Genomic DNA, 72,089 nt, shown 5'->3' with positions numbered 1-72,089 from the left:
CCTGCATTGTGCCTTCCACGGCGGCCTTGAGCTTCTTCATCGCCTTGGCCTCGGCAGCCTTCGCCGCCTCGAGCTCCTTCACAGACTGCTGTATCCGTGCCTCGGTCACGGCGATCTCGGCGTTCACGTTCTCGTTCTCGGCGCGCACGCACAGTTGCTCAAGCTCGGTCAGCTCCTCCTCTTTCCTCGCCGACTCTTTCTCGTCCCGCAGCTGCTGCAGTGCCGACGTCATATTTGAAACGATCGCCGTGGACCGCTCGTTAGTCGCCGTGAGGGCCTCCAACCGGGCCCTCGCCTTCAGCAGCTTGGCGTTCAGCTGCTGCACCTGCGCGTCCGCCTTCTTCTCCTGCGCCTTGAGCCGGTTCACCTCCTCGGAGACTCGCATGATCTCGGTGCGCGCGCTGTCCATGGACGTCATGAACTGGAAGCTCCCGGCCTTGATGCTCTCCAGCTCTTTCTTGGCCGCGTCCAGCTCGGCCTCCGCGGTCTGCAGCAGGGCCTTGTCCTCAGCCTCCGCACCCGCAGCGTCCGTCGTTCTTGACACTGTTCCTCTCCATGGCGCGGACCAGCTCCATCTCGGCCTGCAGGACCTCCACGTCGGCGGTCGTCACGGCGAGCTTCGCCTCCATCTCCCGCGCGCGGCTCACGTCCTTCGCAGCGCCTCGATCTTGGCCCTGGTGGCCTCCATCTCCCGGGCGAACCGCTCGGCCTCGGCGCGCCGCTGGGCGTCGATCTCGCGGTGCTCCCGCTCGGCCTCGATGCGCGCGAGCTCCACCAGGACGTGCTCCTCGTTCGCCTCGTCCACCAGCCGCTTCATCTCGTCGGCAGCGCGCAGGTTGGACTGGATGTTTATCGCCGACGCCACGATGTCGCTCTCGGCCTTGGTCTTGGCCTCCGCCGCGGACTTCACCTCCAGCCGCAGCCTGAGCAGCTCCCGCCTGGCACGGTCCAGCTCCCGCGACACCTCCGCGTACTCGGCAGCGTCGCGCTCCTCCTGCGAGCTCGGCGCACCCGGTCCCTTCTCGCTTGCCCTGGTCGCCCGCATTGCGTGGGGCTCTGACCTCTTGGACGACGCCCTGGCCTTGGCCTGCTCGATTTGGCGCTCCAGCTCCTTCGCCATGGCGCGCGCCCTCGACAGCTCGGACTCGGCGCCGGCTCTTTCTTTGTCCACGGCGGCCTTGCGTTCATTCAGCTTATCCATGCTGGATTTTGCTAGCTGCTTGATCTCTGGTGACAGATTCTGCATGCACGAAGTGTTTACTGTTTAGGAATATGATGAAACGTAATTTTGATTTGAAAGACCGATATGAAATTCAATGGAACAGTGCTTTACTACAATTCTGAATAATCATTCAGAATTTTGTTAAGTTACCTGTTGTCCTAGGAACATTCCTTGCCCTGTTCATCTCCGGCTTCCTCCCACGGATGCTTTCGCCGAAGATGCTCCTTGTAGCTCTCACGGAGCTACTTCTTCCCGGGACCTCATCCATGGCGGCCTCCAATCAGAAGCACAGGACGCAACCTTACAAGAGGAAGAGTCCAAGAGACAAAAAAAAGTTCGCAGAGATTAAAAGGCCACCGCAGAACTTCTCGGGAGGACGGAGGGAGAGAACTCGGGTGTATGCAATTAAACGAGGGCAAGTGCTACTTGCAGTTCGCTCGAAGGTGAAGCCTATCCTGCTTGGTAGGGCTTAGGGCGCTCACTACCACACAGCACACTTGATCCCATTCTATCCACGCTGCTCGTCTGTCGCTGGCCTCCTGCTCGTGCAGTTGACAGTTAGCTTGTAGCTTCCGACTAGGGGGGCCGTTAATAGCAGCTCGTTTTGGTGGCTGATAGCAAAGCCCTTGGTTAATTGGTACCACAAATGGGGACCGTCATGATCTTTATGAGCCACATAATTTGTGGATGGTTGGTGTTGAATTATGTCGATGAGTAGCTCGAATTTGTCGGTGCGGATTTGAACACGTGTGTCTTTAGTTCAGGCTGTTGTTTCAAAAAGTTTAGGTTGTCTCAATGTTTCAAAAAGTTCAGGTTGTCTCAGGCTTTACACGCCGTTCCGATTGTTTTCCGAACAGGAGGCAGCAGATTGTGTGCAGCTTAACATAGTAAGATAATTTTCTAGAGAAATTCTCCATATCAGGTGAATTGGAGACTAGACTAGTCATCGGCCAAATCTAGTTTTTTTCCCCACTAGTTGCTATTCAGCTCCATTTTCTTTTCTTTTCTTTTGAGAGGGGTGGGTGCTATTCATTCAGCCAATTTTTCGGTCCATCAAACTGCCATACCTGTGGCTGTTGATATCGTGGGCCGTGTGGTACGTATACAACGGGGAAGAATGGTCCAAGTGTCCAACCGTTTCGGCCTGTCTTCGATCCATATAGGTACAGTAAGGATGACAGGATCACAGTTCACAGGTGTACGCTCTCTATGAAGCTCCATCTCAAATCAAGGTGTTTGGCGTCCTGCGCTCAACTCAATACCTACTACTGCACTGAAAATCAAGAACCATCCTCCGTCCCTAAGAGTGTTATTTTCACCTCCTGAGAAATCAAATATTTTTAATTTTAACCAAATATATATAAAAGTATTAATATTTATGGTGTATAATTAGTATCAATAGATGAATCGCTAAATATATTTTTATAATAAATTTATTTAGAGATAAAATATTTCTAATATTTTTCTATAAAACCTAATCAAACTTAAGAAAATTTGACTGGCATGAACCCCGTAATGACATATTTCTTTTGAGACGGAGGGAGTACACCTAAATACTGAATTAGTGGTGCAGGAGAAGATGTTTTTGCACGTGTGGTATATTTGCAGTTGCTATGGGGAAAAGATTAGTAAGGGGTTGTTTGGTTTCCTGAACTAAATTTTAGTCCATGTCACATCGGACGTTCGGATGCTATTTAGGAGAACTAAATATAAGTTAATTATAAAACTAATTACACAGATGGAGACTAATTTACGAGACGAATTTATTAAGCCTAATTAATTCACCATTAGCACATATTTACTGTAGCACAACATTTTCAAATCATGGACTAATTAGGCTTAAAAAATTCGTCTCGCAAATTAGCCACAATCTGTGCAATTAGTTATTTTTTTCGTCTATATTTAATACTTCATGCATGTGTCCAAACATTCGATAGGACATGGACTAAAATTTTTCTGTAGGAACCAAACACCCCCTAACCATACTGATCATATGGATGAAAAACAAAGCAACAAAAGTTGCGGAAAAGATCATTGCCAAAGGCACCGACGATGTCGTTCCAACAAACTGACATAGTGGGTTGTCTAATGTAGTCATTCACGCTTGATGCAATGTAGGTCTAGCACTTTATAGCGTGTGTGCACTTTATTGACACTACAGGATTCTAGTTCTTTGCCGAGTGCAGGCCGCACTCGGCAAAGCCCGTTTTACACTCGGCAAAGGCTTTGCCGAGTGCCGCACTCGGCAAAGAGTATTCGGCAAAGAATTCGTCGGCCAAGAATTCTTTGCCGAGTGCCATCTGTCGGGCACTCGGCAAAGCCTTTGCCGAGTGCCATGTCAGCACTCGGCAAAGTTAACGTCTACCGTCATCTGCCGGTTTCTTTGCCGAGTGCTGACGTGGCAGGTACTCGGCAAAGAATTTTTAATTTTTTTTAAAAAAATAATATTTGCCGAGTGCCGCTCTGACAGGCACTCGGCAAAGTAATTTTTTTTGGAAACAATCTTTGCCGAGTGCTGACACTCGGCAAACTTATGGTCACTTTGCCGAGTGCTGTGTCAGCACTCGACAAAGCTGTTGTGCTGGAAAAAACTTCCCCAGCTTTGCCGAGTGTTTGCACTCGGCAAATCTGGGTAATTTTTTTTCAGTTTTTTTCACATTCCATCCATGCAATATCACATATATTCAACACAAATCCATACAATATCACATATATATCACATTCCATCCATATAATTCAACACAAATCCATCCACAAGTTCATCCGTAACAAATCCATCCATCCATCACAAGTACATCCATACAAATCCATCACTAGTCCAACATAAGTCCAACATAACCCTCACAGAAGCCAATCCATCACTAGTCCAACATAACCATCACAAGTCCAAAAGCGAAATGAGAGGTACCTACTGCGTCCCTTGGTCCTCATGGCCCCCAGAGTGTGAAGAGCTCCCAGATGGCCACGAAGGCTACCCTTGCTGCGGAGGGCCACCCTGGAACGTCCACCCGGGCGGCGGAAGATGGTCGCCTGTCCACCCGGAGTACCCGTGCTGCGTAGACGGAGGAACGCCACCTGGCCACATGTACTGTGGAGTCGGGCCAACCGTGCCAACCGGCCACCCGTGCTGTGGAGAAGGGCCACCTGGAGGAGTCGGGTTCGAACCCGCCGACTATGCCTGCACAAAGGAGAAGCGATCTCATTAGTACCTGCAGGATGGCCGCACAAGCTAAAGCAATAAACAACCACATATACTCAACGGAGTCCCTATAGGACTAGGATGAGGGGGTGGAGCGAACAGCGAGGGAGGCAACGGAGGCAGGACCAAACCCGAGATCTGAAGGCCCTGAAAGTAGGTCGCCACGTCCTGCAGCTAACGCGCCGACTGCTGCTGGACAGCCTCCAGCTGCCGCTGATGGGCCTCCGCCTGGGCCATCTGCTGGGCCTGCAACTCTGCCAGCTAGGCCTGCAATATTACACCTGCAAGGTTTAAACAATGCAAAGGCCAGGTACATGTGTAAAACCAGTGAACGACGAATAAAACTGTACTTACCTAAAATGCCACCATCATCTGTGTGGAGCTCGGCTGCCGAGGTGCTATGGGGATGTTGGAGGAGCTCGTGCTGGTTTGTCGAATCTGGCTTAGTCTGGGAACAGAGGATGACTCGATTGCGCTGTTGGCCATCCAATACCGGCCGTGCTGCTTCCCTCCTCCCAACCTCATCACGAGGTCTGTATCCAGGGGCTGGGTGGCCGGATTGAAGTCCTCCCCATGGCGCGTGCGAGCCGCCGAGGTGTACTCGGCAAGCTTGGGGTAGACGCTCACGTTGGTGTACGCGTCGGCCCCGTCCTCCGAGTTGTAGACGTTGTCCGCCGCTGTCACTAGGCCCTTGTGAGCCAGGGCGTACCCCATGAACTTGTTGATTTCCTGGCCACCATGCGACTGGGACTGCGAGGAAAACACAAAGATGATTACAAGTAATGACAATTGAGCGCTAGAATAAATAAATAAATAGATCAACAGAAGCGTACCCATCTTTCCATGTAGACTGGGAGGGGCCGGTTCCCTTGGTGGTGTGATGGCCCTTGCATCTCTAGGCGGCACCTCCGATGGCTTCTGCGTTGAGTGTACGTGTCCTCCGAGACCCACTTGTTCATGATGTCCACCCAGCAGTCTTTTTACTTGGAGCACCAAGCAGGACACATCTTCATGACATCAAGTATTTGACATGTCAGAAGATGAATTAAAGCCTACTTATTTTTTATGGAAGGAATCAGAATGAATGTTTCCTACTTACCTAGAGGTACTGCTCCCTGGTGAGGTCGGTCTCCCTCTGGAGCATCATCTGCCTGGCTTCCCTCTTCCTCACCACCCGGCCAAACACGTCGGCATTGTAGGTGATGATGCACTGGATACGCCCCTCGTGGTACAGGCCTTGAGTCGCTCTCTGCAGACCTTGTCCTACACTCACGCCGCCTCGGCCTATTTCCCATCCTCGCACGTGAAGTAGTCCTGCATACAGACATCATGTATCATTTCATTATTTCAAGAACGTCCAATGAATGCGTAGTACTGAGCAATGCGGTGCGATGAAGACTCACCTAGAACTCCCTCTTGATCCTCGTCACAAGGGTGACGTGGTCGGGGTCCACGACGCTGGCAAAGTGCTCCCACGACTAGGGCGGCCCTGTCACCCTAGCGTGGGTGACCCTGCCAGGGTAGTGCTTCCGAAGCAGGAGGCTCTGGGTGCCATTGACATGGCGTGCATTGCCCCCTCCGCTCACAATTGTCTAGTTACTGCACCAGTCATTAAGAAGAATTGTTAGTCTGAAGTACGATTTTCAACATGTCATATGAACAAGTAGTGAAAACATCAATGGTTACTTACTTGTCACCATAGGGTCGAATCACCGGGCGGCGGGAAGGCGTGAGCGGCGCTAAAGGGAGGGATGAGGGCCCGTGCGAGTAGACCTTGCTCGAACCTGAGGAAGGCGTCTCCCCTGGTGTCGCCTCGCCCCCGTGGTCCGAGTCCGACGAGGAAGAGGAACTACCGGTCGTCGTCGTCGTCACCCCTTGTTGGGGCGTCGGGTCGGGAGGCAACTCCAGCCTCCTCATCGCCGAGCGACATCCGCGGGGCCTCCTCTCCCTGCTCGTCGACGGCTCCACCGACGGTGGCTCCTCATCGGTGGTGGGTGAGCGGTCCTTCTGGTAGACCAAGGTGATCCCCTGTCGTTGCTGCCGCCTTCCGTCCGATATTTTTTCGAGTGCCTGCAATGACAAAGATTAAACCCTTGTTCACAAATAAACGAGAAGTACTTGTAAAGAGATGCAAAATGAATGAAACATAATTGCAAGGTAATAATAATAACAATATATTATTACATGAATTAGAAATTATCTCCACGAACGACAGTGACTGGCGTGTCGTCATCATCATCACTATCACTATCACTATTGTTGTCATTACTATCAATATTGTCGAGCTCGTATAAGTCCTCATCATATCCACGAACGGCATCATCTCCATTGTCCTCATCATCTACATTGTCCTCAACAACTCCATCGCGCTCCATCCTCCATCGCTCAAGCATTCTTAAGTCCTTGGCATTCTGCACCTCATCACCCTCGTCCTCATCGATGTCGTTGTCTACTTCCATGCCCATCAGCGAAGTTATGTCTATCTCCAAACTCCCTTCTAGCCCCTCAGGTTGATAGAACTCTCCGCTATCTATCTTTGGGTCAAAGTTGTAATCATCATCGTTTGGGACAGGCGCTTTATCGCGCGGCGATACCAAGTGCACAAGGTACCAACCCGTAAGCTTCTCGTCTTTTTGGCATGCCCATGGGAGATAATAAACTTGCCTGGCCTATTGAGCCATAATATAGACATCGTCTCCTTTATAGACAGAATCCTGTCAAATTTTGACTTGCCCAATCTCAGGGGCTCTTCTCGTGACTTCAGGATCGAACCAATGGCATTTGAAAACCACTGGATTAAGAGCTTTGGGACCCTCAAAGTTGAGCTCGTATATTTCTTCGACTATGCCGTAATAGTTGCGCTCATCGGTGCCGGGCATACGAACTCCGGTGCACATGGTGCTTCGGTTGGGCCGACTCTCCTCATAGCTTCTCGTGCGAAAGCGATAGCCATTCGCATCATAAACGGTGAATGACTTAACCCTATGGGAGAAGCCCCTGCCAACCTATTTCAATTCATCACTCATTTCCGCATCTGTGCGGGCCTGCAAGGTGAGGCCAGGTAGATTGTTACATTACTCGCTCCTAGGAGCAAAGTGGAATCTCAAAGTTGGAACGAGGTAAGTTGGATGGTACCTTCGTACAGAACCAGGAAATAAAATCGGGCACACCATATTTGAGAAGATGGTCTTCTTCTTGAGGGGAAGGAGCCCTATTCCCTCTCCAGTATTCATTAATAAATTCCCTAAAAAAACAAGAGACAAGGGGGTCGGATCGATAGGTGGAGGATAGTGACGGCGTATGTAACAAGCTCATTGAGAACTTACCTCTGATAAGGATTCACTTCTTCAAGGTTCAACAACACGTAGAGGAAGATAGTGCGCCACTCATAATCTCGCAAGTTCTTGGGGGGTACCTGCGCTTCCTCTTCCGAGTTGCCCTGTGAAAAGGCTGAGGTTCGATGAACTCTCGACGGTGTTGTGACGACGGGGTGGATTGTGCACGCTGGGAAGGGTCTCATTATAGTACGCCATTGTGAAGTTCGACACCTCCTCCGGAATGAATGCCTCTGCCATGGAAGCCTCAATTTTGGCTTTATTTCTACACTTTTTCCGAAGAACCTTTAGACACCTCTCGATTGGATAGCACCAACGGGCCTGCATGGGCCCCCCAAACGTGCCTCGCACGGTAGGTGCAAAATCAGATGCTGCATCGGCAGGAAGAAGCCGGGTGGAAAGATCATCTCCATCTTGTAGAGCAACAAAGGTGCAAGACGCTCCATTTCAGCAATCACGGCCCGAGATAACTCCTTGGCACAAAGCTGGTGGAAGAAATAGCTCAACTCTGCCAGTACGCGCCACACTGGCTCGGGGAGGTATCCCCGGGTCATCGCAGGAAGGAGCCGCGGAATCCATATGTGGAAGTCATGACTCTTCATCCCGTTGACTTTCATAGTCTTGAAGTTCACTCCCCTACTCAGATTCACCGCATACCCATCAGGGAACATTAACGTCTTGATCCACTGCAGTACTTCCTTCCTATTGCCCCTTTTTAGGATGTAATCGGCTGGGCCCCTTTTCCATCTCTTGTCGGGCGCAGGGGTCTTCATCACTAGCTTTGGTCTATCGCACATCTTTTCCACATCTAGTCTAGCCTTAACGTTGTCCTTTGACTTTTCCTTTATGTCCATGAGTGTTGCCCAGAGTGCCTCGGTGACATTCTTTTCTGTGTGCATTACATCGATGTTGTGTGGAAGAAGAAGGTCCTTGAAGTAGGGGAGCCTAGTCAAGCCCGATATATGAGTCCACATGTGTTCGGTACCATATTGAAAGGTCCTAGTATGGCTAGAGGGGGGGGGATGAATAGCCTATTTAAAAATCTACAAATCAACTAGAGCAATTTGATTAGTATAACAAATAGCATAATGCAAACTTGCTCTAGCTCTACAAGGGTTGCAAGCCACCTATCCAACAATTCTAGTTGTAACGATTACTTAGGCACACAAACTTGCTACTTTCAAGAGCTCAACTAGATGAATGTAAACAACAAAGCAAGCTCTCAATTCTAATTACTCTAAAGAGCTTGTGTCAACTAGTTTGCAAGAATGTAATCAAGTAAGTAGGGTGATTATACCACCATGTAGGGGATGAACCAATCACAAGATGAAGATCAAACCAATCACCGGGAGAATGCAAATGACAAGAGACAATCGATTTTCTCCCGAGGTTCACGTGCTTGCCAACACGCTACGTCCCCGTTGTGTCGACCAACACTTGGTGGTTCGGCGGCTAAGAGGTGTTTCACAAACCTCGTCCACACGATAGGACACCGTAAGAACCGACCCACAAGTGAGGTAACTCAATGACACGAGCAATTTACTAGAGTTATTTTTCGGCACTCTGCTGGGGAAGGTACAACTCCCCTTACAATCACCGAAGGTGGCCACGAACAATCACCAATTCATGCCGATCCTTCACTGCTGCTCCAACCATCTAGGTGGTGGCAACCACCAAGAGTAACAAGCGAAATCCATAGTACAACACGAATACCAAGTGCCTCTAGATGCAATCACTCAAGCAATGCACTTGGATTCTCTTCCAATCTCACAAAGATGATGGATCAATGATGGAGATGAGTGGGAGGTGTTTAGCTAAGCTCACAAGGTTGCTATGTCAATGAAAATGTGCAAGAGAGAGTGAGCTTGAGCCGGCCATGGGGCTATATATAGAGCCCCAATCAAATAGAGCCGTTATACCCCCTTCACTGGGCAAAACGTGCTCTAACCGGACGCTCCGGTCATACTGACCGGACCGTGGACTCAGCGTCTGGTCTCCCGATGGATGCCACGCGTCACTTGCTTCAAACACAGTTTGTTAGATTCCAATGACTACGAAACTGACCGGACGCACCGACAAAACTGACCGGACGCTGAAGCCCCAGCGTCCGGTCGTTTCTAGTAAGCTCCTCGAGGCGTATTTCTTCGACCGGACGCATCCGGTCCACCTTGACCAGACCCAGATCAGCGTCCGGTGCAATACCCTAGGTACAGTGCCGACCGACCAGTTTGACCGGACGCACGCTGCCAGCGTCCGGTCAGTTGATCGATGCCAGCGTCTTCGCGACCAACTCATTTTCACTTCTAACTTCTTCACCCTTGCTCCAATGTGCCAACCACCAAGTATATCACCTTGTGCACATGTGTTAGCATATTTTCACAAATGTTTTTAAGGGTGTTAGCACTCCACTAGATCCTAAATGCTTATGCAATGAGTTAGAGCATCTAGTGGCACTTTGATAACCGCATTTCGATACGAGTTTCACTCCTCTTAATAGTATGGCTATCTATCCTAAATGTGATCACACTCACTAAGTGTCTTGATCACTAAAACAAAATGGCTCCTACATTTTATACCTTTGCCTTGAGCCTTTTGTTTTTCTCTTTCTTCTTTTCCAAGTTCAAGCATTTGATCATCACCATGCCGTCACCATTGTCATGATCTTCGTCATTGCTTCATCACTTGGAGTTGTGCTACCTATCTCATAATCACTTTGATAAACTAGGTTAGCACTTAGGGTTTCATCAATTAACCAAAACCAAACTAGAGCTTTCAATCTCCCCCTTTTTGGTAATTGATGACAACCCTTTTACAAAGATATGAATTTAAGTTCATTTGAATCCATGTTGCTTGCCCAAGCATATTTACCATGTGTAAAGGATATGGACAAGTTTCATAAACCCCAAATGGTAGTAATTGCTCCCCCTACATATGTGCTAAGAGTTTGGATTGTAGCTTTGCTCATATGCTTAGATAGGAAATGTAGGAGACAATTTCTACCAAATGATGCTAAGGTATAAGAGATGGACCTTTGAAGCGTGATACCAATCGGAGTGCACCAATATACAATCCTTAGCACCATTAGTAACTAGACATACACAAAAACTAGAATACCCCATGAGATCAACATTAAAAGCAAGGGTCTAGTTTTCATAATGTGAGCATGAGTCTAGTTACTTTAGCCTATGCATGCTAGTTTTTCATTTCATCATTCAAACCTATAACTAGCATACACCACACAAGCATGGATATTGAATTTAAGAGCTTGTAACACGCAAGCAAATATATGAAATGTTCATTCAAATGCATCATACAAGTTTATGAGCTTGCTCCCCCTATTTGTATGCTCAAAATTTTAATTGATCCCCTTCCTTTGTCATATTTTATCTCTCCCCCTTTGTTTCTTTGTTGTCTTTTCAATATCTTTGTACACTATTTCTCCCCCTTTGTCATCAATGACCACAAAGGCTTAAAGTATAGATAGGGTAGGATTATGAATCTCAACAATTAGCACAAAAGGTGAGCTCAAATTATGGATAGGTTGGGGTGAAACTATGTGAAATAAGGATCATTTTCCCAATTTTGGTTCAATCTAGATTACTTGCAAAAGATATTTAACTCAGTTTGATCCAAGGACAAGCTTATTCACACCTCCAAATAAGGGTTATCTTGTACCATGTTGAGTTAAACACTTATAGCCCATTTTCTAAATCAAACACTAGGTTTACAAGCCCACAAACATGTCATATGCTACCACTAGATCATTTCAAACATATAAACAATAGTGGTACCATATAAGCATTAAATTCATTTGATTTTCATGAATGAGCCTAGGACATGATAGGAATGACTAGATGCACTAAACAAGTCCTTAGTAATGGATGGATGATATGTCAATCAACTTTACCTTGTTTTGCTCGAAGGAGAGGCATGTCATATAATGGGGGTGCATCAACACATATTGGAGAAGTCAAGTATGTTCAATTCATTCCTTAGCTTGCAAAACCTCTTTTCATCAAGTGGCTTGGTGAATATGTCAGCAAGTTGATCTTCGGTGCCCACACTCTCTATGCAAATGTCCCCTTTTTGTTGGTGATCTCTTATGAAGTGATGACGGACATCTATATGCTTTGTTCTTGAGTGTTGAACTGGATTGTTGGTGAGCTTCATGGCACTTTCATTGTCACATAACAATGGCACTTGCTTGAACTTGATCCCAAAGTCACTCAAAGTAGCCTTCATCCAAAGTAATTGAGCACAACAACTACCGGCCGAAATGTACTCCGCTTCGGCGGTTGAAAGTGCTACACTATTTTGCTTCTTTGATGACCAAGATACAAGTGATCTTCCCAATAGTTGACATGTGCCTGATGTGCTCTTTCTCTCAACTTTGCATCCCGCATAATCGGAGTCCGAATATCCAATCAACTCAAATCTTGCTCCTTTGGGATACCATAATCCAACATGTTGTGTATGCTTCAAGTACCTCAATATTCTCTTTGTTGCCTTCAAATGACTTTCTCTTGGTGAGGCTTGAAATCTAGCACACATGCATACACTAAACATCACATCCGGCCTTGATGCGGTCACATAGAGTAGACTTCCAATCATAGACCGATACATCTTTTGATCCACCATGTTGCCACTAGCATCATTATCCAAGCTTCCACTTGTCCCCATTGGTGTACTAATAGCTTTACTCTCATCCATTTCAAACTTCTTGAGCATATTCTTGATATACTTGCCTTGACTCACAAATGTGCCATTCTTCATTTGCTTGATTTGAAGACCAAGGAAGTAACTAAGTTCTCCAATCATAGACATCTCAAACTCACTTGCTATCATCTTACCAAACTCCTCACAAAATTCTTGATTTGTTGATCCAAAAACGATGTCATCAACATAGATTTGCATTACAAACAAGTCATTTCCAAGCTTCTTGGTGAAGAGAGTGGTGTCAACCTTTCCCATCTTGAATCCCTTAGAGAGTAGGAAATCCCTCAATCTCTCATACCATGCTCTAGGTGCTTGTTTCAATCCATACAAAGCCTTTCTCAACTTGAACACATGGTTGGGTTTCTTTTCAACTTCAAAACAGGGAGGTTGCTCAACATACACAAGCTCATTGATATACCCATTGAGAAATGCACTTTTCACATCCATTTGGTACAACTTGATGTTATGGGTACAAGCATAAGCTGGCAAGATCCTAATTGCTTCTAATCTTGCAACTGGGGCATATGTTTCTCTAAAGTCAAGACCTTCAACTTGAGTGTAACCTTGAGCCACTAATCTTGCTTTGTTCCTTATTACTATCCCATCTTGATCTTGCTTGTTCTGAAAGACCCACTTAGTTCCAATCACATTATGACCCTTAGGCCTCTCAACTAAATCCCATACATCATTTCTTATGAAGTTGTTTAGCTCTTCATGCATAGCATTGATCCAATCAATATCCCTCAAAGCTTCATCTATCTTTTTAGGTTCAATAGATGACACAAATGAGAAATGCTCACAAAATAAAGCCAATCTTGATCTTGTTTGCACACCTCTTGAAATATCACCAATGATAGTGTCCAATAGATGATCTCTTGCAACATTGGTTGGTTGAAGCACTTGCACTTGATTGCTTGCATTAGATTGATCACTTGGTTGAGATGATGAACTAGCCATTTGTTGATCTTGCACATTGCCATTACTAGTGCTTGCTTGGATTTGATCATGAGAACCACTAGATTGCATATTTGAGTTAGAGAGCACTTGATTCTTATCATCTTCACCATCAATCACCTCTCTAGGCCTTAACTCACTAATGTCCATGTTCTTCATTGCATTGACCAATTGAGTGCCTTTTACATTATCTAGGTTCTCATCTTCCTCTTGGGAACCATTTGTTTCATCAAATTCCACATCATGAACCTCCTCTAGAGTACCACTAGCCAAATTCCATACTCTATAAGCCTTGCTAGTAGTGGAGTAACCAAGCAAGAACCCTTCATCACATTTTTTTTCAAACTTGCTCAATCTAGTGCCTTTCTTCAATATATAGCATTTACAACCAAAAACCCGAAAGTATGCTATGTTGGGCTTTTTTCCATTCAATAGCTCATAAGGTGTCTTTTCCATCATGGGGTGACAACAGAGTCGGTTGCTATAGTAGCAAGCCGTGTTGATTGCTTCAGCCCAAAATGAATGACTCACATTGTACTCACTCAACATTGATCTTGCCATGTCAATCAAAGTTCTATTCTTCCTTTCAACTAAGCCATTTGATTAAGGAGTGTACTTGGCCGAGAATTGATGTCTAATTCCAAATTCATCACATAACTCATCAATTCTAGTGTTCTTGAATTCACTACCATTGTCACTTCTAACTTTCTTGATGGTTGTTTCAAACTCATTGTGAATGCTCTTGACAAATAATTTGAATATTACAAACACATCACTCTTGTCACCAAGAAAGAACACCCATGTGTATCTAGTAAAATCATCCACAATCACAAATCCATATTTGTTTCCACCAATGCTAGTGTATGTGGTTGGTCCAAACAAGTCCATGTGCATCAACTCAAATGCCTTGGATGTGCTCATCATGCTCTTCTTAGGATGTGTGTTACCAACTTGTTTTCTGGCTTGACATGCACTACATAGCTTATCTTTCTCAAAAGTGACATCTTTCAAGCCTCTAATTAAGTCATGCTTGATTAACTTGTTTAATTGTTTCATTCCAACATGACCAAGCCTTCTATGCCATAACCAACCCATGCTAGACTTAGTGATCAAACATGTTGACAATTGAGCTTCTCTAACATTGAAATCAACTAAGTATAGATTCTCATATCTAAATCCTTTGAATATCAAGTTAGAGCCATCTACACTTATGATCTCTACATCATCCACACCAAATATGCACTTGAAACCAAGATCACACAATTGAACTACCGACAATAGGTTGAAGTTTAAGCTCTCTACTAGTAGCACATTGGAAATGCTCAAATCATTGGATATTGCAATCTTACCAAGCCCTTTGACCTTGCCTTTGCCATTGTCACCAAATGTTATACTATCAATCCCATTGCTCTTGCTTTCATTGATTGAATTGAACATTCTTGGATCACTGGTCATGTGTTGTGTGCACCCACTATCAAGCACCCAATGCCTTCCCCCGACTTTATAATTTACCTACAAAAGAAGATCAATTCCTTTTAGGTACCCAAACTTGCTTGGGTCCTTGTAGGTTAGTCACCAAGATCTTTGGTACCCAAATGGCCTTCTTCTTTGGGCCCACAATTGGTGTACCAATGAACTTAGCCTTCACACCATTGGCACCCTTATAAAGCATGTAATAAGAATCAAATTTGATTGAGGATACATTAGGTAGCTTGTTCTTGTTAGTCTTGCAATTTTGCTCTATATGCCCAACTTGCTTGCATCTATTGCAAAACCGACCATTGTCCTTCATAAAGCTAGCTTTGGGAGTGACAAAGGCTGCCTTGCCTTTCTTGGGGGTATAGCCTAATCCCTCTTTGTTGAGAGAAAATCTTTGGCTACCCAAGCACTTTAGCAAGTGGGCTTCTCCACCATAGGCATTGCCTAAGGCACGAGTGAGCTCATTCACCTCCTTCTTGAGGGTTTCATTTTCCACCATAAGTGAGGCATCACAAGTGAGACCATCACTTAAGGGTAAAGTGGAAGTAGTAGTGCTACAAGAAGTGTTAGTAGGAGCAACAATAATGGGTTCATGAAAAGATTCATCAATAAGATCATATGTTAGTCCCACATCACATGTTATGATCACTTGCTCCTTCTTGGCTTCCTCCACTTTGACTTACTCAATGAGAGAGGAGTGAGTCTTTTCAAGCTTAGAGTGAGCTTTGCCAAGCTTCTCATGGGCTTCCATTAGCCTCTCATGAGTTGCATTGAGCTCATCAAGGGATTGCTCAAGAAATTTGACTTTCTTGTTCAATTCCTTGCACTCTTTTCTCTTCATCTCAAAGCAAGTATGCACTTGCTCACACATGTCCATGAGCTCCTCCTTGGAGTACTCCTCATCATCATCATCACTCCTACAAGCATCACTTTCATATTCATCATCATCACTCACATCATATTTTACCTTGGTAGGTTTTGCCATGAGGCACGTCGATGGAGTGTCGAAGATGGAGGGCTTGTTGTTGATGACAATGCTTGCTAGTGCTCTCTTGATAGATTTCTTGTCATCATCACTAGAGCTATCACTATCTGAAGAGCCATCACTATCCCATGTGACCACATAGCCTCCACCCTTCTTCTTCTTTTGGAAGGTCATTCTCTTCTCCTTCTTCTCCTTCTTTTCTTTCTTATCCTCCTTGTGCTTCTTCTTCTCATCCTCATCATTGTCACTATTGTATGGACAATTTGCTACTACATGATCAGGGCTTTTGCAATTGTAGCATCTTCTCACATACTCTTTCTTCTTGGTGTGATCTCTTCTCTTTCTTGCACCATAGCCCTTCTTCTTTATGAACTTGCCCATCTTGCGCACAAAGAGAGCCATAGCTTCATCATCAATATCACTAAGATCATCATCACTTGATTCTTTCTTGGACTTGCCCTTGTTCTTTGATGATGATGAACTAGCCTTGAATGCTATGCTTTTCTTCTTCTTGTCCTCTTCTTCCTTCTTGTCCTCCTTGTCCTCCCCCTCCCTTTCCACACGGTATGTCTCTTGTGTCATGACATCACCTAGTACTTAGTTGTGGGTAATGTCCTTCAATCCTTCTCTTATGATGAGCAATCTTAACATCTCAAATCTTGGAGGTAAGCACATCAAGAATCGGTGGGAGACATCATCATCCTTGATCTTCTCTCCCAATACCTTCAAGTCGTTGACAATAACTTGCAATCGATGGAACATCTCCGGAATGCTCTCATCTTCCTTCATCTTGAAACTTGTCAACTTGTCCTTGAGAATGTATAACTTAGCACTCTTCACCGCCGGTGTGCCCTCATATGTTTCCTCCAATCTCTTCCACACCTCATTTGCTCTATCACAATCCTTGATTTGCTCAAACACCTTAGAATCAATGGCATTATATATGGTGTTGAGAGCCATTGTATTGCATTGCTTGTTGATCTTATCTTAATTTGTTGGATCATCGGGATCAATGATAGCATAGTCATTCTCAGTTACTTCCCATACTTGATCATTGATTGAACCAAGATACATCCTCATCTTTCTCTTCCAATAACCATAGCATGTGCCATCAAAGAACGGTGGTTTGCCCCCTACATGGTTGAATACAACTTGAGCCATAATTTGACACCGAGGTTGTTAAGTCTTTAATCAAACGGTGATCACGGCTCCGATACCACTTGAAAGGTCCTAGTATGGCTAGAGGGGGGGGGGGGTGAATAGCCTATTTAAAAAGCTACAAATCAACTAGAGCAATTTGATTAGTATAATAAATAGCGTAATGCAAACTTGCTCTAGCTCTACAAGGGTTGCAAGCCACCTATCCAACAATTCTAGTTGCAATGATTACTTAGGCACACAAACTTGCTACTCTCAAGAGCTCAACTAGATGAATGTAAACAACAAAGCAAGCTCTCAATTCTAATTACTCTAAAGAGCTTGTGTCAACTAGTTTGCAAGAATGTAATTAAGTAAGTAGGGTAATTATACCGCCGTGTAGGGGATGAACCAATCACAAGATGAAGATCAAACCAATCACTGGGAGAATGCAAATGACAAGAGACAATCGATTTTCTCCCGAGGTTCATGTGCTTGCCAACATGCTACGTTCTCGTTGTGTCGACCAACACTTGGTGGTTCGGTGGCTAAGAGGTGTTTCACAAACCTCGTCCACACGATAGGACACCGCAAGAACCAACCCACAAGTGAGGTAACTCAATGACACGAGCAATTTACTAGAGTTACCTTTCGGCACTCCGCCGAGGAAGGTACAACTCCCCTTACAATCACCGAAGGTGGCCACGAACAATCACCAACTCATGCTGATCCTTCACTGCTGCTCCAACCATCTAGGTGGTGGCAACCACCAAGAGTAACAAGCGAAATCCGCAGTACAACACGAATACCAAGTGCCTCTAGATGCAATCACTCAAGCAATGCACTTGGATTCTCTTCCAATCTCACAAAGATGATGGATCAATGATGGAGATGAGTGTGAGGTGTTTGGCTAAGCTCACAAGGTTGTTATGTCAATGAAAATGTGCAAGAGAGAGTGAGCTTGAGCCGGCCATGGGGCTATATATAGAGCCCCAATCAAATAGAGCCGTTATACCCCTTCACTGGGTAAAACGCGCTCTGACCGGACGCTCCGGTCATACTGACCGGACCCTGGACTCAGCGTCCAGTCTTCCGATGGATGCCACGCGTCACTTGCTTCAAACACAGTTCGTTAGATTCCAACGGCTACGAAACTAACCGGACGCATCGGCAAAACTGACCGGACGCTGAAGCCCCAGCGTCCGGTCGTTTCCAGTAAGCTCCTCGAGGCGTATTTCTTCGACCGGACGCATCCGGTCCACCTTGATCGGACCCAGACTAGCATCCAGTGCAATACCCTAGGTATAGTGCCGACCGACCAGTTCAACCGGACGCACGCTGCCAGCGTCCGGTGCTTCCAGACCTAGCGTCCGGTCAGTTGACCGACGCCAGCGTCTTCGCGACCAACTCGTTTTCACTTCTAACTTCTTCACCCTTGCTCCAATGTGCCAACCACCAAGTATATCACCTTGTGCACATGTGTTAGCATATTTTCACAAATGTTTTCAAGGGTGTTAGCACTGCACTAGATCCTAAATGCATATGCAATGAGTTAGAGCATCTAGTGGCACTTTGATAGCCGCATTTCGATACGAGTTTCACTCCTCTTAATAGTACGGCTATCTATCCTAAATGTGATCACACTCACTAAGTGTCTTGATCATTAAAACAAAATGGCTCCTATATTTTATACCTTTGCCTTGAGCCTTTTGATTTTCTCTTTCTTCTTTTCCAAGTTCAAGCATTTGATCATCACCATGCCGTCACCATTGTCATGATCTTCGTCATTGCTTCATCACTTGGAGTAGTGCTACCTATCTCATAATCACTTTGATAAACTAGGTTAGCACTTAGGGTTTCATCAATTAACCAAAACCAAACTAGAGCTTTCACATATCCAATAAAACCACCCTTGACTTCATCAATTTGGAGAGCCTCTATCTCGGCAAGGACCTCGGCACCGCCCATAATCTGAGGAATAGGGTCGGTGACTTCAACACCTTTCATGAAGTGCTTGATGTCTCTTCTGAATTCATGGTTGTCAGGCAGGAATTGACGATGTTTGTCGAACAAAGAATACTTGCCACCCTTGTTCAGCCAGGTGAACATCACAGCTGCCTTGCATGTTGGGCAATGTAACTTCCCGTGAACACACCACGCGCTGAATATGCCATACGCCAGGAAGTCATGCATTGAATACTGGTACCACACATGCATGTGAAGTTCTTCTTTGTAGCTCGGTCGTACATCAGTACCCCTTTTCCCAAGCATCTTGCAATTCATCCCACACTGGCTGCATGAACACACCCATATTGTTGTCCGGGTGTCCAGGTATTATCAGTGACAAGAACACGTTCCTCGTTTGTGAACATCGTACGTGCAACGTGCTCGAAACTTTTTCAAATTTTTACCATAGCATACGCATACGATATCATGACATCTCGACAAGTTTCGTGATTTTTTGAATTCATTTGCATTTTTTAGAATTAAAAAACCACCCGCACGGAAGATGATGGCGTTGCCCCGTGCGCACGTTGATCGAAATTTTGGGTGAGTTCATGGATTTGGCCTAACTTTACACTCAAAAACAAGAATATCATTTTTTGAATCATTCAAATCGAATATTCGATGCACCCGCAGTTCAAACCTACATTTTTCGGAAAAATTCAACAAATCAAAATAAAGTGAAAAATATAGCAAAATGTACTAAAAATGTGCCAAATTTGAACATGTTAATCATGGTACTGTAGGAATGCTTCACAAAAAAACTGGCGGCCAAAACCAAAAAAAATAATATTTTTTGCCGAGTGCTAGGGCTGGCACTCGGCAAAGAGGTCGTTTGCCGAGTGCCGGCCACATGGCACTCGGCAAAATCCAGCCGGCCTGGTGGCCCCAGAGCCTGCCACGTGGCAGCTCTTTGCCGAGTGCCTAACGGCAGGCACTCGGCAAAGGTGACGGCCATGGATGCCGTTTGCCCCCTGGCACTCTTTGCCGAGTGCCCATGTTTGCCGAGTGCCTGAGTTTGCCGAGAGTCAGGCACTCGGCAAAGCGTCCTTTGCCGAGTGCTGGGTTTGGCGCTCGGCAAAGTGGCTCTTTGCCGAGTGCCCGAGTTTTGCCACTCGGCAAACCTCTACGCACTCGGCAAAGATCCAGTTTCCTGTAGTGTGAGTTAACCTTTGATCAAATTCCCATGTAGGTCTAGCACTTTATTGCAACTAGTATTTAATCTATCGTCTATGTATTAGAATTTATTTGATTTTAACTTAATAAAATTGGCACAACTCCAATTAAAAATCCAACAATAGCCTTGTTACCAAAAAAAGGAAACCTATGTAGATATGCAATGGCCAAATAGGTGTCTTGTGCCTCCAATTCCCATCATTTGCTGATGTAATTTTAGGTCTAGTTGAGGTCAAACTACTTTTACTGGACTAATTTTATATAGGCCCGTTCGGCATTCTGACATGACATGTCTAAATTACACTTTAATCATTCATTTATTTTATAGTATTATGTTATTTATAATTATAATTTTATGATTGTTGGACAGTATAATTAATTGATTACAAATCACTTCGGACAGAAGATCTCCTAGATCTCTTTAGGTTGCCTGTGTCTAGAATGGCATACAGTGAACTTTCTCAGGGAATTTCTTCTAATTTTCAGAGTGGCAGATCCACAAGCATCATTTTGTTGTCATCATCCCGCCTTCACCCTTCCTCTGGATCTGGAAATCCAAATGCATCCCAAGAATCAAGTTTAACACGTGGCTTCTATTTGAGGATTGTCTCAATACAAGAAATATTTTGCGTAGAAGAAATAAATTTCTGGAAAAAGGGTATAACTATGTTATGTGCCATGATGATATTGGAGAGACATCGTTCCACCTTTTCTTTAAATGTTCTTCTAGTATAACACGCTGGTTCAAGCTTGGCATTCAATGGTCCCTGCGGCAGTTTTGTTGCAGATGTTTCCTCAGCAACGGCATGCCTCGCAACATCCCTTCTTCATGGGAAGTCTTTTATGATTGTTGTTTGGTGTATTTGGAAGGAGTGTAATGCCTATATATTTCAACAACAAGGTGCCTTCGATCACTACGTGGAAGGCTCTTTTTTTGCACAAGAAGTGAAGCTTCATTTGTATCTCTTACCCCAACCCTTGCATCCTCAGATGATGAATTGGCTAAGTTCTTCTAGTGCTCCTTCGATAGCTCTTGTAATTACAGGTATCTTCTCTAGTTAGCTCTCCGCTAACTTTTTTTTTAGATCCAATTACAGACACATACGCTTCTTTGTAACATGTCCTTGTTTTGGTTTTAATAAAAGGCTAGGAAGCAATACTGCACGGTTTCCAGTTAAAAAATCTAATAGTAACACGCTTGTATTATAGTAGTTAACAATTATTGGTCAAGTTATTGGTTAATTATAAACTTTGACTCTTGATATATGCAAATGCTTTATAAATTGGATCGGAGGGAGTAGAAAATAAGATTAAGATTTATAACTTTAAATAGGCAACTCTAAAATTATATTCCATATCAAATCTAATGATACATTTAGTATATTGCATATTAATATCCTTTTCTATAAATTATAACAATATTTAAGAATTATATTTTTCCTAGAACAGAGATAGTATGGGTCAAATAATATACTCTATGTACCAAAATAAATGCAAATATCATATTTTAAGAAGTCAACTAATTTCAAATTTAACTAAATTTATAGAAAATGAGTATCAACCTTTGTATAGCAAACTGCTTTTTTATAAAAATATATGATAGGATTAATCTATCAATTGGTTTTCTATATTATATATTAATTTAAATTTGAGATTGGTTGATTCTACAAAAAAAATGTGCATTTTTACTTTGAAAAGTCGCCGTAACTGACAAGAAAGTTGCCCACTCACCTCACTGCTACTAGTCAAACTTAGCAATCCGGCTGGTCAATGATCATCGCATCGGACCGTACGCATATACAACTCGACCCCCGCCAGACAGCAGCAGTTGCAGCACACACAAACATTGCAAATTGCAATGGCAGCAGCTGGAGGCGGGGTAGGAGATGGCGAGCTGCGGCTGCTGGGCAAGTCGTCGAGCCCGTGGGTGTTCCGGGTGAGAGTGGCGCTGGGACTCAGGAGCCTGAGCTACGAGTACATCGAGGAGGACCTCGCCAACAAGAGCGAGCTCCTGCTCCGATCCAACCCGGTGCACAAGAAGGTGCGGGTCCTAATCCACGGCGGCCGCCCGGTGTGCGAATCGCTCGTGATCCTGCGGTACATCGACGAGATCTGGCGGGGGACCGGTCCCGCGCTCCTCCCGTCCGACCCCTACGACCGCGCCACGGCACGGTTCTGGGCGGCCTACGTCGACGACAAGGTATGGCACTCCATTCAGGAATTGAATCGATTTTTTGGGCTCTCAGACTTAGCCGTTTTCTTTCCTGTTTCTAGATCGAGGACGGACGAGCAGAGAGCGGAGGCGCTCCAGAACGCCCTCCTTGCGGTGGAGACGTTGGAACGGGCGTTCAGGGAGTGCTCCAAGGGGAAGGCGTTCTTCGGCGGCGACGCCGTCGGGCTCGTGGACATCACGCTCGGGAGCCACCCGATTTGGATGAGAGCGGTGGACCAGACGGCAGGCACCAACCTTCTGGACGGGGACAAGTTCCCTGGCCTGGCGGCGTGGGCGGAGCGGTTCATGGCCGTGGACGCCGTGAACAAGGTGGTGCCGGACGCCGGGAAGCTTTTGGAGCAGTACAGGGCGTCTCGGGCTAAATGGACTACAGCTACAGCTGCTGATTCTAGCTGAACACAGTGTGTCTACTTGCATTCGGTGAGTCGGTGTCGGCCAAATAAATCCCTGAGACCCACTACTTAAGTTCAAACACCTGCTCAGTTATGAGTAATGTACTTGGAGAAGTATTTGGTGTCAAGTGATCTGCGATTTTGTCTATAAGACCTACGAAATTGACAAATGGTGAGATGATCAATGCATCATCCTGCTTTGACATCGATACAGTCGGATTCGAGCAGAGCTAAGAGCCTGACTTGCTCAGGCCAAATCCGATTCATGATCAGCACATCAGCCTTCCACTCACCCGCCATCTGTCCGCTTCATGCTCTGCCTTTCTTTGCAGAAACGCCCGTGATTTACCTCCTTCCTTCAGCAGTCAGCACACTAAGGACAGTGCTGTGTGTGTTGACGTAAAAAAATTGCAACGACTTGGAAAAATGGAAACGTCACCGTCTCAATAATTCTAAGTTTCTTGCCCAATCATTTCCCCTGTTGAAAGGATGGCAAGGCTAGCGCCTAGATGTCCGAATGGACGTGCGTGTCCGGACGCCCGCGCATGCTGCTGCGGCTACCCGCACGTCTGCGCTTGCTGCTGCGCGCCCACGCCGCTCCATGTCCCACACACGGGAACCGCCTTCGCATACGCCTGTCTCCTGAGCCTGCTTATGAAACATTTGCAACAAAAACACTTGCTGCAACATCCGTCTAAAACAGATGAAACATTTGGAACATATGTTTGTAACATATGTGTAAAGCCACTGTAGCACATGCAACATCCAGATAAAACACTTGCAACATACGTCTGAAACGGCTGAAATATTTGGAACATACATTTGTAACATACGTGTATAGCCATTGCAACATATGCAACACAAGATCTACTTTTGCAACATGCAATAAAACGCATGCAACATTCAGATGAAACATATGCAATATATATTTGAAACGCATATGTTGCATACGGTTGCAACATGTGCTCATCTACTTGTTCTTAGGCAAATGGAGGCTCGTTGGCGCAGAGCTCGATACCACGGAGTGGCGTGGAGGTCACGTATGCGAAGATCATCGGCGGCACGGACCTTGGCAGTGGCCGCGTCAGGCGGATGGAGCGCCACCGCAGCGGGAGGCGTGAGTCGGGGCGGCGTGCGGCGCGCAACATGGGCAAACGGCGGGGCGAGGTGGTCCGTCCGTCTGGACGCCCTATAGGAGCATTACCGACAGGAGAACCATTGAACCACCTCTGAACCATATGCCGCTCCTTTCCTCACTATGCTTTATGTCTTGCCATCTCAACATATTGTCTCGTTGTATCCCTAAACTCACTGAGTCACTCTTCCCCAATTTCACTGCCAAGAAAGTCATGTCATCACTATTAACAATGCCGATGAATGGGAAAACAACCTAATGGAACAATCCATATCAATTCTAACAATCTTCGTTCAGATCTAATGGCTTTCTTGGAAGTGGGCTAGGCAGAAACAAGTTTTGGCAACCTAGCTTATGCTGAAATCACAAAAAGACATATTGACTTTTGATATCTTATGTGTAATTAGTCCATTGATCTTGAGAAGCTCGCAAGTAGTGCAACGAACATCATTCGACTTTTCTTCCCAACGAGTTGGTCATAAGTGGAAACAACATGGCCACAACAGTACGGGTGCGTAACATGCCTAAGATTAGCAGTTGATTGGCGTCAACAATAGTCCACAGTTCGTTTGGGAAGGCTTCAGGCGCTAATGGTGTTGCTGCCATGAGAGGGGCAACTATTAGCTACTTGAGGCAGAAGTGGCTCCAGTAGACATGAGCAACATTCTGACAAATCTAGCGATGATACCTAAATGGAGTTTATATATGTTGATGAGCACAGTACGGCAGATAGAGCGGACAATTATAATAAAAATAAACAAACTATTTGCATATATTACTTTCAAGTAAAAAACCCTAAATATTATAATAAAACTAGCTAATTGCACAATTTGCGCGGCCACTCGATTGTTATACAGAAGTGTGACAGAATCACAATAGTCCACTCTCTTATGGAACTTGGAAGAAGCATTGACTTTCAGAAACTGCTGCCCTTCCCACCGTTCACTCTGTTCGCAGATCCTCCACGGATACAATGGGCGCGTAGCACCTCGATCCTTTCCTAAACACACGACACGACAGCGCTGGCTCAATCGCGGCACCTCTTTTCCAACAAGCAGTGGCGATTGACGAGTGACGAGGAGAAACGACCACCCACAAATTCCAAAGTTGCCCACATGAATCTCGAGTTCTCGACTCACTGCTGCTAGTCATCAAACCAAGCGGTGGAGGAGAAACGACCACCCACAAATTCCAAAGTTGTCCACATGAATCTCGAGTTCTCGACTCACTGCTGCTAGTCATCAAACCAAGCACCGCTTGGTCATCACCTCAGGCCGTACATATACAACTGGATCCCAGCAGACAGCGGCACATGATAACACAAAGCAAACGTCTGCAACTGCAATGGCAGCGCCAGGAGGTGGGATAGGAGCGGGCGAGCTGCGGCTGCTGGGCACATGGTCGAGCCCATGGGTGATCCGAGTGAGGGTGGCGCTGGGGCTCAAGGGCCTGAGCTACGAGTACATGGAGGAGGACCTCGCCAACAAGAGCGAGCTCCTGCTCCGGTCCAACCCGGTGCACAAGAAGGTGCCGGTCCTTATCCACGGCGGCCGCCCGGTGTGCGAATCGCTCGTGATCCTGCAGTACATCGACGAGATCTGGCGGGGGACCGGTCCCGCGCTACTCCCGTCCGACCCCTACGACCGCGCCACGGCACGGTTCTGGGCGGCTTACATCAACGACACCGTATATATGATATGATATAATTGCTGAAGCAGGATGCAGGAAATGAATCGATTTTCGGCCTCGCACCCGAAGTCAGAATTACAGTTTCCTTTTCTGTTTGTAGTTTTTTCCGGCGTTTAGGGCGCTGTTCAGATCGCTGACGGACGAGCAGAGAGCGGAGGCGCTCCAGAACGCCCTCCCTGCGGTGGAGACGTTGGAACGGGCGTTCACGGAGTGCTCCAAGGGGAAGGCGTTCTTCGGCGGCGAGGCCTTCGGGATCGTGGACATCGCGCTCGGGAGCCACCTGGTTTGGATCAGAGTGGTAGACGAGGTGGGAGGCACCAACCTTCTGGACGGTGCCAAGTTCCCGGGCTTGGCGGCGTGGGCGGAGCGGTTCGTGGTCCGTGGACGCCGTGAAGAATGTGATGCCGGACGCGGGGAAGGTCTTGGAGCAGTACACGGGGTTTCGAGCTAAATGGATTGCAGCCGCTGATTCTACCTGAACGTACTGTATGTATCTGTACGTGATTGGGGATGCACTCTGCTGGATACGTTGAGTGAGTTGGTCAGGTGGACCCAAATAAATCGCTAAGATCCCGTAGTTAAAAGTTCAAACACCTGCTTATAGTTCTTAAACTACTAAATATATGCCAATGCGTTGCACGACGACCATAAATTTTAGCCCACACAGCGTGGCTTGTAACTTAGACAAACATATTAATTAACAAATGTACGAATTTAATTACATTAAAAACATAAAGACGGTTTCATAATCGTTATCACCTATATCATAGATCCAGTTTAGGAAAGCCTAACAAAATTGATTTTACGTTTTTCAATACTTCTGTAATTAACGATCTTTATCACCTATGAGTTAATGGGTTAAGAGGAGGAAGAGGATCCATTGCCTAATGAAATATAAAATCAATTAACTCACTGCAATGGATCCTCTTTCTAGGTACCCATTAACTCACTGCATGATTTTAGATAATATACATGATACACTTTGCTGATAATTTTTTTTAAACCTAATTAGCAATTAAAATTGAACCCAATGGAAAAAGGTATTACCCTGGGCTTAGACCTGGCAATGGTGGAAGTTCAAATCCAAACTAAAGAAATCTAAGGCAGGAGAGTCCTCGCCTATTACGTACTGGTGTAAAGTATATTTTTTTCCATAGTACTTGAAGTTATTGGTGTAAACTGTATTGGTGACGTTTCTATTTCACGAAGTCGATCTAGACTCTAGGGGTGTTTTTTTTCCGTGCATGTTTGCATGTGGTCATTGAGGGCTTGGAATATGCTCGTGTCTTGCAGCGGGAGAAAAAAGTACTGAAAAGTAGGGGTTATGCACCGGGGCTTTCTTGGGTAGGAACTGGACATTGAAAAGTTAGTGAAGGCTTCAGGAACACCGATGACGAGGACATCCTCCTCGTACTTCTCAGCCACCTCCGCGTATTCCGGGTCTGCCCCTGGCACGTTGTCGGTCATCACCGAACCTATATTCATGCAACATATGCAAGGATGATTTAACACACCTATAAACAAAGCACGACCTAACAAGATTCATAACATCTATGGATATATCACATTTTTATGAAGCTAACAAAACTGGTTTGGCATTTTTCTGATTTTTCTATGATTTTAGCGAATTTTGTAAGATCTTTATTTTTATAGAAAAAGAGAAAAATGAAAGAAAAGAAAAAAAAGCTTGCATGGGCTTGGTCCAACCCACAACAAAGCCGGCCCAACTGCAAGGATTCAACCCAGTTTAAAAAAGAAGCCCACTAGGAGGCCCACTCAGATCGGGACATTTTACATCATGAACCCCGATCTATTTCAAAAAGTATTAAGCCCTCCACCTTTTCTTTCTCCCTCGCATCTTTATATCTAGAACACCGTATTTCTTTCTATTCTCATACCCACTCCTAATCTAATCCGTGTTCGCAACATTAAATTAATTAAGGAACGGACACGGGCGAGCAATACCAAGCGGCAGGTTTGGATGATTTTTTTTGTGCCGTATTTTTTCGAAGACAGGGACTGGTTTTTAGGTGTTTTTTGCCGTGGGACGGGGTAGAGGCGGGGGAGCAGACGATAGCTCTTGGGATTTTTTAGGTGTAGAAGATTCAATATTCGTATTTGGACAAGTATTTGGTGTCAGATGATTTTTTATTTCGTCTAATAAGACCTACAATGGTGATATGTTCAGAGCATCACTATATTTTTGTGGCAGAATCGTTCGAAATAACACGCTTTCGAATGTGCTCGTCTTCCACTAGACACTAAGCACCCTAAAAGTTAGCTACAACGGACAGTTCCGTCGAGCACACCTCATGGGAGAAATCAAATCAATACATGTTTTACCTCCAAAATCCAAAAATGAGTACGAGCTTACAATATTTAGTCCATTTCATACAACAAGAGTTTTAGGAAATTATTTATTACAATACCAGGGTTAAGAGTGCGATAATTAAACAGCAGAATAAAAATAAACATCTAGCGGAAACGATATAAGGATTCGTCTGTGCCGACCAGAAGAATCCTCCACACAAAGAGCTTCTCCTCAAGCTGCACCTACAGCGGGGTAAAATAAACCCTGAGTACACAATATACTCGTAAGACTTATCCGACTAGTGGGAATAGTTTCTCGACTTAAAGGGGTATGATAGGCAATATGGGTTGGCTGTTTTCTTTTTATTTGCGAAAAGCATTACTAGAAGTACGTCCTAAAGATCAAGTCTAATTAATAGTCATGATTACTTCATTAGCTAACCATTCTAGGTAAGCACATGTTCTACTTTCAAGTAAGGGTTGAGCAATCAGAACCAATTTACCATCTTTCATATTCCAGTTCTTACTACAGTGGTAGACCATAGCCAAGTCGTACTGTCTCACGGAAACGGCGATTTATGAACCAATGTATCTTAGCTGGATACCCCGAAACACACGCCCCGTTTATACCCCAGGCACAAACAAGACCAACCTATTCTACTCCTGTCATGGGGTCTAGATCCCCGTCTAAACTTGGACTCCAAGCCACCACACTTGAGACCCGGTCTCAATATGGTGTTTAGACCTCTATCTTTCCGCGCTTCGCATCTGTAACACCCTCGGTGTTACACCATAAATCATTTACTAAAACATATCATGAGCATCATGTTTATGTGTTAATGCATGTAATAAAGTGTGTAGATCAATTTTCGTAACTCAAAACGATCAATAAAAATGTGAAACAAAAGTTGATTCAATAGTCATGTTATATCACTTAAGGTTGAAAACCAAATTTTATTAAACAAAAATGCTATAGAACATATATGTGTCACCTTAATAAAGTTGGAAGCACAAATTTTGTAGATGATAGTGAAATACTTACGGTCGAAAAATGATATTACTAGCTAATATTTCCACTAGCTTAGAAATCGCAAATGGAAATCAAATTCAGCTCAAAAACTTAGAAATTTTCAAGTCTGTCAACAGCTAGACATTGCTATGTTTAGCAATTTATTGTTAGAGATTGGGTTAAAGGGTGGTGTAGTGTTATAGCTTGAGTTGGTAGTCTCATGTGCCATCTTGAGTATGGTGAAGATGGTTTAGGTCCAGAAGCAACCGTTTGGTCGTGTTGAGCGCTTTAAAATTCATGCGCGTCACATGTCTCGGGTTGGTTGGCGCCGGGTGTGCGGTCACCGTGTGGCTTTCCCACGCCGTGCACATGGCCACGTCTCGTGCAGTCAACTGTGCAGCCACGCTTGGCCGGTTGAGCCGCCTAGGCTTGGCCGAGGCCGACCGCAGCGAGCCGCTGGCCCCGCGCCTTGCTGCTCTGCCTCGCACTGCCGTCTTGGGTGCCGTCGCGGCCGCGCACTACTCGCATCGCGATGATGCCATTGCCATCGCATCGTCGTCGCGTCCACGCTGGTCTGCTGCACCTCTGCGCTGTTGCCGGCCCTGTGCGTGTCGCCTCTGCCGTGCGCATGTGGGTGAGCCGCTGTCACCTTTTCATTTAAGGCGTAGTGGCCACACGGGCCATGCTAGTCGAGAGCGCGCGCCCCTGTCGGCTAGCGCTGGCGTGTGGGTCTCCCAATCTCGCCGCTCGCGTCCCACCAAGGCGAGGACGAGCTGAGCCCTCCTATCGCGTCATTCTCTCTTCTCTCTCTTCTTTCTACCACCGTCGTGTCGAGTCACGGTGAGCCAGATAGCGGGCAACTCTCATCAATTCCTTGTACTCGCATCTCCACCTTCATGCCCCCTCTCCAGCCACCCCCACCCCGCTTTGATTGCGGCTCAGCCGAGCTCCAATTTTGGAGCTTTGCCCACCACCGTGCCATTAAGGCCTGTCACCGCCCGCGACGTGGCCAGCCTCCACCACTTTACCCCGCGCAAATTCCTCTGCACCACTAGCTCGCCTTGGCTCCCTCTCCACCGTGCGCACGCCTGTGGGAGCGCTACCGCCTCTCTACTGTCACTGACACGGTCATGTTCGCCATGGCTTGTCACCGTGCTCGTCGTGCACACATAGCCAGCACTGCTCAGGTAGTCGCCGACCAAACCACCACTTCAGCCGGGTTCACGTTGTGCCCCTGGTGCTTATTCCCTATATCTACCGTCCTATTAGCACTGTGGCTCACCGAAACACGGATGCCACCGTTGCAAGTCGCTCGCCGCTAGGGAGAGCTCGCTCTGCTTCACCCCCATTCGTGCAACCATCACCCATCATCGCGTGTCGGCCCATAGGTGAGCATCGGTCCCCTTGCTAGGTATGCAAGGGTCTCAGGTGGCTAGCGTACCGCCTAGTGCCACCACCCGCCACGTCGGCGAGCACGGGTCATCTTGGGGACCTCTCCAGTGCGAAGGTGAAAAGATCCGAGGGTTCCATTGCAAAGTTATTGTCTATAGAAATAGTATGTGTAGTGTTCGCGCTATTGTTTGATAACGTGAGGGCATTTTTGTAAGAGTGCCAGCGCGTGGGCCACCCAAAAGAATACGTTTTTCTTTTTCATAAGGAATTAGAAATAGTTTTCTAATATAATTTTTGAGCCGATCTTTGATAAATCATATAAAATCATGTAGGTATCCAAAAATTATGAAACCAATTTTGTTAAGTTCCTAAAATTGTGCTCTATCTGTTAGTGTATTTAGTTCATATATATACATGTTTATACCAGGAGCTATTAAATCATTTGAGAATGCTCAATATTATTAAGTTAATTATTGTAGGGATTTTTGTGGTAGATTGGTGATAGCAAAAGCCCTGAAATTTTTATAGTAGCTTCATTGTATTATTACATGCTCGTTGTAATTTTGTAGCGTTAGAATAGATTGAGAAATATGGTAGCTAAGTACTCCTTGTTTTAGTATATATGAAATCGTAAACAAAGTAAGATATGCATTTTTGTCACTAAGATAATACTTGAATGTTTCATGCCTGTTTAATGGAAAAGATGGGTAGCTTAGCACCTTAGTCATTAGAGTTAGTTTAGCAGCTTAGTGAATATATTCTTAATTTAAGAGCTGTTGTTGCAAAAATGCTAAGTGTTACATCATCATTGCAGGCATGTAGAGAACGCGTTGGTGGAGTTCGTGACCGCCAAAGAGTAGGCATACGAGGAGGTGCTCGAGGAGTACAAGGAGGAGGTTCTCGTATAGGAGGGAGCCTCGGCGCCACTAGTGACTAACTTTGCTAACACCCCGCCTGCCCAAGGCGAGCCCTGGTGCATAACCCTTATTTTGAATAATCACTGGATATATATATGTGATGTGCATTTACGTTACAGGCTTATTGTTGAAACTACATGCATAGATATACCTACCTATGAGTCCTACTAGCTTAGGTCAAGTAGCTGCTATGCTTAGGTTTTTTGGCAGTGTGAGTAACCTGTCGTTACTCACAATAGGAGATTATTATTACTACTCTCATGATAAAATGGTGAAAGGAAATGGAGACCAGGCAGGGATATGGTACGGGTATTGGTGGGTGTAATAGGTTGTGTCCTACAGTCAATCGGACATAGCTTGGTTACACTATTTCCCCTATCTGTGTCGGTTAAGAACTGGTCATTGCATTGGATTCTAGTCAGGTCATAGACTTATTATCCTCAGCACATACTTACTTATGGGAGCAGGAAGGCTCATGATCTCTTATCGTGGGTTCCGGCTCTTTTCAGACCGACTGATTGGATACGGGGATGGAAGAGATCTAAGCACCGCTAAAAGGTCCTTGTGTGGTTTTAGTAATTGAGTGACAACCTAGGTGGACTAATTGTGCTTATGTGAGATATATAGGTGATTAGTCCACAGGTACATGTGTGTGAGCAACATATACCATGAAGGTGAAAATGGCTTGGAGATGTTGCAAAGCTCACACATGTGGTGATGAAGAAGCTTATTGCACATGAGACATGACATTGAGTCATGTGATCAAGGTGGAGAAGATCAAGACAAGACTTGGCTTGATGGACCGGTTGCAAGCGTGAAGGGCAAGTCGAAGGCTTTGGAGTGATGGACCGCGTGGTGGTGAAGCTTGAGCAAGACTTAGCACCGATGTACGATGGCAACGGTGAAGAGCAAGTGAAGTCAAGATCGATGAACCAATATAATCATGTGATGATATAAAGTGGATCATATCATTATTGATCATGTTGGTGCATGTGTTGAATCAACATTGGAGGAGATGGAATGGAATGCGCAAGGCAAAGGTATAACCTAGGGCATTTCATTTCACCGGTCATAGGTGTATAGAGAAGTTTGTGACCGGGTTTAGGATAGATGGCCATACTATCAAGAGGGGCAAACTTGTTTGCATATCGGTCATCTAAGTGCCACTCGAGTGATCTAACTTTGCATCGTCGCTTGGATTGAGTGGCGTGACAAGTTGAGTGGCTAATCCTTTGGAAAATGATTGTGAAAAGCTAACACACATACGCATGGTGGTGTACACTTGGTGGTGTTGGCACATTTACAAAGGAGATGAGGTTGGAGTTGATGTGGATCAACTCAGTAAAGAAACAGAGATGAGAAAGGTCCCACAGAGTGGACCGGACTCTAGTCACGTAGTGACCGGACGCTGAGGTTCAGCGTCCGGTCAGTAGTGGCAGTCAGCGTGCAGCGTCGGTCTATTGACCGGATGCTGGCTTTGAAAGTGACCGGACGCTGGAGGCAGTGTCCGGTCCTATTGTCGGACGAAGCAGTATTGCTGGAGAGTGACTGGACGCTGGGGCTGCGTCCGATCATGTCCGACCGGACGCATCTGGTCGGGGTCAGTACCTTACTGTAAACGATCGAACGCTGAGGGTCTAGCGTCCGGTCAGTTGAAGCTGCTGCGTCTGGTCAGAAGATGACCGTTGTGATCGGAAGAATGCCGTTGAACGTATGTGACACGTGGCTGTCATCGGGCGACCGGACGCTGAGGTCCAGCGTCCGGTCAACATGACCGGAGCGTCCGGTCGACCCGACAGTTGCCTAGTGAAGGGGTAACGGCTAGTTTAGCCCTTGGGGCTATAAATAGAAGTGGCCTTCAGCCATGGCTGGTGCTGAGCACCTTGGGGGACTTTGTGTCCATGCTTGAGAGTGCTTAGAAGCCCTCCATCTCACACATACTTGATAGTGATCATCCGATTGTGTGAGTGAGCGATTCTAGTGCGATTGCATCGTGAGGTTGCATCGAGTGGCACTAGGTGATCGAGTTGCAAGCCGGTGGTGCTTGTTACTCTTAGAGGTTGCCAGCTCCTAGATGGCTTGGTGGTGGTCTCCGTCGAAGCCTGCAAGAAGCTTGTGTGGCACTTCGAAGAAGAGCTTGTGAGGGGCATTGTGCTCGCCCCGCAGGAGTCATGAAGAGCAACTTTAGTAAAGCATGTCATTGAGCTACCCTCACCTTCGAGGTAGGTTCTTGTGGCGCCCGACGTGCGGGCTTAGCGGGTGATGCTAATTAGCTGCCGAACCACCAAGTGAGCGGTCGACACAACGGGGACTAGCGTGTTGGCAAACACGTGAACCTCGGGAGAAAAATCATCGTGTCAACCTTGTTCTTCCCATTGGTTTGCATCCCCATTACACAAGCTTGCAATTACTTTTATACATATTAAGCTTGTGTAGTTGCTCTTGTAATTAGTTAGCTTGTGTAGCTTGCTAGTTACCTTCTTGCTTGTGTAGCATAGAAGTAGCTCCCTTGCGTGGCTAATTTGGTTTGCGTAACCTTGTTAGTCACATTGCTTAGTTTGTATAGCTAAGTAATTGCGCTCTCTAATTTGGCATTGGTTGCCTTGTTATTGAGCATTGTTAGTGAGCTTAGTTGGCTTTGTGCTTTTGCTTACTAGCATGTGTAGGAGCTCCCTTGTCGCTTAAAGAACTAGTAGCATAGGTTTGTGTGACATTGCTTCTAGAATTGGTTAGAAGAGCTCTAGCTAGCCCGACACCTTTGTTGCTAATTAGTATCTTTGAAAGGTGCTAGTGAATATAGATAGAGGGGTGTAGTCTTGGCTAGACCGATAGTTATAATTCCACACTTGTTTCGGTTAGCCAATGAGACTAAATTTTAGAAAAGACTATTCACCCCCCTCTAGTCGCCATCTCGACCCTTTTAATTGGTATCAGAGCTTGGTCTCTCATTTGTGGTCTTCACCGACCCGAGAGGTTGGCGTCAAATGGGCTAGATGTTTGTGAGACACACATTTTTTATGACACAAACTTTGTACTTTGGAAAAATCACATGCTTGATCATTTTCGTGCAAAAGGACCTAAATTTTAGTGGTTGTCACTAGCGGTCTCACCATGTCTTGGATCATAGAAATCTCACCAAAGCTCAAAGAGTTCTCTATGAATTTGATGCACATGCTTGTTGTTATCTAATGGTTGCTTTGAGCTTTGATTTGATGAAACAAGTAAACATCAAGGGAACCGCTCGTGAGATATGTTAGTCCATCAAGGAAACCTTCGGTGATTCCTCCACATGGGATGATGGCAAATTTAAGAAGGAGGATGAGCCTAAGAAGGAGGTGCATGAGTGTGTTGAGCATAACCACAATTTGGTGATTGTGGAAGATTGCTCCACCTCATGGTCAAGTGATGATGATGATGATTGATCTACTACAAGTTCACGTGACAAGGTTGATGATGATGCCACAAGTGTTGCAAGTGATGATGCTACCCCATGCACACTTGATGGTGATGATGGTTCATGCTCAAGCCATGATGAAGACACTACTAATGCTCTCCAACTACACCACATTGTCTCATATCACAAGGTGACACCAAGGTATCAAATGATAATGTGGTTGATCATATTGATTCATATGATGAGCTTGTTAGTAGACTTGCTAGCATGACCATGTCTTTAGAAAATGAGAAAGCTAAAACATTGAAATTAGAAAATGAAAACTCATTTCTAAAGAATTCTTGTGAAGAACATAAGAAATTACTTAATGCTTATAAATCTTCATATGATGAGCTTAAATTGAATCATGAGAAACTAATTGCATCTCATGATGAATTATTAGAACAACATGCTTCTCTCATTAAAATGTTTACCAAGAAACTTAAAAACAATGAGAGTTCATCACATGGGTCAATTGATCAATCACATATTATTGCTAACCCTTGTGATGTAGGCAAGAAGCATGTATCCACCTCTTGTGATAATTTATTAGATATGCCATGCTCTTCACAAATAGATGCTTGTTCTACTTCTATGTCTTGTGAGACTAACATTTTGAAGGAGAACATTGAGCTCAAAAGTGAAGTGAAGAAATTGAGCAATAAGTTAGAGAGGTGCTACAACTCAAAAGTCACCTTTGAGCACATGCTGAAGACTCAAAGAAACTATGGTGACAAGTGTGGCCTTGGCTTCAAGAAGAAGATGACAAAGGGCGAAAGAAAGAGAGAAAGAAAGATGAAGAAGCAACAAGAAAGAAAGCTCTCTCATACCATGTGCTACCAGTGTCATGAAGCGGGACACCTTGCAAATGGTTGCCCTAACATTGAGAAGCTCAAGAAGATAAAAGAAGAAAAGAGGCTAAAGCATGTTAAGTGCTTCAAGTGCCGCACTTGGGGTCACCTTACCTCAATGTGCCCAACCAAGCAATTGGTGAAGCAACTAGAAGAGCCTCAACCAAAGCCACAAGTTGAGATAAAGAAGACACCCCAAGAGCAAATCAAGATCAACCATGAAGATGATGGTGATTTGATGATAAAGAAGAAGAAAACAAGAAGGGGTGGAAAGGCAAGGCATCCAATGCAAACTCAAGATACCAAGATGATGAGCAAGAATGAAGATGAAAAGAAAGTCTATGCTCACATCAAGTGCTTCAAGTGTGTAAGTATGGGACACTTTGCCTCTAAGTGTCCTACCAAGCTTGAGAAGAAGGCTCAAGCAATCCATGAGAGGCAAGGCAATGAGAAGCACCACATGAGCAAAGAAGAGAAGGCTCAAGCAAAGAGAAAGTGCTACTCATGCCGGGAAAGGGGACACATGGCACATTTATGTCCCCTAGGTGATATTTCTAAGCCTATTTCAATTGTTGATAATAATGTGCTTAGAAAGGATGGTAATGGTACCTCTATGGTTGCTATTGCAAAACATCCCGCTACTCATACTAAGGCATCGCCTAAGTATGTTGCTCCTAACTTGAGAGGACCCAAACTTATTTGGGTACTATCAAAAAGTGGATGATTGTTTGTAGGTACCATCGGCATTAGAGACTTGATTCAATTGATCTCACATTATTCATCATATGTTGGATCAAGTTATGAAGCTTAGTGCACATCCGAACCCAATGCCAAGAGAAAATTAAGTGAAGTCCAAGCGCTATCAACATACAAGTGCTATAATTCAAGTTGTTGGTGATTCATTGAATATATTTGATGACTTGCAAATAATTGAGTTAAAGCTTGCTAGTTGGATGATCATGAGCTAACCAAGGTATATCTCTTGTTGATCATTTTATTTGGGTGCATATGAGTTGATTGAATTGGATAAATATGCAATATTGCTTGCTATGAGATAATTAAATGGATAATTGATTAGAAATTAAGTTTGGATTGATTTGTATTGGATAAATTCATAAGATGACATTTAGTAAGTGGTTTGAATGGATATATGTCTTATGGAAATATTCAAACAAGTTAGTTTCAAGTTTGATTCACATTTGATGAAGTATAGCTCAATTGTTGAAATCTGTCCTATAATTGAGAATCTGAGCTAGCTGTGATATTAGCCATATTTGAGTAATCAAAACCCATTGGATTAGCATAAAAATTGGTGTACATGCTCTAGACTTATGGTATAAGATGCTGTACAATCTTCATAAGAATTGGATAAGAGATGCTTCGGTTTTGGAGTGGATCTTGTCAGCTATAGTGCAGCTGTTTTCAGCATGTAGCAATGGTGGAAGAATTGAAATATAGCAGCAATCTAGAAGTAAAATAGAGCTCAAATTTTTACAGCTGCTAGATAACTTAGTATTGCACACCTCCACCAAATTTAGTGGTATTTGGATTTGTACTTTGGGAGATATGCTTATTTCTTTGAAGGGTACAAAATCTGTCAGAAAAGTGACAAATATTGGATTGATCTAAAGTCACTTTGATTGAAAGGTCCTCAAGTTGGAAACATGTTTACAAGTGTTTGAGGTACCTAAGTTTGGTTTTGAGATGATCTAAAAGCATGACAAGCAAAGAGTACAAGGCTATTTGATTATGGAGTGTACTTTGCACACATTCGGTACTCAAATTGAAAGATCAAGATCAAACTCAAGATAAAGTTGAAGTTTAAGTTCTAGTGACTATTGGAAATCATTTGGTAGAAAGAAAAGGACTTAAACAAGAAGAAAGAAAAGGACTTAAAGAAGGAATCAAGGTTACTCACCAAGTTAAGTCCATCACTTATAGCAATCAATCAAGTTATTTCAAGTGAGTGTCAAGAATGGTTCTTGGAGAGAGGTCACTTCTCCCTAGTGTAGGGGCTTGCCGCCTATGTGTAGGTGAACCAAGTGTGGTACTTGGAAGGCTAACATAGAAGTGGTGATCCGAGGAACATTTGAGATGCTTAGTTGAAGCAATCAAAAGGGTTGATCAAGAAAAGAAAGCAACACCCAAAAAAAGAGCTAGTCATGATATTTCAAGTGGTATTCTCAAATTGATACTCTCATACAAGCAAAGATCAAAAGATGAAGCAAGTCAACCGCAACAAGAAAGTGCACTTGATCATAAGTGTTACTCATTTCATATGGGTGAAGAATGAAATTCAACATGATATCTATTGGTCTTCACCAAGCTTATAATTGGACTTCACATTGCTATTGGAGTAATGAATTGGAATCTATGTGACTATCCTCTACTCCAACATAGCAAAGGTATCATTGTAATATGCATGATCATCTCATCCCTTACTAGTATGCGGTTAGTGCATATAGTACATGCTTCATAGGATCATGCATAACATATAAAATGCTTAAATTCATAGCCTACCACTATTGTTTGAATGATTACTTGATCTAGTGGTTAGTACATGAATTTGTTCATGAGCTAGTGATCCCAAGTACTTGATCTAATTTGGATTGCTAACAAGTGACAAGTACAACATTGGCAAGATAACCCTTGCAAGAGGAGTGAAGAAGCTTGTCATTGGTTCAAACTGGACTTGGAAGCTTAGGCAAAACAATTTAGTTCAAGTCAATCATAGAAGCTCATGATAGTGATACGAGTACAAGCACAAGACAACAATGTAAATGGATATCTAGTTTGTTTGTTACAAGTGGTATCTAGACTCAAGTATTTCATCAAGAATCTACAAGTGATGTCTAGATCAACTCACAAGTGATATCCTATAAGTGGTACTCATGAAGATAGCAAATGTTCAAGAAGTGGTTTTTATTGATAAATCCAACAAGTGGTTTCATACTAGAAGATTCTTTCAAATGATATCACATCTACACATAATATCAATCATGCAAGAAAATGGTTCCACAAGTGATCCTCAACTTTAAGTGATCATCAAATGAAGAATGCATCCCTCAACTACAAGAGCTCAAGTGTATCAAATGGATGACCCATGCTATCACATAGGGGGAGGTGTCCCACAAATTGATCATAAGATCAAAAATCTTATGTGTGGTATCTCAAGAAGCCCTACACAAGTTACAAGTGGTATCTACAAATGGTGTCATTCCAACAATCAAGTGATGTCCATCAAAAATGCAAGATTCAAGCCTCAACCATCTAACCCAAATGCATACCTTTGCATCAATGAGAAACACACCTTTTATGGAAATTGATGACAAAGGGAAGAGATTGTACAAAGATATGAAAGCTTTTATAAGGGGGAGAGATAAATTATGTAAGAGCATCTCCAACTGAACCCTCAAATTTTGAACCCCTATCCTTGAAAGTAGGGCTCCCTCATCCAGATTCCATCCCCTACTTAGCTGTGAACTCCATCCGATCCCTCATATTTGCCTCCCTACTTTCTTCCACCTCTATTTTATGCATATCTTGTAACTAACAAATCAACCATTTTTAACAGCTATATTTTCAACATTTATACTTTTGATTAATGGCTACATTCCAATGGCCATTTTTTGTAATGACAATTTTTTCAACGTCTCTTTTTTAGAAGTCCATATTCCAGCAAATTTGTTGCAACGTCTCTATTTCAAACGGCTCTATTTCAAACGAATCTATTTCCAACGGCTCTATTTCAAACGGCTCTATTTCAAATGGCTCTACTCCAAACGGCTATATTCCAACGTCTCCTGATTTTATCTTTATATATGCTTGCACACTCACCTGGTTCATACACCAACTCATTCGTTTTTTGCTCCTTCTCTACTCTGTTGTTCCTTCTCCACCAGAAATGAGTCGTCTCTCTTGCTTAGATTCATCCTCATCTTCAGATGATGATGATGAGCCTGAGCTCATCCTTAGTGCATTACACCAAGCCCACACTCAATATCTAGCTTTGAATAATCCACGTTGGGGAGGTTCTATACCTGGCCGGAACTATATTCATAGAGAAAGAGAAAGTGGCCATTTTAGACTCTACAATGACTATTTCTCGGAGCATCCAACCTATGGGGAATCTATATTCCAACGCAGGTTTGCAAATATCTTGGTCAATTCATTTGCTCTCTTTTATCATGCTCTTTCTATGTGTAGGTTTTTTATTCTCATTTCTTTGCTCAGGTTTAGAATGGCCTGTCCTCTGTTTCTTCGCATAATGCAAGCTATAGAACAACATGACAATTATTTTGTGCAAAAAAGAGATAGATGTGGACGACTTGGGTTATCATGTTTGCAGAAGGTTACTGCAGCATTGATGATGATCAGTTATGGAGTACCGGCAGATTTTATGGATCAATATATTCGCATTGGTGAAAGTACGACCCTAGAGAGTCTTAAAAGGTTTGTTATAGCTGTAGTCAAAGTGTTTGGAGGTGAATACCTAAGATCTCCAAATGAGCATGATATTGCCAGATTACTTGCAATAGGTGAGCGCAGAGGTTTTCTAGGAATGCTTGGTAGCATAGATTGTATGCATTGGCAATGGAAAAACTGCCCTGTGGCATGGCATGGTCAATATACCGGTCATAAGCGTGAGCCCACTATCATCCTTGAAGCTGTTGCTTCCAAAGATCTCTGGATTTGGCATGCTTTTTTTGGTTTGCCAGGGTCTCTCAATGATATCAATGTTCTTCACCGCTCACATCTTTTCTCCAAGCTAGCCAAAGGGGAGACTCCTCAAGTTAATTTTACCATCAATGATCATAATTATACAATGGGGTATTATCTAGCAGATGGTATATATCCCAAGTGGGCAACATTTGTAAAGACCATAACTAATCCGCATGGCAATAAGAGGAAATACTTCGCCAAGGCACAAGAAGCAGTACGGAAGGATGTGGAATGAGCCTTTGGAGTTTTACAAGCTCGTTTTGCCATTGTTCGTGGGCCAGCTCGTAGCTGGGATAAAGAAACACTTAGAGAAATTTGACAGCTTGTGTCATTATGCATAACATGATAGTCGAAGATGAGCGAAATGAAGAAGACGACTTCCACTACGAGGGTATTGGCCAGCTAGTGAGACCTACATAGCGTGAAGTTCGTAATCGCACACATGAGCTACATGAGTTCATGCAAGCTCATCATAATATTAGAAACATGGAAACCCACAGCCAGCTTAAGGAGGACCTAATTGAGCATCTTTGGCAACGTCATGCAGACTTGTATTAATCATGTACCATGTACTTTATTGAGGCTTGTAGTCATCATTTTACTATGTAATTTAGCACTATATAATTTATTCAGGCTTGTAATCATGTACTATGTAATTTATTATTGAGGCTTGTACTCATCGTTTTATTAAGCATGCACCATGTATCGTGCCTTCTATTTAAAGACACACATAGCTCATAGTCCACATATAGAGGCAACAAGAATTAAACTTAGTGGTTCGGACATATTGTTCTTACATAGGTCCTACAATAATACTTAAATGACACGATGGTTCACAAATATTGCCCCACACACATAATGCCCCACACATATAGCTATCATCTCAAAGTGCTCCACCACCAAGACGAGCAATGATCTGATCTTGCATTGTCTTGTAGAATATTTGTTGCCGCTCACTCAAAGAACTAAGATCCATATTCATCACTTTCTCATCGTCCTGCCTTTGTTTCAGTTGTAGTTCTCGTTGCTTCAGATCAAGCTTCCTATTCTCTACTTCTTGATTTAGTTCAAGCCTTCTAGTCTCTACAGCTAATCTTTGATCATTACGCTCTTTTTTCCTAATCTCTCTCAACTCTTCGGCCTTCTGTCTCTTGAGCCACATATTTTCCATTGCTTCCATGTATAGGTTTTCTCCATGAGCGACAAGATTTTTACCTCGGCGATCTTTCTCCTTCTTCTTACCGATAGGCCTACCTTTCCTTGGTGAAGTATGGCTGGGACCCTGCTCTTCATCACCAAGATGACTTTCATTGGTTTCAGGAATACACGACCTTGGACCTTCCCTGGAAGATGACTTCTGTTTTTTTGTAGGTCTTTGGTCGGTCCACTTTTGTTCATGCTGCAATACATTCCAGCAATGCATCAATGAAAATGGTCTTTTTTCTCATCTTTCTCCTTGTACATTTCAAGTGCTTGTTGTATCTACACAATTTAATATGTGTTAGTAACCATGAATGCACATATACATTTCTAACAAATTGAAAGAAAATGCCTCTTACCTCATCTTGTTCAGTCACACCGCTTTGGTTTCTATTTTGAATCGCTGTTAACCATCCACAAAATCTGTTAACACTTTCATTAATGATACCCCAGCGATGAGAGAGAGAACTAATATTACGATCAGATTGAAAATCCTTGTGCTCATGGAAGTAATCATGAATTCGTTGCCAATAGGTAGCACGAGGTTGGTCGACGCCTTGAACTGCATCCAAGCTTACTTCTAGCCATGCTTCCACCAACATGTTATCCTCTTTTAAAGTGAAATTTTTTTATCTCTTCTTGCTTCCTTTCGTAGACTGAGAGGCTTGTTCAACAACATTCTGTCCTTCAGGTGAGATACCAAAATAAGACCCTGTGCCACATTGGCCATTTCCATCTTCAGGTGAGATACCAAAATAATCAACCTCGGTGTTTTCCACATTGCTCCCAAAAACATCATCGAAGCTGGGCATTTCCATCTTCCTGTGCCACAGGCCCGTAACAAGTTATGCTATTAATTCTAGTTCCAATTAAGTACTACAACTTACCTGTATAAACAAAATAAAAATATGCAATGCTCTAGCCAACAGAGTCGGTCTTGCCCAGGAGAAGCAATAATCTGCTATCCAAAAAAATATGCAATGTATAAAAATATTCCACTATGATCTTATCAGAATCGCTGTCATCAAGCCCCAGGAGAAGCAATAATCTGCTATCCAAAAAAATAGTAGCATACAAGCATTGAACGACAATGGCCCTTTCTCTTCCTAAAAGGAAACATACTACTTTAGGAAGACTTCTGAAAAAGAGATAACATGTGCATTCTGATTTCAGAGAAACATACTACATTATATATTAGGATTAACATAAGAGAGGGTCAGCGACAAATAAATTTTATGCTTTGTGAGCAGTCTTGTCAGAAAAAATAAATAAATATACATGTATATTGGGACATTTAGAAATTAATGACAATGAAGTTGATCAGACCTTGTATACCGATCAATTATTTACATTACAAAAGGGCTGGGACTTGTTTATGGAAGCCTAAGGTGATGGTCATTACCCCTGAGCGATCAGTTTCATTGAGTAATAAACAGAAAAATAAAGCTATGAGTTTCCAGCTGCACAAAATAACTAATTTAATGCATGGCTGAAGAAGTAACGTGTTTGCATTTTTCTGTTTTCCAATCCATGAATAAATGCCCTTATAAATCTGTCGAATTTTAAACTGAGAAAATGTTATCCCCGTTCATTTGTAGGTGGTACCAGTATTTAAAACTAAGAAAATGTTATCCCCGTTCCACCCATGGGAACATGGGACAAACTGATGCCATTCCTAGCCCATGCCTGCGAAGGATCCAGATAACTTTGCCTAGTATCAAGGTGGCCACAAATGGTACTGCCGATATTTCAGATGAACGCAAAGTTGTTGGAGATTTCCACAGCAAAAACTAATGAATGAGCACAGATGAGCTAAATGAATTGCAGCCAGATTGGTGCTTAAAGGCTGCTGCCTAGTACAAGATAGCAATCTAAATAAGAGCATCACACTCCCACAATCCCAGTAGCAGCATTCACTCTTGACTCGGTTGAGCATTCAAGGCAGCACAGAAGCATGGGTCGAATTCCCCCGAGACTGAACAGATCAGAGCTGTGGCAAGACCAACAAACAACAACAGTGGCGTCAGTCCCCAAGGGGCAGCAAGATTTCATGAAGAGAAGGAGGCCATGCGAGAATCATCAGATCTAGACGCGACGATCTCCTGCTCAACCCCCAAAACTAACCAAAATCGAGAAGCAGAGATCGACAGCAATCCAGAGAAGCCAAGATTTCGAGACACCGCGAGAAGAAGGAAGAAGATGAAAAAAAATCCCGCATCACAAATCCACCACCAACAATGGACGAAAGAGGGCGAGGAGGAGGGGCTAGGGGGCAGGCAGTAGCATGGCGGAGCTTGCTGACCTGCCCAACCAACGCACGAGCAGTGCTCGCTGCTCCAACCGACCGTAGCTGATCTATCTTCTCCCCACGATGGGATCTAGTAGATGCGGTCTCTCTCTCCTTGTCTCTACAACTACTAAATACGATTGGAGGATGGGCATACCTGGTCAACGATGGAGCCAGCACGGCAGCGTCGGAGACCGGCGGCGTCGACGCAGAGTAGGCACGAGCGGAGATGTCCGAGCACGTGCAGGCTCGTGGCGGTTGCTCCCGTCATGGATGAGGGATCTCGTGCGGTCCCCTACATGTGAGGGATGGGAGGCGATGGATGAGGGTCTCTCATCGGGTGGGAGTCGGATGAGGGATCGGTTGGAGAGCTGTTTTTGTGGTTTGACCCTCAAAAGATGGATAGGGGGCTGAGTGAGGGATCGGTTGGAGATGCTCTAAGGGGAGAGATAAGATATGAAAACTTAAGAGGTTGGACATGGACATGGACAAAGAGGGAGCAACATTGAAGAAAAGAGATGGATCAAAATTCTTGGACAAGAGAAGCACACAAGTAGGGGGAGCAAGCTAATGAACTTTGATTGATTGCATTTGATATGTGCATATTCATGTGCTTGCTTGTATTGCATAAACTTTCAAATTCAATATGCATGCTTGTGTGGTGTATGCTAGTTGTAGAACTTGAATGATGATTTGATAACTAGCATGCATAGGATGATAGCTAGACACTTGGTATGCTTTACAAGTAATGCTAGTACCTTGCTTCTAATGTTGATCTCACAAAGGTATCTAGTGCTTTTATATCCAAGTGATATCTAGCTAACCATGGTGCTAAGGATGAACTTAAAGGTGTAACTCCAATTGGTACACGCTTCAAAGGTTTATTCTATACACCTTAGCATCATTTAGTAGTAATTACTCTCCCACAATTTTAATCTATGCATATGTGCGACCTTCAAATCAAACACTCTAGCACATATGTAGGGGGAGCTAATACTACCATTTTGGGTTTGTGGTACTTGTCCAAAATCATTTACACATGGTAAAATTGCTTGGGCAAGCAACATGAATCCAAAAGAGCTTAATTTACATATCTTTGTAGAGTTGTCATTAATTACCAAAAAGGGGGAGATTGAAAGGTCCTTGTGTGGTTTTGGTAATTGAGTGACAACCTAGGTGGACTAATTGTGTTTATGTGAGATACACAGGTGATTAGTCCACATGTACATGTGTGTGAGCAACATATGCCATGAAGGTGAAAATAGCTTGGAGATGTTGCAAAGCTCACACATGTGGTGATGAAGGAGCTTATTGCACATGAGACATGACATTGAGTCATGTGATCAAGGTGGAGAAGATCAAGACAAGACTTGGCTTGATGGACCGGTTGCAAGCGTGAAGGGCAAGTCAAAGGCTTTGGAGTGATGGACTGCGTGGCGGTGAAGCTTGAGCAAGACTTAGCGCCGATGGACGATGGCAACGGTGAAGAGCAAGTGAAGTCAAGATCGATGAACCAATATGATCACGCGATGATATGAAGTGGATCATATCATTGTTGATCATGTTGGTGCATGTGTTGCATCAACATTGGAGGAGATGGAATAGAATGCGCAAGGCAAAGGTATAACCTAGGGCATTCCATTTCACTAGACACAGGTGTATAGAGAAGTTTGTGACCGGGTTTAGGATAGATGGCCGTACTATCAAGAGGGGCAAACTTGTTTGCATATTGGTCATCTAAGTGCCACTCGAGTGATCTAACTTTGCATCGTCGCTAGGATTGAGTGGCGTGACAAGTTGAGTGGCTAATCCTTTGGAAAATGATTGTGAAAAGCTAACACACATACACATGGTGGTGTACACTTGGTGGTGTTGGCACATTTACAAAGGAGATGAGGTTGGAGTTGATGTGGATCAACTCGGTAAAGAAACGGAGATGAGAAAGGTCCCACAGAGTGGACCGGACTCTGGTCACGCAGTGACCGGACGCTGAGAGCGTCCGGTCAGTAGTGGCAGTCAGCGTGCAGCGTCGGTCTATCGACCGGATGCTCGCTCTAAAAGTGACCAGACGCTAGAGGCAGTGTCCGGTCCTATTGTCGGACGAAGCGGTATTGCTGGAGAGTGACCGGACACTAGGGCTATGTCCGATCACGTCTGACTGGACGCATCCGGTCGGGGTCGGTACCTTACTGTAAACGATCGAACGCTGAGGGTCTAGCGTCCGGTCAGTTGAAGCTGCTGCGTCTGGTCAGAAGATGACCGTTGTGATCGGAAGAATGCCGTTGAACGTATGTGACACGTGGCTGTCATCGGGCGACCGGACGCTGAGGTCCAGCGTCCGGTCAACACGACCGGAGCGTTCGGTCGACCCGACAGTTGCCCAGTGAAGGGGTAACGGCTAGTTTAGCCCTTGGGGCTATAAATAGAAGTGGCCTTTAGCCATGGCTGGTGCTGAGCACCTTGGGGGACTTTGTGTCCATGCTTGAGAGTGCTTAGAAGTCCTCCATCTCACACATACTTGATAGTGATCATCCGATTGTGTGAGTGAGTGATTCTAGTGCGATTGCATCCTGAGGTTGCATCGAGTGGCACTAGGTGATCGAGTTGCAAGCCGGTGGTGCTTGTTACTCTTAGAGGTTGCCAGCTCCTAGATGGCTTGGTGGTGGTCTCCGTCGAAGCCCGCAAGAAGCTTGTGTGGCGCTCCGGAGAAGAGCTTGTGAGGGGCATTGTGCTCGCCCCGCGGGAGTCGCGAAGAGCAACTTTAATAAAGCGTGTCATTGAGCTACCCTCACCTTCGGGGTAGGTTCTTGTGGCGTCCGACGTGCGGGCTTAGTGGGTGATGCTAATTAGCCATCGAACCACCAAGTGAGCGGTCGGCACAACGGGGACTAGCGTGTTGGCAAACACGTGAACCTCGGGAGAAAAATCATCGTGTCAACCTTGTTCTTCCCGTTGGTTTGTATCCCCATTATACAAGCTTGCAATTACTTTTATACATATTAAGCTTGTGTAGTTGCTCTTGTAATTAGTTAGCTTGTGTAGCTTGCTAGTTACCTTCTTGCTTGTGTAGCATAGAAGTAGCTCCCTTGCGTGGCTAATTTGGTTTGCGTAACCTTGTTAGTCATATTGCTTGGTTTGTATAGCTAAGTAATTGTGCTCTCTAATTTGGCATTGGTTGCCTTGTTATTGAGCATTGCTAGTGAGCTTAGTTGGCTTTGTGCTTTTGCTTACTAGCATGTGTAGGAGCTCCCTTGTCACTTAAAGAACTAGTAGCATAGGTTTGTGTGACCTTGCTTCTAGAATTGGTTAGGAGAGCTCTAGCTAGCCCGGCACCTTTGTTGCTAATTAGTATCTTTGAAAGGTGCTAGTGAATATAGATAGAGGGGTGTAGTCTTGGCTAGACCAATAGTTATAATTCCGCACTTGTTTCGGTTAGCCAATGAGACTAAATTTTAGAAAAGACTATTCACCCCCCCCCTCTAGTCGCCATCTCGACCCTTTCAATCGCACTGAGTCCGGGACTCAGGTGTCGTGGCTTGGAGTCTAAGTTTGGATGGGGACCTAGCCCCCTTGATAGGAGAGTGGTGGGTTGTTCCTGCTTGTGCCTGAGGTACAAGCGGATCGTGTGTTTTGGGGTACCCAACTAGGATACATTGGTTCGCCAATCACCGTGTGATATGGTATGACTTGTCTACGATCTATCACGGTAGTAAGAATTGAAAGATGGTGAAATAGATCTGATTGCACAACTCTTGCTTGAAAGTAGAATAGGTGCTTACATAGAATGGTTAGCTAATCAACTAATCATGACTGCTAACAAAAACATACATAAGGATTCACTATTAGTAATGCTTTACGCAAAAAGGAAACACATCAAACCATAAAGCTTATCATATCCTTTGGAGTCGGGAAATTATTCCCACTAGTCGGGTAAGTCTTGCGAGTACATTGTGTACTCAGGTTTTATTTACCCCTATTGCAGATGTAGCTTGAGGAGTAGCTGTTGTGTGGAGGATTCTTCTGGTGGGCACAGACAGATCCTTGTATCTTATTGTTAGATGTTTATTTTAATTCCGCTGTTTAAATTCTGCACTCTGAACTTGGTATTGTAATAATGTATTTCTGAGAACTCTTGTTGTATGAAATGGACTAAGTAATGTAAGCTCATTCTCATTATTGAATCTTGGATGAAAAACATGGATTGTTTGAGTTCTTCCTTAGGGTGTGCTCGACGGAACCGTCCGATATAGCTTGCTTTCATGGTGCTTAGTGTCTAGTGAAAGACGAACGCCTCCGAAGGTGTGTTATTTTGGGTGGTTCTGCCACACCATTAGTCGGTCTAGAAAGAGCCAGAACACATGACAAGAGCATAACGAGCCTTTCCACTCACATAAGCAAGTATGTGCTCAGGTTAATAAGTCTGTGACCTGACTACCATCCACAGCAACAGACGGTCCTCAATCAACATGGATAGGGAAAATAGTGTAACCAAGCTAAGCCCCATGGCCATGGGACACAACTCGTTACACCCACCAATACTCATACCATATCCCTGCCCGGTCTCCATTTTCCTTTCATCATTTTTATCATGAGAGTAATTATAATAATCACCTATTGTGAGTAACGGTAGGTTACTCACGCTACCAAAAACCTAAGCATATCAGCTACTCGAACCTGCACTAGTAAGACTCATATGACAGATATATCTATGCATGTGGTTTCCATACAATTTCTGTAACGTAAATGCACATAACATATATACATATAGTGATTATTAAAAATAAGGGTTATGCACCGGGGCTTGCCTTGGGCAGGCGTGGTGTCATCCGAGTCAGTTGATGGTGGCTCCGGGACCTCCTCCTCATATTCCTCGATGATCTCCTTGAACTCGTGATCGTCTATGGTCACTATCTTCACCAACTCGTTCTCTACATGCATGCGATGATGATGCAACCATTTAGCATTTAGGCAACAACAACTCTTAAAATAAGAATACGCACACCAAGCTACTAAGCTAGCTCCTAATGACTAAGATACTAAGCTAACTATCATCTTCATCAAGCAAAGTGTTGGGTTCAACTAACAAACCCTTAGCTTGGCAAATTAAGGATATATCTTTATTTCTATTAGTGATTTAATGTATATTAAAACAAAGAGCATTTAACTACCCTAATGCTTAATCTATTCTAAGACTACAAAAATTATAGTGAGCACATAATAATACAATGAAGCTACCATAAAAATTTCAGGACTAAAGTTATCACCAATTTACCACAAAAATTCCTACAATAATTTACTTAATATTATTAAGCATTCTCAAACGATTTAAGAACCCCTAATATCAACACATATAAGTATGAACTAAATACACCAACAGATAGATCACAATTTTAGGAACCTTCACAATTTTTGGACACCTACATGATTTTATATTAATTACCAAAGATCAGCTCAGAAATTAAATTAGAAAACCATTTCTAATTCCTTAGAAAAAAAAGAAAAGTGAATCTCCCACGCGGCCTGCGCGACCTAGCGCGCGCGCTCACGTGGCGGCCCATAGATATGGCCCAAGCGAACACCGGCCCACACGGAGACGGCCCGCGCTAGGGAAAGCCCGCGCGCGCTGGCGATTTTACAAAAGAGACCTCAAACTCCTCCCAATTTACAACTAAGTACTAACACTATTTTCTCCACTCTCAGATCTTCTCACTTAACCCCCCCGCTTCCCTGGAATTCCCCCGCACGCACCCCCGGCTAACCCGTGCCCGGCGGTGCGGCGAGCGGTGGCATGGGGTGGCCACGCCGTCCACTAGAGACCCGCACTGGCTCGTCGATTAGGCCGACATTCAACTATGGTCTCACCGCCTACGCCGAGCAGCAACGCGGGGCGGCAGGACATGCTGGAGTTAGTTGCGGTGGCGCGTGGCCATCCACGACGGTGGCGCGACTGCCCCGGTGAACCAGAGCACCTAAGGTCCTAACTGGCTAGCGAGTGAGCATCAGGAGACTACCATGGACCTGATCGAGGTGGTGGGTGGAGAAGAGGGTGACGGAGAAGGGTTGGCCACGTGCGGCCGAGCCGTGCGGTGGCGCACCATGGTGGCACGATCACGTCAGCGACGACAGGGAGGTGGTAGCGGTTCGGCTAAGGCGCACAGGGTGAAGAGGGAGTCAAGACAAAGCTAGTGGTGCAGGTGAATTGGTTCGAGATGGGCGGTAGGATTGCTGCCCTCGACCATGGCTGAGCGTGGCCTTAATGGCACGACGGTGGGGAAAAGCTCCAAATTGGAGCCTAGTAGTGCCTTCTTCATGGCTGGGTGGGGTCGGGCAGCGAGAGGACATGATGATGAAGCCGTGGATGCGATGAATTAAATGGAGGTGATCGATCGCTGGGTAATTTGGTGGCATGGCTCGACGACGGTAAGCAAAGAGAAAGAGGGAGACGGGGCCAGCAGGTGGGCTCAACACGGCCTTGCCTTGGCGGGATGTGATTGGCGCGATCAGGGCGTCACACGCGCGGATGCAATCGGACAAGCACGTGCGCCCATTGACCGACATGGCCCGCGACCGCAGTGCCATAAATGGCAAGGCGACGGTGAGCTCCACCACGTGCGCGTGGCAGCGGTGAGCACCAAACCAGGCCAGCAGCAGGGTAGGGGTGTAGAGGGAGGCAAGGATGTGATGGTGAGGTGACGACACCTATAGCGGTTGTGTCACGGCACGAGGCGGGTCGGCAGGACAACAGCGCGGTGAGGCAGGCGGCCGCGCCGCTTGGTCGAGCGAGCATCAGCGGTGGCTCCACGCGGTAGAGCCAGTGGCGGCTAGGACAGGGTAGTCACAGTCGGCCATGCGTGGCAGTGCACGTGCGTGCATAGAGCGAGCCGGAGTGGCGACGTCGTGTCCCCGAGACATGGTGACCGCGCTCACCCGGTGAACTAGCCCGAAATCATGTCTTGCACGAATTTTAAAGCGCCTATAACAACTAAATGGTTGCTTCTGGACCTAAACCATCTTCACCATGCTCAAGATGGCATGTGTGGCTACCAACCCGAGCTAAAACACGACACCATCCCTTAACTCGATTTCACAAAATAAATTGCCAAACATGACATTGTCTTGCTGTCTATAAACTTAAAATATTCTAAGTCTTTGAGCTCAACTTGATTCCAAGTTGCATTTCTAGGCCATTAGAAGCATTAACTAGCGAAGTTATTTTTCAACGGCAAGGATTTCATTGTCATCTACAAAGTCCATATTCCAAACTTTATTTAAGTGCTAAATATATGTTCTATAGTATTTTTGTTCAATAAAAATTGGTTTTCAACCCTACATGATATACATGAATTATGGAGTAGCTTTTCATTTAACATTTTTATTGATCATCTTAAGTTACAAAAAAAATTCATCCACACATTCTACCACATGTGTTATCACATAAACATGATGCTCATGACATGTTTTAGTAATTTGTTTAAGGCGTAACACCGAGGGTGTTACAGTTTTGAAACAACTTTCCTATTTTACACTCAGTGTTTCGATTAATCTAAAAGCATGTTTGGTACCGCTCTATGAGCTGCTCCATGTGACCATATCCAGCTTCTTGACTCCACCAACTAAACGAGAAGAGGAGCAACAACTTCAGGTGGCTCACCCACAAATCACGTTGAGAGGAGCCAAAAACGCAAGGCAGAGCTGAAAAAAGTGGTTTCCTCCTGCTTCGTCCTCATATCCGTGGGCCTAGGGACAAATTGCCTCCAGCCTGGAAAAAGGAGGAGGTGAGGCGTAGAGCCGACGGGGGTCAAGTGCCCGGGGCGGAGTAACCTGGCCAACGAATGGGGAGAAGGCAACATGAGTAGGAGATGAAGTGGAGGGCGACTGAGTAGGAGGAGGATAGTAAAATGAGGTAGGCGAAGGAAAAAGGCACTGAGACAAGCATGGGGAGTGGAGGAGCGTTGTGCAGGCGAGCAAACTGACGTTGGGACGAGGAAGGATAAGGGAAATAGAGAAATAAAAAGGAAGAGTAAGAGATAAACCAGAGGAGAAAAAGTCAAAAAAGAAACTAAAGGAGAAATAAATAAGGAAAAACAAGAAAAGAAAAAAATAGAAGGCATTATGGACATTTTGTGCATTTTACCTATTATTAGGAGAAACTATTTTACGAAAGACTTTTCTAACTAGTGAAGCTGGAGATAAGAAAAAATTATAAAAACTATTTCATTACAGAAGCCACATTTATAGATGGAGCACCACCAAACGTGCCCTAACACCCAAATTCTCCTCCAATCGTCAAACGCCAACCTTGTTTCTCCTCCTTCTCCGGCATGTTTCTCAGCTTTGGTGAGCATATATTCGGTGAGATTAGGATTTGAGGATTCGATGTTCAGGCTGCGGGTAGAAGAAAATCTAGGGATCAGGGGCAACCTGGCCTAGCGATGGTGTCAAACCTGTGATGTTGATAGCCTGATGAGCCAGTTAGCGTGGGAGAGGTCATGGACGGCGATGGAGGCAGCGAGGCGCCACCGGAGCCGACATAAGGGGGTTGATGGCGGGGGAGCCGAGGCAGAGATGAAGAAGATGGCGGGAAGGAGGCGTGTTGGATTGATTGTAGCGATGGGATGTGATGGCGGACGGTGAATCCACCAGCAAGGGCACCGCCGGAGCCAGGCAGGGAGGTGAAGGTGGCGGGGGCGAGAGACATAGATGGGCACGGTCGAGTGTGAGTGGTGAAAGAAGAGGAAAGATGTAAGGACCAATTTAGTAAAGCTCCACTCATTGATTCTCTAGTGGAGTAATTCTGGTGGGGGAGCAACATATTGAGCAGGTGAGAAATGATTCCGGTGACGATTAGATGGGAGTGTTGGGGAGCAGAGTTTTTTTTAGCTCCCAGCTTGTAATGTAAATGGTGAAATTACCCTTATCATCTCTTCACTAGAATCCAATTATATTTTATCTGTTTGGTAGCATTTCACATAATTTACTCCAAAAAGCTGAGGAAGGAGCCCTACAAAACATGTTAGAGTAAGCGATTTGATCTAAGATCTTGATTTTAGATCTGACAGTCCAAAAATTTGAGTGCTGAGAGGCCTTAGTCTCATATGGACTAGTTGTAACAGAGCATCCACTAGCAAATAAATACTGAAAAGTGATTATAGAAGTTCAACTAATTTCATCCTAGGCACCACAAGGTAGAGCATGTTTTTAGAAAAAAATAATTGTTTTCATACTTTTTAGCTAAAATAATTTATCTATGTATTTTCTAAGATTAAACAAGATTTTAGGATTTTTTAACTGTATATCTTTTCATGAAAAAACGTTTAGATAATTTTAAAAAAACATATCTGTAACCAATTTACCATTCTGAACTATCAACACGTTTTTATCTTCTTGCTGCTGACATAGCGATACGTACGACGGCTAATGTGATGTCATGTAAACTAAATCGATGTTTGAACCGTCCAGAGACCAAAATAAACAATCTAAAGGTTTTTTTTTTATGATGAAGAACAATTTTATAGTTGAAGGGACTAGAGAGAGTGATGAAAATTAAACTTTGAGAATAGTGGAGAGGGTGAAAAGAAATTCGTCGGCAGTACCGTTATGGTCGGATCCGATGGGGCTGTGGGGTTTATTTGCTCCGGTCCAATCGTACCCATGATCTTGTCCAAACTTTTTTTACGAATTATATTAGATAATAGCCGGCTACATTAACACGTTACAAGCACTCCGAATTACATAAATATTCCGAAACTGATTTTTATTTAAATTATACTCACGTCGTGAATAGCTTCAGATCTTAAAACCAAACATATACAACGCTTTGCAGTATGGATGAGCGCATAGACAAACCTCAGCAAAAGACCTGAGAACAGATGTCAACGAACGACGGCCAACATTCGTGTAGACGGAGTTGAGAAACTTCTTCTTTCTGGTGTCTTCCTTCTTCTTTCTACCACCAAAGAATGAGGAAGACCGATCTGAAACTTAATCTCTTTAGTACTTCATCGTGGTCAGATCTAATCACGATAAAACGAAAAAGAGATTGAAGAAAATTATTTCATGGCGGTGACACCATCTCCGTCTTGATGTCGCCGTCCGAAAATAAAAGTCTCCATGTCATACTGATGAGGATGCTGATACCGTAGTTGTCGTCCTCATCTTCAACAGAGCCGCCATGGAGAAAACAATTTCATCCTGCCATCTCACCGTCACTGATAAGCCAGGCTGATAAGTTAGCTGAAGCTGATTTATTGTGAAAGAAAAACACTGTACCATGACTGATAAGTCAGACCAAAAGGTTCAAACGAACGTGACAGTGTCAATCGGCTAGGATGTACTGATGTAACCATCGTGCAGAAAACTAAATTGCTGGTTCTAGAAGAATCGAGACAGATTCGTGTTGCTTAAGTGTCAAATGGTTCATTCAATGGCCAACTGTCCACTTTATGATCTGCTTTCCTCTGCTCACGACAGAGCTGACGAAAATCGCTGCCTGCCTGCCCCGCTGATAAGCAACGTCGGTTCACCACTCACCAGTCAACGATTCAAAGTTGATGACCACCTAACCCAGATCAGTTAATAAATATATGATGACTGGTTCGCCCCTTTCGCTGTCGTGAAACTATATATCGAGAATTCCAACAGCGTCGAACAAGCCGCCTGCAAGTGCAAGACTGCAATGGCCGGCCGGAGGCGAGCTGCAGCTGCTGGGCTCGTGGTACAGCCCCTACGTGATCCGCGCCAAGGGGGCGCTGGGGCTGAAGGGGCTCAGCTACGAGTACATCGAGGAGGACCTCTTCAGCAAGAGCGACCTCCTGCTGAAGCTCAACCCGGTGCACAAGAAGGTGCCCGTCCTCATCCACGACGGCCGCCCGGTGTGTGAGTCGCTCGTCATCGTGCAGTACGTCGATGAGGCCTGGTAAGCACCGGGACTCCTCATCTCCTCCCCGCCGACGCCCACGACCGCGCCACGGCTCGCTTCTGGGCAGCCTACATCGACGACAAGGTACAAGAATGCGTTGGTGCAGATGCTGCAAGCTATTTTGCTTCTTGCGCTGAGAATCTGGGACCATAGGCATTGCTAGTTGATGGATTGATTCTTTGTGATGTGCTTGCAGTTCTTCCTGGCGTGGAGGCAACTGTTCTGGTCGACGACGGCGGAGAAGATAGCAGAGGCGTTCGCCGGCGTCGCCCCCGTGTTGGAGACGTTGGAGCGAGCGTTCAGGGAGTGCTCCAAGGGGAAACCCTTCTTCGGCGGCGACGCCGTCGGGCTCGTGGACATAGCGCTCGGGAGCTTCGTGCTGTGGATCAAGGTGGTGGACGAGGTGGCCGGTGTGAACCTTCTGGACGAGGCCAAGTTCCCGGCCCTGGCGGCGTGGGCGGAGCGCTTCCTGGCGGTGGACGCCGTGAAGGAGGCCATGCCGGACGCCGGGAGGCTCTTGGAGCACTACAAGGCGTTTCTGGCTAAACGGGCTTCACCTGCTGCACCAGCTGGTTACTGATCACTGTAACAGCAAGCTAAATGATCGTGCATTTTCTCTGCGTTATTAGCAGATGTGTATTATTAGGGTTCAAAGCATATAACCATGAATAAAGCTTTGGTTCTGTCGAGGCGATAAACCAATAGAATGTTTTTGGAAACAAAAAAGATATTTGCTATTGATGATTCTGGCATTGTCCGCTGGTGTGTGCACGACAGTGTGAGCGTACCGGACGGTGGTTATTCACGCTTACTCGACTGTCTAGAAACTTCTAGAAAATACTGTGGCGTGTGGTGTAGAAGCGTGCGGGGGGTGTGCTCCTTACCAGGTGGCAGGTGCGCGATGGCGAAGCAGGGCGGGTTGGGGAGGAGGGGAGCGGCGGCGCGAGGGCTGAAGAAATAGAAGGGCGCCGCGCGTTGCCTGGTGGTGGCGGTGGATTCTCTGCAACTTGCGACTCCTTCCCGTGGTTATTCACGCTTCTTACATCCGAGGTGCCTGGCTACGCCCACGCCCACGCCCGCGACGCTCGTTCCCGCGCCCACGCCCGAAGAAGGAGACGGTGATGGCGACGGCGGCCTCCCTCTCCATCTCTCCCCCACTTTCTTCTCCAAATTCGGCGGGCATAGAAGGGGTTCTGGGGGTTGACAGGCCGGACATGTAGTGGGGACGGCGACAGGCGCACTACTACATAAATCTTAATGGAGACGGACAAAGAGGGTTAACGGAGGCGGACATTGCAACCGCCTCCAATCAAAGGTTACGGTTAATCGTGACTTTACGAAGGCGGTTGCCCTGCCTGTATCGGTTAATCATTTAACGGATGCGGACGTCTTAAGGCAACCGTCTCGGTTAATGTTAATTAACGGAGGCGGTCACCCTAACTTGCCCACCTCCGTTAATGTTTTAACCGAGGCGGTCGCTGTAATGCGCCCGCCACAAATACAGGATTAATGGAGGCGGCCTTTTGTTACATGCTCGCCTCCGTTAATATTTTCCCATTTAAAAAAATAGCACCGGCAATTTGATTTGAATTTGAATTTGAAATCTATTTTCACAAATCAAACACATATAAAAGCAGAATCAAGACATATAAACACATATTACGCATATCGAGCACAAACATATAACACATTCATTGGTGTCGTCCATCATCAACCAACATCATTCAAAGTTATTACACATGCATGATGTCATATGTTTATATGTGGAACTAAGATCACCCAGCTAGTTTATACACTTTTTCCCGAAAAAGAGGTCCGGCAACATGTAATAGTGGCGGATTCGGGTCTTGGCGGCGATGGAGGCAGCCGGGCCAGGTTGGAACGGAGGTGTTGCGGCCATTCTCGCTGAAGATGGAGAAGAAAGCGGTGGCGGGAAGGGGAGGGGAAGAGGAAGGCCGCCGTGGGCGCGGTAGGGTTTCGCCGGAGCTCCGCGGTGGTGGCGGAGCTCCGGCAAAACCCTACCACACCGCGGCGAGGTGGTGAGCAGCGGCCGCGGGGGAGTGGGCGGGACGCGGGACGCGGGTTGGAAGAAATACCGAGGAAGAAGATGAACATCGGCTGGATCAGCTGGGGCGTATCATCACCTGAAAAAAAATTGAAACTTCATGGGCCTGGATTATAGCAGTTCCCATGGTTATATTAACAAGGCCATCTACCCCATCAGCAGAACCAACCGGTGGTTTTCTGCTGAAATCAAACAGGAAGAAACAACCGTTTATTCTGAAAATAAGAAATGTTCTTCCTCCCTTATCCGCGTAGTTAAGGGCATTGATTTGTATTTTCTCATACCTGTATCACGAATGGTTCATGTATTTTTTTTCTAAAGAAATGGGGTGACATAGAATTGCAAAGCATTTTGTTCGAACTGATGTGCGTATGTGTTAGGTTACAATCTGCGCTCTCTCTTTCTATAAAGACACTCTGAACTTATACAAATGTAAGCATGACTGCGTGAAATAGTTCAATATATCATCTCAAACTGTCCCTGTCACCTAAGCATGAAGGGTTAGTTTGGAAACTCAAATCCCCTAAGGAATTTTCAGGGTGAGCAATCCATGAGGATATCATTTCAATAAGATAATTAGTTCTCCATGGGAGGTTTTCCCTCCCTGGGTTTAGCTCCCCTTCTTCTAAATTAGCTCGAAAGGTGATTCACTTAGGAACCGAAACCATGATCCGTGTAAACCATGGTGACTAGCTGGTAAATCATAATCATGCACGCACACCAACTTACTTTTTGTCTGAATCTATTAATCTGAAACGGCCCTAGTCTCCTGAGCAGCCACCGTGTCGTACTCGTACCTGAATCGTGATTGGCGTCAGCGCTGAGGCCTGATTGCATTTGCCATGAACTTAGCATCCCATATACGCGCTAGGAAAGATTAATAAAACCAGAAGTCCCGAACGTGATGGGCGTCAGCGCTGACGCCTGATTGCATTTGCCATGAACTTAGTAGCATTGTTTAAGGTAACAAAAGCAGTTCGTCGTCACCAATTCCAAACCGTCCGCTCGGACAGTCAAAAGGAAACGTCAATGGCTCATCGCTCAAGCTTAATTTATTGCATAATTTATTCTATGCTCGCATATAGTATGCAGCCACAAAGCAACAATCACAATCGCAATCGCTTGGAGTAGATTAAGCTTTATCTGTTGCATAATTTATGCTCGCATATATCCACCACCAACCGCTCGATAAGATGGCAACAATTCCGTAATTTTGCAATGGCAGCCAAGTTGACCTCCGCGTGATCCGAGCTCAATATGTACCCCCCCGGCAGAGAGCTACAGGCAGAGCAACAGCAGCAGTAACACACTACTCGTAGTTTACAGGCACGCACGCAAGGCGCTGAGTTGACGAGCAATGGCGGCGGCAGCGGGAGTGGAGTTGCGGCTGCTGGGGGAGTGGCTGAGCCCGTACTGCATCCGGGTGAAGCAGGCGCTGGCCGTGAAGGGTGTGGCCGGGTACGAGTACGTGGAGGAGGACCTGGAGCACAAGAGCGAGCTGCTGCTCAGCTCCAACCCGGTGCACGGGAAGGTGCCCGTGCTCATCCACCGCGGCGCGCCCGTGTGCGAGTCGCTCGTCATCGTGCAGTACGTGGACGAGGCGTGGGAAGGGCCTGCCATCCTGCCGTTCGATCCGTACGAGCGCTCTAGGGCTCGCTTCTGGGCCGCCTACATCGACGACAAGGTGAGCTTCTCTTCTGGGCCGCCTTTTGTGCTATCAAACCTCCCTTAGCACAAAGCTACCTGCTAAGAGTTTCTCAAAAAAAAAAAAGAGTTTCTCAAAAAAAATGTAATTGCTAAGCAATTTAGATCTACGTGTATAATTTGTTTGCAGTTCTTCCCATCGTGGGAGCCGTTCTTCAAGTCCAAGACCGCGGAGGACAGGGCCGAGACGTTCAAGAACGCCATCCCTGCGGTGGAGACTCTTGAGAAGGCCCTCACGGAGTGCTCCAGCTCCGAGGGGAAGCCCTTCTTCGGCGGCCACAGCATCGGGTACGTCGACGTGGCGCTAGGCGGCTACCTTGCGTGGATCAAGGCCGTGGACGAGGTGGCCGGCACCAGCCTCTTCGACGAGGCCAAGTTCCGCGGCTCGCCGCGTGGGCGGAGCGCTTCGCGGCGGCGGACGCCGTCCGGGACGCGTCCCCTGCCGTCGAGGACATCGTGGTGTTTTACAAGAAAATGCAGGCGGCTGAGACCGGCGCGGAGCACTGATCTCGTCATGGCTAGCCAAATATGGTTAATTGGCACGTGTGGATCTTTTTTTTTATTAATTTCTTCTAGAGAGTTACTATAAAACAGTGGTCAGTGGAGGTCTTGTTCAGTGTCACATGCATGTATTAAGATATCATAATAACAATAAAAACAACTCCTTATATACTAGTAGTAGCTAGTAGTGGAGTTGCAATAGAAGTGATTTCATACACAAGAAAAAAAAACTATCATCTTTATGGACTGCCCCCATGGGTGGGTGGGTGTGCGTGCGTCAATAGGGAATTAGGGATAAGCATATGCTACCATCTACTTACATTTTTTCGTACAAAGAAACAAGAAAGAAAACAGCTCCCCCGTCTTAGAAAGCATATAATTCTAACATGGTGTTAAGCCAAAATATCTTAAATTTGGCTACATTCATACACCAGTAGAAAAACGACTTTTGATCCACTTCGAAATTTGGCTTTAGTCCCGGTATTTTTCGCGTCCGGAACTAGAGAAACCTTTGGTTCCGGTTGATAGCTCCAACCGGGACTAAAGGTCCCTGTCCAACGGCTACTGCGGCAGGCTTTTGCTGGAGGGGACCTTTAGTCCCAGTTGGAGCTACCAAACGGGACTAAATGTTAACTTTTACTCCCGGTTGGAAGGACCAACCGGGAGTAAAAGTCTACTCCCGGCTGGAGGCTTCGTCCGGGACTAGAAAGGGACCTTTAGTCCCGGTTGTTGTCTCCAACCAGGACTAAAGATCCCCTCCTATATACCCCTTCTTCCTCCCCGAGCCCGAGCCATTTCGAGCTCAGTGTTCTTGCTTCATCGTCGACCTCTCTTCTTCCTCATCGGCCTCTCTTCAATTCCTCCATCGATTCTTCGGTTCTAAAGGTTACCAACTTTATACTCTCATGTTTTATCAATAGGATATCTCATTTTGTGGACTAGATATATGTGGTTTTTTATGGTGGATTTTTTTATTTGTAAGCCATTTAAGCTCAAAACCACTTTAAAGTTTGCATATTTGGATGAAGGAAGGTTAAAGTAGTTATTCAAAACTAGTATTTAGCTTTTATTTCTAGCATGCATAGCACACTTCATGGTTTAGAGATATAGAGAATTTTAGAGTTTTTTTAATTTTATTTGTTTATAAAATGAGAAATTTATATTATATTAAAAATGAGTATAGAGAGTAGATGGCAACTGCTTCCGGGTCCTCGGCCTCTCATCGGGTTTCAAAGCGACTGAGGCCGGACCTCCCTCTCATTGCATGCGGCAAGTATGAGGAGAAGATTGTGATGGAATACCAGGTGAGGAAGGAGTGTCCCAATAAGGACCATATCTTCTACAAGTGTCCGGATCACAATGTGAGTTATTTTGTCGCATTTGATGATTATGGTTAATTTATACTTATTTTCATGATGATTGTGATTAAAGTTCTAATTTTTATTTTAATTTCAGTGGGATGGCACTGGATGTTTAGGCTGGTACTGGGAGAAATAGTATGTTGAACACGTGCAACACTCTTGCACAGGCGGCTACGGCGGCTGATGAGACAGTGATCCTGCGGAAGAAGCCCATAGATGTTGAACAAACGCATGATCTGTCTGTTTTAGTTGGAATTAGTCGTGAAATCCTTATGCTACTGAAGTGCATTTCAGCTTTAGTTTTTTTAGTGGTAGTTGGGATTGTCTACATTATAGCGAGACTTTCATAAATTAATACCTTATGTGGTGGCATGCATGTCGTATAATTAACTAATAATTATGTTCTAAGTTTTAATATGGTATGTATGTCATGTAATACAGATGAGCTGATATTGGATGTACAATGTTGATCGTCGCTCCCAAGAGTTCATTGAGGGCATGCATTCTTTCTTACGTGTGGCTGAGGCAAACAAACGTGATGGTTTTATGTGCTGCCCATGTGCTATATGTAAGAATTTGAAGGAATATGCTAGCTAAGGAGTCTTCATTCACACTTATTGAAGTCGGGTTTTATGCCAAACTATATTTGTTGGACGAAGCACAGAAAAACCGGGGTTGTAATGGAAGAAGGTGAAGAAGAACAATGGGACGATGATGACATTATTGCTGAATATGGTGCCTTCAATGATACTGCAATGGGGGAAGCTAAAGAAGAGGTATGGGCAGAAGATGAGCCCGCTGATGATCTTGGTCAGGCCATTTGTGACGCACAAAGAGAATGCGAAAGTGAAAAGGAGAAGATCAAGTTCGAGCGCATGCTAGAGGATCACAAGAAATTGCTATATCCAACTTGTGATGCGGGGCAAAAAAAGTTGGGTACCACACTGGAATTGCTGCAATGGAAGGCAAAGAATAATGTATCTGACAAGAGATTTGGGGAGTTACTAAAAATCCAAAAGAAGATGCTTCCGAAGGATAACGAATTGCCCGCCACTATGTACGAAGCAAAACAGGTAGTCTGCCCTTTGGGATTAGAAATCTAGAAGATACATGCATGTCCTAATGACTGCATCTTCTACCGTGGCGAGGAGTATGAGAAGTTAGATGTATGCCCGGTATGTCATGCATCGCAGTATAAGATCAGGCGAGATAACCCTGGTGATGTTGAGGGCAAACGTCCCACGAAGAAAATCCCTGCCAAGATTATGTGGTATGCTCATATAATACCACGCTTGAAACGTCTATTCAGAAATAAAGACCATGCAAAGTTGTTGCGATGGCACAAAAAAGACCATAAGGTAGACAATATGTTAAGACACCCTGCTGATGGGTCCTAGTGGAGAGCAATCGATAGAGAATTCCTAGAGTTTGCAAATGACGCAAGAAACTTAAGGTTTGCTTTAAGTACGGATGGTATAAATCCTTTTGGGGAGCAGAGCAGTAGTCATAGCACTTGGCCTGTTACTCTATGTATCTACAACCTTCCTTCCTGGTTATGCATGAAGCGTAAGTTTATTATGATGCCAGTGCTCATCCAAGGCCCAAGGCAACCTGGCAACGACATCGATGTGTACCTGAGGACACTAGTTGAAGAACTTCTACTTTTGTGGAACAAACCAGGTGTACGTGTGTGGGATGAGCACAAATAGGAGCACTTTGACCTACGAGCATTGTTGTTCGTAACAATCAATGATTGGCCTGCTCTAAGTAATCTTTCAGGACAATCAAACAAGGGATATAATGCATGCACGCACTGTTTCGATGACATTAAAGGTATATTCTTGAAAAAATGTCAAAAGGTCATGTACCTTGGCCATCGTCGATTTCTTCCTACGAATCACCCCCTAAGAAAGAAAGGCAAGCATTTTAAAGGTAAGGCAGACCATCAGACCAAGCCGGGCAACTAAACTGGTGAGGATGTACTCGATATAGTTAAGGATGTGAAAGTAGTATTTGAAAAGGCACATGGCAGCAAGCCTGTTCCGAACGACGCCGACGGTCACACACCCATGTGGAAGAAGAAGTCCATATTTTAGGAGCTACCCTATTAGCAAGTCCTAGAGGTTCGTAGCGCGATCAACGTGATATACCTGACAAAGAATCTTTGTGTGAATCTGCTAGGCTTCATGGGTGTGTATGGGAAGCCTAAGGACACACTTGAAGCACGACAGGACCTGTGGTGTTTGAAAGAACGAGATAACCTACATCCAGAGAAGACAGATGATGAACGCCATTACTTAAGTCCTGCCAGCTACACTCTTAGCAAAGAAGAGAAGGAAAGCATATTTGAATGCCTAGCAAGCATCAAGGTACCATCTGGATTCTTCTCGAATATAAAGGGTATAATAAATGTGCCAGAGAAGAAATTCCTAAACTTAAAGTCCCATGACTGCCACGTGCTCATGATGCAATTGGTTCCAGTTGCATTAAAAGGAATTCTACCTCCAAATGTATGTCTAGCCACCGTGAAGCTATGTGCATTCCTTAATGCAATTTCTCAAAAGGCAATCGATCCAATGGATCTAGCTAAACTACAGAATGATGTGGTTCAATGTCTTGTCAGCTTTGAGTTGGTGTTCCCTCATTCCTTCTTTAATATCATGACACACCTCCTAGTTCACCTGGTCAAGGAGATTAGCATTCTCGGTCCTGTGTTCCTGCACAACATATTCCCCTTTGAGAGGTTCATGGGAGTCCTAAAGAAATATGTTCATAACCATGCTCGGCCAGAAGGAAGCATCGCCAAGGGCTATGGAACAGAGGAGGTCATTGAGTTTTGTGTTGACTTTATTCCTGACCTTGACCCGATTAGTGTTCTTGAATCACGACACAAGGGGAGACTAAGTGGAAAGGGGACACTAGAGAAGAAACCATATATTGGTACACAGGACAATTATTTTAATAAAGCACACTATACAGTTCTGTAAAATTCCTCCTTGGTGGATCCGTATATCGAGACACATAAAGAGTTGCTCCGATCTGAGTTTCCAAGGAAGTCTGAAGCTTGGATTATGCATCAGCACATGAAAACTTTTAGCAACTGGTTACGAAAAGAATGTCAGGGTGATGAGAGTATTGATGAGCAACGATATTTGTTGGCTAGGCAGTCATCGTGACATATCCTCACATACAAAGGGTACGAGATAAATGAAAATACATTTTACACAGTAGCCCAAGATAAAAGGAGCACCAACCAAAATAGTGGTGTCCGCATAGATGCCACTGATCCTAATGGAAATAAGCAAACATATTATGGCCGCATAGAGGAGATATGGGAACTAAACTATGCACCTACTTTTAAGGTACCTTTGTTCAAGTGCCAATGGGTAAAGGCGACTGGAGACGGGGTAGCAGTCGACAACCAGTATGGAATGACAACCATGGACCTCAACAATATTGGGTACAAAGATGAACCATTCGTTCTTGCCAAGGATATGAATCAGGTGTTCTATGTCAAGGACATGTCTACAAAACCGAAGAGAGGAAAAAACAACAACGACCCAATCAATGAGCCAAAGCGCCACATAGTTCTTTCAGGGAAAAGAAACATCATCGGAATTGAAGACAAGTTAGACATATTACAAGATTATGAAAACGATGACTGAATTCCACCCTTCACAGTAAACAAAGACCCAAGCATCCAGCTAAATGATGAGGACGCTCCATGGTTATGGCGCGATCATAACCAAGGGATATACGTTAAGAAGAAGTTCACTACTGTGCCCGCTTGATATATAGTGATGTTTAATAGTGTGTATTAGAGGTATTATGTAAAAATTGTGAATTCAGAGATGTTTATTAGGTGTTTCCTTTTTTTCTAGGTTCAGATTAAATTTGTGTTTGATGGTGGGTTTCCATGTCGCTTTTGGACAATGAGTGATGATAAAATGAAAAGATTTACGTTAAAATGATGTGAAAACAATTTTCCAATCGAAAACAAAAGTTTTAATGATTTAAATTAAACACTATATTTTTGCATTAACAAAATAGTAATTATTAATGACATTATGTTTCAATATTTATAAGGAAAAACAAAAAACTTTAGGTCACACAATTTTTCTATGTGCAATAAAGCAAAAGTAAATCCATATTCTTTTAAAATAATTTTATGCCTTGTATTTAATTTACTATGTAATTAACAAGACTTTAATATTTTATAGAAAGAAATATATAAAAAAACAAATGGAGCTTGAAACGGGCGGGAAGTGAAACTGCAACCCAACTTTAGTCCCAGGTAGATCTACCACCCGGGACTAAAGGTGGGCTGCATTTTTTGCGGCCCGCCAAAATACACCTTTAGTCCCAGCTGGTATTACCAGCAGTGACTAAAGGTAATACCAGTCGGGACTAAAGGTCTTTTTATCCTAGGCATTTACAGGAGTCGGGACTAAAGGTCCCTCCCCTATATAAGGCGACTGTTTTTTCTTCCTCCTCATTCTTCGTCTTCGTCGCCCATCGCCACTGCTGCCACCGTTGCCCTCGTCACCGTCGCCCATGGCTACCTCATCGTCCTTGACCTCGCCGCCACCGGACACGACTCCCTCTGTGCAGCCACCTCTGGGGATGGCTCTATGTGCCTCTTCGACGCCGCACGGCTCATGCCGCCACAGAACCCCGTGCGCCTCCTCCGCGAGCACGCGTGGGAGGTGCACGGCCTCGACTAGAACCCCAATGCCGGCCGCCCCGCGTGCCACCAACGCCGCCGGCCCCAACGTACTATGTATTGATATATATAAATTTGTTATATATATAAATTTGTTATATATATATATTAGAGAGTTATAAATTTGTATTGTTATATATATATTAGAGAGTTATAAATTTGTATTTTTATATATATAAATTGTTATACATCTATATTAGAGAGTTATAAATTTATATTGTTATATAGCTAAATTTGTTATACATATATATTAGAGTTATAAATTTATATTGTTATACATATAAATTTGTTATACATACATATTAGAGAGTTATAAATTTGTATTGTTATATATATATATATATATATATATATATATATATATATATATATATATATATATATATATTTGTTATACATATTAGAGAGTTTTAAATTTATATTGTTATATATATAAACTTGTTATATATATCACTTGTCAATAAATATTTTTAGAAAATAAGAAATCAAAGTTACGCTTTGGAGACTTGAATTTCGAGTGTAGTTATTTAATTAATTTTAAGCACATGACTCGATCCATTTTATAGATATATGGTTTTTATTTTTTATAGATATATCTAGTGGTGTAAAAGCTAGATGGTTGGCCCGAGAGACAATATGGATGAAGAAATGATGGATATTATCAACACCGGCACTCAATTTGTTGATGGTGACCAGCAGGATGTAGATGACGGGAGTCAATACCTGGCTCTTGAAAAATAAGCAAGAAAATATTGTGTAAAAAAATACTGGCGAGGTATATATATTTATATATATATTTGAATATTATATATATATTTGAATATCTATCATCTATTATGTGTACACATGATATTTATTTATTCTTTTTTTATACGTAGCCCTCTGGATCGATGACCACAACGGCGAAAAGCAAAAATATTCGAGGCCCGAAAAAGCCATTGGAGGGGCGCTACATAATATCGGAATTCAATATCAAGACAGGCGAACCACTTGGTCCACATGCAAGGAAATTTGTGCAACACTGTGGGTACCTTGTAAGGGACAGACTTTCGATCAGTGCCCATGAATGGAAGCAAAAGATCAACGAGCCTCATGTTAGTTTTATCTCTGATCTTGATAAGAATTTAATTTGGGATGATATCCTTCAACATTTTATGTTGCAAGCGGATGATTATGATGATATCAACGATGATGAATTGAATGAGCTAGTTCAAAAGTGGGCTATGAAGAAGATGGCCACACAATTCCAGACTTGGAAGAAATCCCTATACACGAAATACATTAAGAAGAACCTAACACCAAATTTCAATACTAGGGGCCCGCTCGCGAAGTTGAGGCCCTACTGGAATGATTTTGTACAGTACAAAACATCGAAAAAGGGTGAGGAACGGGTGTGAAGGAACCAAGAGAATGCTGGACATAAGGTATACCACCATGGCATGGGATCAGGTGGCTACGTGACTGCCATTCCTAAGTGAGAAAAAATAGAAGCGGAGTGTATCACACCAGAATCACTCAATTGACCCAAACGCGCGAAGAATTGGTTTTTCGCTCATGGGGGAAGACTGGACCTAGAGACCGAGAAGCTGGTTCATGGCCCAAAACTCGAAAGAGCAACACAAAGATTTTCTTATGCTCTACAAGCTAAAGCTATTGGTGTGTTTAGGCCTAATAGAGAGAAGGATGAACTGACGTATGCCATTGGGACTGCTGAACATAGTGGTCGAACGAGAGGTTTATGACAGAACATTTCTTGGGAGCATGATTTCCCTAACGACAGAGATAGCTACAGAAGCCGGCAGAGAAGGAAGGATGAGGAAGCAGCGTGGATCAGTAGGTTGGAGGAATATATTCGTGAGTCACGGGAGGCGTTGCTTCAAGCACAGGAGCGTGAAAAAGACATGCAAGCTAGAATGCAAGAGGAAATCATAAAGCAAGTGCAAATAGCAATAAGTGCTCAAAGGCAGGCATCAGATCCTGGAATCAACATTAATATTAGCCCCCCTGATCAGTTGAAAAGCAGTTGCGTTTCCACGGAGTTGCCAAATCAAGATGACACAATGCTACATTTCCTCATGGATGACATCACTGCACCGTTTACATCATGTGAGCTATATATTCCATAAGGGAATGCCACAATCATGGTGGCTCTCGGTGTTTTTTCTCCTCCAGATCCTACCAAGACACTAAAAATTCATGGGGCAATAATACCACCTGGATATGTTAGCGTCTTAGTGGATAGAGTTAACAAAGGTTTTAATGGTCTGGCTCTTGACATTCCAGGAGGTGATGGGGAGAAGACTCTAGGAGAAGCAGAGAAGACATTCATACTATGGCGTAAGCGCTACATCATTATTCCTGGAGTCTCTAGTCCACCGCCGCTTCCTCTACTGTCAGACAATAGGTGCGGATAAAAGTGAACGAAATAATTTTTTCACTAATTTTCTATTGATATGCATGATTAATAATAACAATTTCTTATACCTAATTATTCTTTTTTATACTCACACAGCAGGGCCTCCGCCAACCTAAATCCAATTATTCAATCTCTAGATCATCATAGTGCTCCAGGCAATGATTATGCAACGCCGCCGCCACTGCCACCTCCAAGGAGGTCTCCAACACCTCCAAGGAGGTCTCCAACGGCTGCTCCGTCTCTCTTGATGACCAAGAAGCAGTCAGCTTCTAAGAGGTCCGTCCCACAAATGAAGCCGTTGGCCCACCAGCCGGCAAAGAAGAAAGCCTCCTCTAATCCAGTTATTTCTCAAAAATTATCTTACGAGAAAAGTGAAAAGGAATTAAATGCTGCAGTATAAAAAGATATGAATAGTTTCTTCAAAAAAGTAAGAAAGCAACGAGAAGCGAGAGAGAACCTAGAGAAACCGTACTTCTACCTACCTCCAGATCTTCTAAGAAAGAAGGTGGACCAAAAAAAGCGGGAATCTCAAAAGACCCTGCCAAAATTGGACTACGACCACTCTCTCACCAAGTCATTTGAGGCGGCGTAGAAAAAGACTAGAGCAGGGAAAGGTGTTGCACAACTCGGACAACAATCGCAACAATCAGTCCCCCCTCTTATCATTTGTAATGAATATGCTTCAAACTTAGACTTACTGGACGTCGATTTTGAGGACCTGGTTCGGTTTTATGAGGATACTGGTTTGGACCTTGGCCAAATGCTCGCTGAAGGACCATCTGCTTCAAAAGTGGATCCTTAGAAGAAATTTGAACATGAAAAGAGTCTATACAACCCTGAGGCCTTAGGTGAACTGGGTACGCAAATGTACCTGCTAAACAAGTGGTACATGGCAGCGTGTGAACGGGGAGAGACGACCTTTGTTTCTGTCAGAGTTAGAAACCAATATTACTTCCGTGGCGATGACGTTATATATGTCGAGTTTTTAGAATTACACCAACTATGCCACCTGGACTCTCTCGACAAAAGTCTCATTAGCTGCTATTGTCTATAAGTGTGATTATTTTCTACTATTAAAAAGTGTATATATATAAAGCTACATGTATATATATAAATTATATATCCTCACACTATATTTGTATATATGCATATATGAGATAACAGAACTCAGAAAGAGAAAGGATAATGATGTTAGTTTCGTTGATCTAAATGTCGTATTCAAACACCCTAATCCCCTGCCTGAATGGAAAGCTGAACTCGAGAAAAATCTCTTGAGGTTCTTAGTGAACCAACAAAACAAGGACATACTCTTCCCCTACAACTTTAAGTGAGTGTTAAATAATTAATGTCGATCATATGAACATTTGTTCAATTATTTGCTTACTAGCTAAGCTATCTCTCATATATATATATGTTGACTCTAGTTAATGTCGATCATATTTGTGTATAAAAATATATGCAGCAATCACTGGATATTGATGGTCATCGATATGGTCAATAGTCGGTTGAGCATCTTAGACTCGTTAAGAAAAGAGCAAATAGAGTACCAAGACATGATAGATATTATCCAAGGGTAATTTGATCTCTCTAGCAACTATATATACCTCGATCTCTTAACTGCAATAATTATTAAAGGCTAAATTAATTTTTTATTTTATTGGGCGTAGTGTTTGAAAAAGTTTCATTGAGGAACACCACATGAAACATTGCAAAGCGTCACTGGATGTAATCGCACACAAAGTAAGTACTAGCTACATTTATATATATATAATTCAATTAACACCATGCATGCTTTTAATTCACCGGATCTTTTTTCTCGTAAAAGTGGGTTCTAAGGCAAGAACAGGGGACCAACTACTATGGATACTATGTTTACGAGTTCATCATGGCGTACTCAAAAAGAACTCCTGAAGAGATCCTCAAAGTACGTTGTATAAATATATTCATATATTCACAAATTTTTTTATTGCTCATATATATAAGTAATCACGTGACCAACACACACACACACACACATATATATATATATATATATATATATATATATATTAATACTTTTCCTTTAACTTTTATTGAAGACTCTATGGTTGAAGGAAAAAGTCATACAACGTGACCAACTGAAAGTAATTCAAGATACCATAGCTGGATTTCTTAATGACCAGGTCTTAAACCCCGCTGGCGAGTTCTACAATGACATGAACGAAACATGAAAGCCAAACCAGATGGAGTGAATTTGTTATCCCAAGGATATGATAGAATATACATTGCAAGCTTTATTTGTAATATATATATATATATATATACATATTATATGTACATAAAATAACGTACAATATATGTATATGCATGTAATATATATGTTAGTTTCATACTTTAGTTTATACAAAATGTTCGAACATTATAAGCGTGTAGAATACGTATATTATTAGCAGCGTAGAATGCGTATTCGAAAACCTATTCGAAAACCAAAACGAATCATCAATTGAAAATAGAAACAAAAAAAAAGAAAAAAGAAAACCTTTAGTCCCGGTTGGTAATGGGCCGGCCCACATGGCCAGGTCGAGAGGCCTCTTTAGCCCCGGTTGGTATTACCCATCGAGACTAAAGGTGGACCTTTAGTCCCGGGCGAGAAACCGGGACTAAAGGAGGGGCCCTTTAGTCCCGAATTCGTGCTCCCGGCTGGGAAACCGGGACTGAAGGGGTTTCCCAACCGGGAGTACAGCTTGTTTCTGTACTAGTGATGTAAAGCATTAATTTTAATCATACTAAATAAATATCATTATAAGATTTTCATAGTAGGAATGTTTTTGAGTTATAAATGTTGTTACTATTGTTTTTGTAAATATAGTTCATAACTTAAGATACTTAGATTCAGACCAGACTTAGATTGCATCTTTTTGACATTTGTGTCATAATCTTGATACCGTATGTCTACAATCCATCTGCTAAAGTTCCGTTAACTGATTGTTAGCTCTAGCTCCTTGATTTTCTGAGACGTAGCGATTTTCGTACAGAAATAGGTGGGAAATTCTAGTGGGGTTGAATACGGAGTGGGTCCTTTTTTTTTCACTCTCAACTCTTATTATAAACGGAGACGTGATTTTGATTTACTTCCTATCTCAATCTATATGAAGTTTTGCTTTGGCTTTCTCGTAAAAAATCTGCTCAAGTAACGCTGTCATGTGGCCCTACTTCTCTGCTTTTCTGTGAGGACCAAAGCAGGGTCAAGTGTTGATCCAAAGAAGGAAAAAAAAGGCAGGGCCAATGGGCCAAACTTTTACTTGCACTGTACTGCCAAAGAGCTGAAGGTGCCTTTTTTTTTTTTTGAGATTAGAGCTGAAGGTGCCCTGTGATACTGCCTAAAGCAAAGCGCCTGCCGGCCTAGTGGCTAGTGCAGCAACATCGCCATCGGGCCCATGAGGATCCAGTGGCCAAGCAGCCTCGTGCGGGCCACACTTTATTTGATGCACTCGTGTACCCCCGGCCGCCACCGTGCTGCCGTGCAGTGCAGTCCCGCTCCCGCGAGCCGCACTCCCACAAATAATTGAATCCAATCGAACGAATTGAAGAATAGACGACCACGTTTTGACCGGATAATATCTTATCTTACAGCTTTTTTTTAGGGAAATCTTTATCTTACACCTGAGTTGCACGAACCGACGCCAAACTGTTGGGTGCAACGGCAAAGCATCCAGCCCAACTGCTATAAACACACTTCTGCCGCCAGCACTTAGCGTTCGGCTGTTCAACAAAAAAGCCAAAAGCTGGCGAATAAGTTGCTAAAATTCGAATCGAAATTTGTTTATCTCTTTTGTTTTGGATGGAGAATCAAATTTTATCCCAAAGAAAAAGGGAATCAATTTTTATATCTGTTCAGAGAAAAAAAGAAGACCCGCACGCACGAGATGCCTTCCTTCCGAATTTAAATGCGAAGCAACAGACGCCAGACAGCACAACGCAGCAGCGTCCTGCGTCCCTATTCCCCTCCCACCTCCACCTCCCTCCTTCCCACGAGCCACGACGAGGCCACGGCCCCCCCACGCCTCCTCTCCTACGCGAATCGCCCGCACCGGAAGCGAAGCAAGGCGCAAGGCAAGGGGAGGAACGCAAGCAGCCAAGGGCAACGGCATGGACTCCAAGCCGCCGGCGGCGGCGCGTAGGAAGAAGGATGCCTCGAAGAAGCGGCAGGAAGGAGGAGGAGGAGGCCTGCGCGGGCCCAGCGTGTCCCCGGCGGCGCCCCCCGCGGACGCCGCCGCCGGGAGCGGCGCGGCGATGGCGGAGTGCGCGGCGGCGTGCTGCGTGCTCTGCGCGTGCCTCCCCGTGGCCGTGCTCTGCTGCGTGGCGCGCGCCCCGCTCCGCGTCGCGCGGCGGTGCTGCGGCAGGTGTCGGCGGCGGGGGCCCCGGCGGCAGCTCGCGCCGGGGGGCTCCTCGTCGTTCTCGGACGCCGAGGTCGGGGAGTTCCTGCAGCAGGGCGGCGGTAGCGGTGCCCGCAGGCGGGCAATGGGACAGGACGGGAGGCAACCGCCCTCGCCGCCGGTGTCGGCCCGTCAATCGCCGCCGCCGCCGCCGCCGTCTAGGGATCGGAGGTAGCGCCAAGTTAGTCAGTTACTGGCATTTTTTTTCA

General features: G+C 44.5%; 2 protein-coding genes and 6 pseudogenes across 2 annotated transcripts; 6 read left to right on the top strand and 2 right to left on the bottom strand.

Annotated features, from left to right (window-relative positions):
* The window catches only part of LOC136458756 (protein PLASTID MOVEMENT IMPAIRED 2-like), a 2,544-nt pseudogene extending 754 nt beyond the window's left edge, over nucleotides 1-1,790 (bottom strand).
* Nucleotides 1,791-22,047: 20,257 nt separating this feature from the next.
* Nucleotides 22,048-23,041, top strand: LOC136458755 (probable glutathione S-transferase GSTU6). The gene has a single exon (XM_066458691.1). It carries the CDS (start codon nucleotides 22,066-22,068, stop codon nucleotides 22,834-22,836), a length of 771 nt encoding a protein of 256 aa, XP_066314788.1. The 5' UTR covers nucleotides 22,048-22,065; the 3' UTR covers nucleotides 22,837-23,041.
* Nucleotides 23,042-25,119: 2,078 nt separating this feature from the next.
* LOC136458754 (probable glutathione S-transferase GSTU6) lies at nucleotides 25,120-26,341 on the top strand (annotated as a pseudogene).
* A 13,494-nt stretch (nucleotides 26,342-39,835) lies between these two features.
* Nucleotides 39,836-40,710, top strand: LOC136460887 (protein ALP1-like; annotated as a pseudogene).
* A 463-nt stretch (nucleotides 40,711-41,173) lies between these two features.
* On the bottom strand, nucleotides 41,174-42,308 carry LOC136460886 (uncharacterized). The gene is made up of 3 exons (XM_066460421.1): nucleotides 42,191-42,308; nucleotides 41,850-41,893; nucleotides 41,174-41,689 (listed from the first exon to the last, which is right to left on the bottom strand). Exons 1-3 carry the CDS (start codon nucleotides 42,306-42,308, stop codon nucleotides 41,174-41,176), a joined length of 678 nt encoding a protein of 225 aa, XP_066316518.1.
* Nucleotides 42,309-50,333: 8,025 nt separating this feature from the next.
* Nucleotides 50,334-55,379, top strand: LOC136460885 (probable glutathione S-transferase GSTU6; annotated as a pseudogene).
* Nucleotides 55,380-57,976: 2,597 nt separating this feature from the next.
* Nucleotides 57,977-59,105, top strand: LOC136458753 (probable glutathione S-transferase GSTU6; annotated as a pseudogene).
* A 12,016-nt stretch (nucleotides 59,106-71,121) lies between these two features.
* LOC136458752 (uncharacterized) overlaps nucleotides 71,122-72,089 on the top strand; it is a 1,258-nt pseudogene continuing 290 nt past the window's right edge.

Source organism: Miscanthus floridulus, chromosome 6, assembly GCF_019320115.1.
Source record: "Miscanthus floridulus cultivar M001 chromosome 6, ASM1932011v1, whole genome shotgun sequence".
NCBI lineage: Eukaryota > Viridiplantae > Streptophyta > Magnoliopsida > Poales > Poaceae > Miscanthus > Miscanthus floridulus.
The sequence above is the reverse complement of the archived record's forward strand: the minus strand, read 5'-3'. Positions and strand labels throughout refer to the sequence as shown.

Excerpts from the sequence above, each read along its gene's own strand:
- LOC136458755 (XM_066458691.1), top strand. The coding sequence starts at position 22,066 with ATGGCAGCAGCTGGAGGCGGGGTAGGAGATGGCGAGCTGCGGCTGCTG.
- LOC136460886 (XM_066460421.1), bottom strand. The coding sequence starts at position 42,308 with ATGGAAATGCCCAGCTTCGATGATGTTTTTGGGAGCAATGTGGAAAAC. Across the intron at positions 41,894-42,190 it reads TGGCACAGGGTCTTATTTTG|CGATTCAAAATAGAAACCAA; the intron begins GTATCTCACCTG and ends GATGGTTAACAG. Across the intron at positions 41,690-41,849 it reads GTGTGACTGAACAAGATGAG|CATGAACAAAAGTGGACCGA; the intron begins GTAAGAGGCATT and ends AATGTATTGCAG.